Raw genomic sequence first — 71,364 nt, 5'->3', positions numbered from 1 at the left:
AAGATACACATAAAAAAATAAGCAGAATCTGGCCCTTCAGATGTACCCCTCTGATGTTGAAGCCCTAAGTCACGGTTACGTGAAGCAAGCAAGGAGAGCACAGGCAGCAGTGTCCTCCTTGCTAGCAGCTGTTGCTTGAGGGCCCGTGGTGGTGGGAAACCACTGCCCTGGGCAAGGCCAGGCCTCCTCTCTGAATACATGAAATGTGGTTTTCTAATCCTCGCTCTGATGTGTCAGTAGGGCTTTCCAGGAGTGTCCTCTTCTGGGGTTTTGGAGAGCCGCTCCTGGGTGGTGGCCCCCTGAGCGCGGCAGGGTTGAGGATTCCCACACTCGCTCTTTGACTTGGCAGAGGTGGAGCTCTCTGAGCAGATGCTCCTCTGACTCATGCAGGTGTAAATAGAGATTTCCTCCAAGAAAAGCTGCGCGTTACACCTATCCACTCTGCTGGAGCTGGTGGAGTCACTGCCGATTCATACTGGGAAAATTTGGCTCTATGACCCCGACCACTGGACCACACAATCCATTCCCTTCACCTCTCCATAATTCATGTACAGTAACAGACTTGTAAGGATGATATATGTTTTCAGCAGATGTTCCCTACGCCAGCTGGATGAATAAGCATCCAAAGCATTGCACTAAGTAACCAGGGCCAGCGGAGAAAACAGGCTGGTGGGCTCATGTCTCAGGGCATTGATCTGTGCGGACAAGAAAAGCTTTTGCCCAGGGATCCTGAGGCGTTATCTGCAAAATAGATGTAAACATGTACACAGTGGCAGGAGAGACATTTCAGGGAGTTCTGAGTTCTCTCTATTCTGAAGTCCAGTAGCAGAAAGTGGGGAGGGGAGGGGGGGAGGCAGTGGCGTAAACCCCATCTAGATATTGCACATCTGCTTTAGAGGGGGAAAAAAACTTATTTATTTTTTTTTCAAAATGATTGTTATCCAAAATTTAAAGAGAAGTTTTCCAAATTTTTATTTTCACAGCATTTGACATGGGAAAGGAATAGACATAAATGTTGGATTGTGATGCCAAATGTTGGTTAAATACAGGCCCCTTCTCAGGTCCTGGGACATGAAAAAGGCCATTCTGCCACAAACAATTCTTCTAAGACTCCTGGCCTGGATTTTGAAGACCTAAAAGAAAAACGTAACATTTTAGATAGTTACCAGGATCAAAAGAAACTCCCAGCTGAAAGGGTTTCTCTATAGCTACTATCAAACATGTAGCTGCTACCCACGTAGTACTTTTAAAATCCATGAGAACAGCAAATTAATATGTAAAAATTGTATCTTTGTGTTTCATAGAAACTTCCCATTGAGAGCTATCAGTCAGCCCTCCAAACTATATCCATATAAAATAGATGAAGTCATCAGTGAATTTAATGGAATCTCTGCTCTTTTCTCCTACTGGGCTATATAAAACTCTGCTTAGATCATTTTTCTTGGAGTGTGGAAAGGAGAGGAAAGTGGTTGCTGTGTATTTTCTTCTGTTCTTAGTCTGTGCTTCTTGAGAAGAATGGTTCAGTAATTGCTGAATGTTTTCAGCTATTTTTCTTCTTTCTCTTGATTGGATTTTTTTTTTTTCTTTTTTTAAGATTTCAATCAGCTCTATAGTGCAACAGCCACACTGAGAAACTATGGCAGGAATTTCCCTTGTACATGTTAAAGATCTCTTTATCGAAACTTCTTAATTATTATACATTCCACTTACAGTGATAAAACTCCATGTGATAATTGTGGTGTGCTTTTTTTTTTTTTTTTGAAAAAAAAAAAAACAAAAAAACAAACAAACAAAAAAAAACACCACTAGATTCGATTCAATGAAGTATTTTAATTTTGTTTCTGTATCTCTTGCCCAACTGAGAAGTGAATCTAAGCTGAGCTGCCTACTTAGCCTGCCTCCAAATGAAGTCTATGCAGGACCTGTCCCAGGATTCTTCACCAGATTATATTTTCTTCCATCTTCAGTTTTCTATTTTAGGTGAACACAGTAAAATGTCACGCATGAAGCTAATGACATGGTGACTGAATCCTCAAGAGCAGTCCCACAGCATTACTGACTGCTGAAAACCTTGCATATCAGAGTAATTATTTTTTTAATAAACCAGATCAAAAATTGCTCAGCTGCTGGGTTAGGTAACTTCACCAGAATTAATAGTTTTGCAGGCAGCAAAGCATCTTTGTCCTCTGAAATGAGTGCAAGGATGGTCTTACTGGTGACTTGGAACCCATCAGCAGAGTCAACGCCCTCTGCACCAGGGAGGGTGGTACCATTTCACTAAAACTGTTTTCTTGTAGGATTTTGCAGCAGGACTTTGCCAAGAGTTGCATGATGACAGATGGGTGGTGAGGACCTTCTGCTTCCATTGCAAGGAGGGCTCTTTGTGCTAACTGCAGAGCTCCAACCGCTCTATTCAAAACCAATTCAAAATCCCATTCAAAGACCTCATTAACTCAGTGGGAGCCTGGTCCAACTGAGAATTTTAAGCTTAGGTCCTTAATAAGGACGGTCACAAGGGGACAGAGACAGCAGGATATATTCCATTTGTTTCTAACCAGGATGAAATTAATCTCTATGCAGAAAATCAGCTTAAGGACTCTACCCTACTTAAATTCCTGCAAGGCCTCTGTAGTTCACTTGAGTAATCATTGATTGGATTCTTAAGAGATACAGAGAAGCTCTAGCTAATTACAGTACATCTGTGAATAACTGCATTTTTGGTCCTTAGGCAGTTCTGAATTTTGGAGAAAAAGGGGAAGAAAAATCAAACAGAAATGAAAGTATCCAAAAGTGTGGTGTCTTGCATAATAAGACTCTCAAAATCTGATCAAGTGAAACATTTTGGTTTGGTTGCAACATATTTTTTTCCATATATAGCACTGAAACATATTTTGAGGTCAATTTTCTTTTTCAACCTGAGAAGGTGAAATTTTTTATTTTGAAAATGGCAAAACAAAATGTTCCCATTTTTTATATTATAATTTGGGGGTGGAGGTTTTTTGGAAAAAGTTCTAAGTTGCAATACATTTGTGTAGGGTACAAGCTGATCCTCATCTGATTTTTTGGCTAGAAAAGTTTGGCTTGGGCTTTCTGCACCCCTTTTCCTATGCTACTGCTGGAGATGATGCACTTGCACGAGAGGGGCTGTCTGTGGGGGGGTAGGTATAGTGGCCATGTAAGGGGAAATGGATTGTTCTCGTTTTGGCAGAAAAGACGAATGTTTTGAAATCTATGCACACAAACTGCAGCAATATTTTAAGACCAATAGTACTGGGGACAGTCACAAGAAAAGACCATTTGCAACCCTGCAAGATTGATGCTTCCTTTCAGGAATGGGTGCAAAACGCAAGATTTCTCTCTGCCACGGGAAAAAAATGCTCCTGGCCTGATCCAAAAGCACCTGAGCCACGGAACCGATCGGTGTTACCACAGTGACATCAAGAGGCCACCGCAGGGGACACAACTGCTCTGCAGAGCTTGCAAAGGGACACTGGGGGAGAGGGGCTCGCCTCTGTGGCCAGGGCACAGCCATTTCCCAAAGCCTGGCTCCCAGTCCTGAGCCTGCATCTGAGGCAGGCTTTCAGGGCTAAAAGCATGCAGAGCTAAATAATTGTTAAAGTCACCCAGAAGCTTTAATGTTTCATGCCCCCCTCCCCAGGCAGGGTGGTTCAAGGCCTGCTGCTGCCTGAGGGCAGCCTGCCAGGCCTGGGACGAGCTGGGCCTCTGAAACACCTTCATACAGGGCTTTCTGAGGAATACAGGGAGGTGTTGCTGCAGAACCACGCAGTAGCCACCAAATCCTTCTTTTTATTTCCTTGAAGATGAGTGTTGATAGCACTGACACCAACTGGCCAGGCCCTTCTCTGCCCGGCTCCCTGCCTAACCCACCTCACACTCCTCTTTCCATCTCCTACAGCTCTTTGCACAGAGGACCCCACCTGCACTATGCAGACACCCTCTTTAGTTGTAGCACTGCTAAATCTCTTAGCACTACAGCATAACTTGAACAATATAATTAGTATTATAATTAGCACAATTACTTTCCATATGTAGCAGTCTAAAGTGCTTAGAAATTAATCAATTAAAAGCCAGAGTGGAATGAGACCTGTTCATCCCCTTGTTGTAGAACCAGTGTTGTGATTGTGCTCCCAGGAGACTGGCTTCATGTGCCTGGGTTTTTGGGGTATGCATGGCTGTGCTACTCCATACATCCCTCCCCCATGAAGCATGGTGGCCTCTGCCCTGGGATGTGGGAGAGAGTCCTGCCTGGTACCAACCAAGTCCATGTGGCTCCTCTGCCACAGGACAGCTGAGTGTTTTGGCTGGACAGATTCCTTCTACTCACAGAAAGGTGCTCCAGGGGGACCAGATTGGGTTGAATTCTTGGTATGTAGGTGTCAGAGATAATCCCATGCCTCAACTCTCCATATGCTTGTGGGGAGGAATAATTGCTGTTTTCCTGCTGAGCAAATGCTTGGTCTTATGGCTAAACAATAAAAACAATGCCAAAGGCTGAGGATGCCACAGCTATTCCCTGAGAGATTTCTTATTCAAGAGGTAGTTTAATTTTAATCATCATGTTTATCCAAAAATATGATCTAAGGAGTCAGAATTGGTTAGTCTGTTGAAGTGATGACATTCCCAAACAGAATTGGGATCTGCAGTACATCAGCAACAGCTGCATGCACCTGCTGCCTGCCCTGCTTTTTGCAGGGCAGTTTTAGGGACAGGCCATCTATCTGGAGGACAACAACAGCTCAGCACCTGTGTCCCAGTAGCACACCACTCCTGGCCAGGGCTGTACCCTCTCTCCTGCTGACATCCTCGGTAACCTCCTCCGCTACCAGCAGGCACGGTTCCCTCCACAGCCTTTCTGCTGATTTTCGGTGGGAATTAGTCAGATATATACAATCATCCTTTGTGCTGGAAGTGCAACCAGGTAAATTTTATTGAGATGCTAGTCTTTAACGCAGCAAGGGTTTCTTTCTAACCAGGCCAACAGCAGTCTTATGGTCCCCATTTTCCTTCCTCCCTACAACTTCTTGCTCAGTGTGACCAGCTGCTAAAAGCTCTCTCTTTTCCTGGGCTCAGTTGGGACTTCAGTTGACGTTCACAGCTCTGAAAAGGCTTAACTCTACAGTGCAAATTGACTGTTTTCCTACATTTCTCAGCTATTGTTCTTGGCCATGGCTGTTTTGTTAAAAACATATATCAGTGTTTCTCTATCTGCTGCAAGAGAATTTGGGTGAAAAGCTTGAGAGTGGGTGAAGGAGCAGAAGCAGCCTCCATGCAGGATCCTAGGTACGTGTAAATATTTGAAAGGTCATTCAGTTATTCATACAGTATGTTCTGCCAGCTTTGTGCAGAAAACACTCACCTTTTTTGGTGTCTCCTAATAAATCTTTTGGGGGTTGCAAATGTAGCAGCAGGCAGATTTGTTCCATTTTGCAGCTAAATAATCCATTGTTTGCTTGTTTGTTTGTTTCCTGAACAAATCAGGCCCAGGGACAAAAATATCATTCATAGGAGGTAATTGCAGATGCTTACAGTGAGCAGCAAGGGCAGGTTATGAACAAACCTGGGGATGGAAAATGCAAAAAGGATGAGATTTTTATATGGTGACTAAGTTCTTGAAATATGTTGTTTTTCTGTTGTGGCAAGCAGCAAGCCACTATTTGGGCAAACCTCCTGCAGTTTGCAATGGGCAGGGTCCAGGATTGAACTGTGGAACAGGGTTCTCCTTTGCCCTCAAATAAGGTGAATTTGGCTCTGGATGTGAACTGCTCTTGTGGAGTGTGCCTGTCTCATGGCCAGACCCGATCCTGGGTTGGCCTCTGTGCTGGAGGACAAGCACTCAGCAGCACCCGCAGTCCTCTGGAGTCCAATGGATGCTCACACATCCATGTGCTGATGCCGTAGGAGTCTGGGACATTTTGTTCCAGAACTTTGATACATTTCAAAGTCGTCCTGTACCCCTGCTATCCTTTCCATTTTGGAGTCTTCCTCAGTCATCCTTTCCACCGTGATGTGGAGACAGCTCCAGCTGCCATTGCAGAAGGGATTCCTCTCTGCTAACAAGCCTGTTATATCTTATATCCTGTATCTTATATTGGACAGCCAAGGTGGGGTTTAGCTCCAGATTAAGGAGCAGCATTTTGGTTGTTGACTGGAGATACCTCTGCATGCTGGGTACGTGTCTGCTCTAAGGTGACCTAAATAGCTCCCACTCTCAGGCCAGATCTTCAGCAAATGTGTTGGGAATTTAGACATCCAGCACGCATGGAAACATCTAAGCTTAAGTGTCATAATCTGGAATTGAATCCCATATTTAATTTTATAAGGTTAGGTCAAGGTAGGAGGGATCTCTCCTTTAATCAATCATATAAACACCCTGGGGGTGTTTAAGGGAAGGTTGGATGTGGTACTTAGGGACATGGTTTAGTGGATGATAGTGGTGGTAGGGAGAATGGTTTAGTGGATGATAGTGGTGGTAGGGAGAAGATTGGACCAGATATCTTGGAGGACTTTTCCAACCTTTATGATTCCGTGATTGCATACGAAGAACGATTGAACAAAAATATTGGCACATCAATTTATCCTCATTGACTGATTTAGATGAAACTGCTGCCTTATTTAAAACCAAAGGATGGCATTTTTCTTGTGTAGCTTTGTAAGTAAAAGCTAACACAGCAGCTTCCTCTATCCAGCTGAATCAAAACAATAGTCTTTTACCTCTGTGAGCACTTAAACATACTCCAAGATGATTATTTTTTATGTCTGAATAAAGCAGAAGGCATGTAAAGTAATGTATAAAATATGGTAAGGTATATCTAGAGGGAGGCTGTACAGACATCTAGCATAGCAAAACTGATATAAAATATAATGAAAGAATAAAGCAGGTAACAGGCCAGATATAAATCCTGGTGCAATGAATAAAGCATGTCACATAATGGCGATAAAAAGTAGCAAATGGCAAAACACGCATCAGCATAGACATAAAGCATAATGAACTGATGGATGAAAGTCACTTTAATGGATAGATCACTCTTGTCACTCTGAATAAGCAAAATGATCATTTTGTCTTCTGAGCCCTCAGAGAGCTTCTGGCTACACAGGACTATTGGGAGGGGGTTCCAGTTTTCATATTCAGAAATTAATAATACCTGACACTTGCAAATACCTTTCGCTGAATATTATCATCAGGTCTAGAAATCTGTCAGGATGAAAACCTTCACTGCTGGGCTTAGCAGGGGGAGCTGGGAGGAAGCAGGTCAGCATGACGCACTGAGCCAGGCTGGAGTGTGCTGAAACCCAGCGATGCTGCTGCTACGAGCCCATCCATGGCCACGTCCCCAGTGTTTGCACAAAGATCTGTTCCCCAAATATCCCTGATGAAACACAGTCTGCTCAGTAAGACGTAGGCAGAAAAGCACAGATGGACTGCCGTTCTCACTGTTTTTCACCTTTGTTCAAAGTGTATTTGAAAGCATTTTTTAAATCATGTTGGTGTATTTCACAAGTTGCATTATGATTCTATCTGAATGCAAGGTTTCACCTTGTTACCACTAAAGCACTGTTGGGGGGACAGGAGGCTTTGCAGAGGGAAAGGAGGAACCCAACCACCTGCCCCTGTGGCAGGACGGCTGCAGTGGGGTTCAGCTGGATGGACTCAGGCAGAGATGTCACTAAAGTCCAGGCTGGCAAAACTCACTGAATGGGGAATATTTTAAGCTGTGAGCACCCTCCATGTTGATCCAAGGTAGGATCCCATGATGCAGAGCTGTTTGTAGCTCACAAGCAGCTGCAAATCTCACTTGTGGAGAAAGCCTGACATGCTCCCTTGGCCCCCCAGAGCCTTTACCTGCAATCTGGCAACCAGCAGCAGCCTCTCAGTGACTGCACAGCTTCTTGCTTCTCTTGTGTCCTTTGCAAGCTGCGTTTTCACAAACCTTCTTTTGCAAAAAGATCTGAAAGGGAAGTGCATTTAGTTTAATTATGAGACTCGACAAGCAGAAGCCATTTGTCAGCCACTTAACCAAACTCTCCCTTTTTCCTGGCAGCGGCAGATGCCTGAGCCCAACTGGTTTGCAACAGGAATTTGCGGTATCAAACCTAATGCCAGCCTCTGCCGGAGATTTATTGCTCTGCTGGCATGCAGCACCTCTCTCATTAAGGCTCTCACATTGTTGTTTGGCTTCTTCTAAAGTGCAAATATATTAAGCGATGCTTTGGAGCAAGCCAATTAGGAAGGACAGAAGCAACATTTCCATTGACTGGGGCCAGGCCCAGGACTAACCAGGATCAGGGCTGCATGGAAATTGGGAGACTCTTACAGGTGTTAGGGGTTTTGCACATCGGAAGCCGAGGTGCAAGCCAGCTCTGTTGTAGGCTTGTTGTCTCGCAGGGAAAAGTTTCTTAATATCTTTGTACTTTGTTTCCTCATCTAGACTGAAAACTTTATCTTTCTAACCTGACCTTCCGCTTGCAGGGTTTTCACTTCTTCAGTAATTGTCCTTACATAGAGCAGTGCATGCCTGAACGTGGGTGTGAATGGGGCATAAAGATTTAGGCAGGGAACGCGCAGCTGTGCTGATTCCCTTCTGAGTAACATGGGCAATTTGGTGGCTCCAGTTTATTCACAGTGGCTGTTCTACAGTCCTGTTTGGCACTGCTAGGTTAATAGTTGGATTTGATGGTCTTAAAGTCTTTTAAAACCTAAGTGATTCCATCATGCTGCTCTCAGTGAGAAGCACCACAACCCAACCTGGTCAGGTCTTCACTGCGGGAGCAAAAGAGCCCAGCACATGGCTTAGGTTCAGCTTCTCCCCGTGCTCTGTCTGAAGGAGACGTCTTGATGGGAGATGCTTGCTGTTTGCAGCAGGCTGTGAATCAAGCTGGGGACCCTGAGCTGAAGCAGTGAGACCCCTCAAATGAGAGATCTTGTCTGGGATTGCTTCGAGGAAGGAGCCAGGGCCAAGGCTCCGAGAAGCACATAACACATGTCCGTATATCTATGGAAAAACTAGGGCTGTGTTCCTCAGAGCAGACTGACTTCCTACAACGCTGATCTTTCAGCAGCAGTCTGGGTGTCTGAAGGACCTGGTATGCAGACCACTGAAAGGGGCCACTCAGGATAATGCTGGAGGCCAAGTATGCAGTGGCATTTAGGCAGTGCAGGACTATTTGAAGCCAATAGTCCAGCCTGGGCCACACTTTCTATTTGTTTTTACACGTTGTGAGCTAAGTTTGGGTATGGTATGCTCAAATACACAAGCAAGCCTCTGTCTGCCTCTAAAAGGATGGGGGAATTGCAAAGGGAAAGTACACTTTTCAAGGAAAGTCAGGTTCAGATTATGAACCGGCTTTTCATATTAGCAGGAAATAGTTGATCCTCCTGCACCTTCGTTCAGCTGGGCCCACAAACTGGCTTTGAGGGGAGGCAACCCCCAAAGAAAATATACTTCATGTGGAGAAGGAAAAGCAAAGCCTGTTTTTGCAACTGATTTGTAAATGAAAGATGTTTAAACAGGCCAATTTTTAAAGCCAAATATTATTTTTAACTGTATCCCCCCAGAGATGCCCCAGACATTATTGTGGTTTGACATAGCGCTAGGTACCCCAGGGGTTCTGATAGATGCAGGGCTTGAAGCTTGTGGTGCCTTCAGTCCTCATCTAAGACTTTGTGCTTTCCCTGAGCTTAAAAAATTTCATTTTCATGCTCTACAGTGGGTCCTCCAGTGAATGCTGGCAGCTGGAATTTTCTTTTTTTTTGTCCAGTAGTTAGACGAACTTATTGCATCTATTCTGAAATGCACTAAAACAGCCTCATTTTTAGCCCAAAGGTCACCCACCGGAATGGAGACAACCAGAAACGGTATCAGAATATTACCAGTTATTTGTCACAAGTGGCTTGGTTCAACAGGGACCCCAAAGTGGCAGGATTTAGCCAAAACCTGCTCTGAGGTACACGAAAACATGCAGTCACTGTTCACCTTATATCTCCCATTCCTTCCTCTTTTCACCTGACAGTTTCCTGGAGGCTAGGAAGCAGGACCTCTGAAACACTGGAGTCTATATTCATAATGCTGCTTGGAATTAAAGCAACAAGAAAACTGTATGTCTTCGTAACATTGCCCCAGTGTGTCTGGAGGGGAAAAAAAAGCTCCTGGCAGAGATAATGTTCCAGCAACCTGTCTCTCCCCACCTCCAGAGCTGAAGTTTCTACCCTCACAGAGCTGCTTTGCTCTGCCAGGTGATGTTGATGAGGAAGGCGGATGTTGTACTCCATTAAGGGCTCTTTTTCCTAATATAAACTGCATCCTGAGTAGGGAGCTTTCTTGCTGTGTTTAAAGGAGTGTTGTAGGTGTCTGCTGCCTCAGCGCTGAACATCTCCGGAGGCCTGGAGGGATGGCGGTCACTTGGTGTTGTGCTCAGTGCAAGCTCTGCCCATGGAGAAACATCTGGGACAGAGCTGTCTCTCATGGACAGAGACAATTTTTAGGCTTGGGGACTAATATTAGGCTTTTGCACTCCTTCCGCTGCAGTAGTGACCTCAGGAAGGCAAAGTTTTTGCGGAGCCATAAATATCACAGAGGTTTGGGTCAGGGTGAGAGCTCAAAGGCAGGGGCAGACAGTGAGGCGATGTCCTGCTCAGAGCTCGTAACCCCAGGGTGGGACAAGGGGAGGCGTCAGAAATGTCTCCTGTCCTTGGCAATGTTCAGTGCAGAGCTGGACTGGAGAGCAAGGCCCTGACCCCTGGACAAGCCCTCCTTCACTTCAAAGCATGGAAATTAAAACAACAGGCAAGACTGCAGGCACATTCAGTTTCTCAAGGCTAGTAAATATTCACCAACAGCACTAAGATCACAGGGCGTTTCCAGGAGATGTGGCTGCTCTTCTGTTTTGTTTATTAAAACAAACAAACAAAAACCTACAGCAATTGCACTTGAAGCAAATGCAGACAAACTCCTTCAGTGGTTAAAGACCTTTGCAAATATTTCCCTTCATACTTAAAGAGAAACTGAATGAAAGATATTGCTTTTAAGCAAACAGGTGATCCCATTTTGGGGGCTTCAGCCCAACCCCTTCAGCACAGAGATAATGCATGATAAAATCTTTACTTCTGTCAATAAGCAAAAGCTATCTTGAAGGAGTGTTTCCCAGCTGCTGCCATGGGTTTGCGTTCGCATATGAAGGCAAGAAGACGCAGGAGGTCTCTTGTAGCGAGACACACAGAGCTATACTCTGTAGAAGTTACTTATTTCCCATCCTGGAAGAAAAAGAGGCAGAATCTGCAAAAGCTCATACCAGGAAGTAATGGGACCAAACATATTTCAAATTTACTCTGTATAAAAAAACGTATCGTTGAAATTCGGAGGTAGGCAGGTTTGGAGTGGATTGCAGAAATATAGCTTACAGCGATGGCACCTTTTGCCAACATTGTAATTTCAGAGTCTATAAATTTCATGTTTTCCTTGTAAAGAGTTCTCTCCTTGTAAAATGAGCAGCCTGGGAATCTGCAAGCACTGGTTACCTTCCCAGCTCCCTTCTGGCCAGCAGCGTGGCCACAAACTGGGGTATTTCTGCATTCTCACCTCCCCACCTATAGATAAGGGGTAGAGATGCCTGCCCACCTCTGCAGAGCCTGCTGAGACCAGACAAGTCGTCCAGACAAGAGGGATCTTACAGCACCCTTTGCAGGTGCTATGGTTTGTACAGGAGCCACAGTGACATTTATGGAGGTGAACAGGGATGAGATGTGAATGGAGCCAAGTGTTGGATTTTGCCAGGGTCTCCAGCACGGCATGGAGAACCCCTGGCTGCAGGCACACCTGCAAGACCCTTGTACGAGGCCCTGCTCAATCTGTGCTCTTCTGACTCAAAAAAGAGAGGCTATGGCCCACGTGCAGGCGGTTGACCTGCTGGGAGCCAGAAAAGCAGCATATGTAGGAGTGTAATTGCAGCAGGCTCCATCCTACCTTAGTTGCAGGCTTCCAAGGCTGTCTGCAGCCCTCCTAAGAGTCCGTGACCCACCAGCCTCCCATCAGGCAGGGCTGTGCTGCTGCCCCATGGTGAAAGGGCAATGGGGAGACTTGGAGGCTGTGAGCATTTCTGTCGAAGCAGTGGGATAGCAGGGAGCACAAGTTGTCCATGGCTGGGTGAGGCTCTGGCTCTCAGCTGGTCCCAGGGAGACCTCAAGGCTGCCTTTGGCTTCCTGATGTCCACGGCGCAGGATTTGTGCTACTGTCATTGGTCTTTTGAAGAGTATGTGTCCATCTTCTTCCCCACCTCATTGTTATAATCACCAAACAGAAAAAAAAAAAAAAAAAAAAAGAGTCCTTTCCCTTTTCTTCTTCCCCCAGCTGTGCTTAGCTGTCATTTGCAAACTGTTTTCCAAAAATGCAAGGCTGAGAAGCACAGAGGAGGGAAAAAAAAAAAAAAAAAAAAAAAAAAAAGCATGTGACTCCAAAACCTGGGACTTCAGTAATAAACTGTTAAGTTTGGTAAAAGTCCAAAGAAAACCATGGGAATATGCAACGGGGCCCAGCTGCACTGCCCCTGCCCTGCCCTGGCGTGTCATTGTGCTGCAGAGATCCCTGGCTCTGGAGGGAGAGCTGGACATAAAAGCTTTTATGTCTCAGATGATTTAAGTTATAAGTTTAGCTTGTCTCAGCAGCAGTGTCTCCAGGGGCATTCAGCTTCTTGTATTTCATACTCATGCTGCCCAGAACTCCTGACTTTCTCTAAAAACGCGTCACCATGGGACCTCCATGGCATTTGGGAGCATCCACTCAGCCAGGCTGAAGGTTTCCAGTGCACATCCATGGACCTGCAGTACTCCCTACAGCCTTGGTGGCTTACAGGACAGCTACTCCCTGGCACTGAGGTGGAATTTGTACTCGTAGGTTCGTGATGAACAATCAAGAGAAGCCTCTTCCAAAGCAGGTAAGGCTGGCTATGCTGGCTGGGCAAAGTACCTGGGAGAGTGAAGCAGGGAGCTTGGTGAGTACATTTGATATGCTGCAAGAAGGCACCCAAGTCCCCGGAGATCTCGTGTGAGTGTCCCCTGGCTGTCACTGCACGCTGGCTGCAGAGCTGCCACCCTGCCCAGCCATACCACGAAGCCAGAAACTGGAGCCACTCTGCTCTGCAGGAGGGCTAAAGCATGTCCTAAAGCACTGCCCAACAGAAAAGAGAAGGAAGGGAGTGAAGGAGGAAAAAGAGAAGGAAAAAAAAAACAACGGTTTTCATGAGAATGATGATAAATATATAGCAAAGAACAAGTTTTAATGAGTTCAAGCAGACACAAATGTACTGCACGGGGCTAAGTCACCTGGGCTCAGGTCTTGTTGCTGCTTCATCTTTCTTATCTAGGGGCTGGCTGATGCAAATCACATCCGTCCTGAACCTGTGGATCTCACAGCCGAGGACCCTGTCCCTTGCTGTCTCACTGCCCTGCTGGGCCTGGAGGCTGGGGCTGCTCAGGCACCAGCTCCCAGGAGCACTTCCAGGGAACGGTGACTTTGCTGGCAAGGAAGCAGCTGCTTCAGATGGAGGAATTTGGATGCCGCACTGCAAAAACAGTGGGTCAAGTTTAAGGTGAAATTCTCGGCCCCCTGCTTTTGTTTCCGAGGATTTTTGTAGGACAAAGCTGCATCCAGGTTCGGTGCCTGCCTCTCCCCATATACCCCGCTTGCTGGCCACTACCTGCCCGAAGCAGCTTTTGTGCTTGCATTTGCCATCTGGGATGTGCAAGCAGTTAAAGATCTGTCAGAAAAGCAACACAATTTTGCTTTCTTTATTATTGAGAAATCAAAGACCTCATGTGACTGTGTAGATGACTTAACACATTTATAGACCAGGAAGGAAGTTGAACTGCACTGCTTGCTTTGCTTTGCAGTGGGGCAGCTGCTGCAAATTCAACTCCTCTGACTCCCAGCTGTGCAGAGGAATCCGAACATGACCGCCGAAACGACCACCGAGCCCCCAAAATGTTGCTTCTTCAACATCAAGACAGCAACAGTCGCTCTAGGGATCTTCCACATGGTGAGTTGCAGAAGGGGGGACAGGGAAGGGGAGACGAGAAGGGAGAGGCAGAGGTGCAGTCCTTGCAGAAGGTGTAATTGTTGCAGATCACCAGGCTTCCTGACCGTTCATATTTCTATGCTCCCAAAAGTGAAAGAGAAATGATTTTAAAGGGATGAACAAGTCCGGGGGAATGGTGGGAGAGAGGTGGGGGAAAGGAAGAAATTTATTGTCTTGGGAGGAGTTTTTAACTATTTTTCCCCAGCTATACCCATTGGAGATCGTGGAAACTACCTCTGCTTCCTCTTGTTTCCTTTACAGCTTAATGCATGAGCATTAATTAATGCAGGAGCATTAATGCAGGAGCATTAAGCTCCTGCAGGGCTCAGCACGGCCACCTGGACCTATCGGTTAGGAACTGGGCGGCGCAGGGCAATGCGAATGTTGGGGCAAGCAATGTCTGGGTGGGCAAAGTGACCTCGTTCCCCTCTGTACGGCCACTTGGAGCCAATACACACCCTTTTGGTTTCCGTTTTGACATGCGGCTGTGCTCGGCTGCCAGCAGCTGGCGAGCTGCTCGGGGTGGTTGCAGATGGCAGTGAGAAGAGGCAGCGGAGCCTGGGGGAGATGCTTCTGGCCCCAGCCCGGTGGCAGAGAAGTGCTTTCAGGTGGCTTTGAGTCATGGTGAGGATGTGGTTTCTTGTGCAGCAGAGGCACTTTAAATAATCCCTTCTGCTGCACTCAGTGCGCACAGTCACAGGCTGGGAGCCCACAGGGTGATAACAGCTGACGGGGACTCGAAGCTTGGCATCTGTGGCAGCTGTGCCATGCACAAAAGGATGTGCCATGGTCCTACAACAAAACTAACCACCATTCCTGGGGCAGCCAGAGCAAACCAGGCATCCCCTCACTGTGCCATAGTCCCCTCCTCACTCACACAAAGCTGAGGCTGAGGTCCAGCATGTGTTGCTGTAACAGTTTTGACTTCCATAACACCAACTCCGTGTACATCAATAGAGGATTTGATTCATAAAATGAAGGGCAACAGAATCTGAAGATCAGCTTAGTTGCTTTTGGTGAGGTAAGGGAAAGGGAAAGCTTTCAGTGAAGGATAAGGGGATATCAACATGCCAGGAGCAGCAGCACCAGGGGTTGCTGGAGGCTGCAAGTGAGAGGGTGGCTGTGCTCAGAGCAAGGCAGTGGCTGTGCTTGGGTGAGCAGAGTCTTGGCAGCTCCGTGATGTGGGGCAGGAGGTGGCCCTGTGCCACCCAGGAGCAGGAGAGCAGAGACATTTGGGTCTGCACCACATCTTTGTGCAGCCTAGCTGCCAACATCTTTCCCCTGGCATTTCTCAAAAGCCAGGTGCTGTAATGGCATTTCTAATGTCAAATTTTAATTGTTTGGGGACCTCAAAATATTATGAGATTGGTTTAAAGAATCATGCAATTTTATTGCCTCTTTTGCCTTCTGCTTTTTGAGCATCTAGATTACCCCCCAGGCAGGCTTCTCATCTTCTCACCACAAGCTCAAAACTTATAATCTCTCTGTTTTAAAGAAAAGGAAATTGCTGAATTTCTTGTGCAGTCTCATGACCCCAAGACACAAAAACTGAGCCGTATGAAAGCTGAGGGTTTGCAGCAGAGCACTAACAATTTCTGACAACCAATTAAACGTGTAGCCTTCACAGAGGGACAGTCACGAACTGTTTAGAAATGGGAGCTCATAGGAAGCCTACCCAAGATTTGAAGAGGAACTGGCAAAATGAAAGATCTGAGCAAAGGCAGGAAATGCATGACAGGGAGCTACGACACGATTTCTCCAGAGAGCTACAAGCATGCCTTGCGATGTGAGCTGCCTGGTGTCAGTGGAGAAACGGGCACAGAGAGAAAGGGAGCTAGTTTTTCCCAGCTGGGAGGGGGAAATCATAAAGAAATGTCCTTTGTCTCTCTGCAAAATCCGCAAACGTGTTGTAATGAGGCACATTTTTCTCATAATTGTTTCACTGTGATGCTCCTAACAACAGAAGGGACTCGATTTTCGCCAGTGTGAGATGGCAGAGAACGAGACACCAGCTCATGGTGCTGGTGGCTAACAGAGAAACCTTCAGCTCCAGTGACATTATTTGAAAGATGTGTTATTTAAATAAAGCGCTGTACACCTGTTGAAGGCATAGGATGAGTTTTAAACAGCAAAAGGCAGAGCCTTGGTGTGAGGCTTTGCAGTGCTTTCAGGAAGGACTTTGCAGAAGAGGTACAAAAGCCACTCGGTGTGAGCAGGAAAAACTGCTTTTCTTTGCAAGATGGCAAAGGCAGAAGTCATAAGACAGACATCCTGAGCCAGCCCCGAAGTCCAGCAGCCTCCCAACCAGTCTCCAACAGCAGCCAGCCACTGCTGCCTGGAGAAGAAGGTCTTGGCAGGAGGACAAGTGATCCCTGCCCTATGCATCCTCTGTAGTAAGTACATGAGAGACTGCTTGGGGTTACATGAAAACCTCTCATAGTTTCTAGCTGTTGAGTTTAAAAATTTCCAGATCTGCTGTGCTCATATTTCCTTCTCAATCATTTCTTTTCCAGGTTTGACAACCCTTAGCATAACAGGGCTCTCCATGAGCAGAGGCTTTTTTCTACAAGGTCTTTTATGTTGATGTGAGTGTTGGCTGTTAGCAGTGGAGACATGATTCAAACCAGAAACTGTATGGTACACTTAGTTGTAGTTTACAGCTTGTCCTATATAAATAAAAGGGTAGGTTTATGTGAGAAGACACCTAGATTCTCTGCACTGCTTGCTAAAAGAGTGTAAAGGTTGATCCCGGGCCCTGAAGCCAAGAGATGCTGTCTGGCTTGGGGTCAGTCCCTTTTGGAGCAGGTTAGTCCTGAAGGAAACTAGTTGCAGTGGCTCAAGCCAGAACCAGGGAACAAGCTAAGTATTAAGCAGTGTGGGCAATCGGGATTTAGTGCTGGAGCTACCCATTGGCCCTCTTGTGGGACAAGCCTGCACTGAGCAGCTGAATGTGACTCTAAACATGTTTGTAAAATAGACTCACCCTGTGTCTTAAGCACATGGACAGGCATGGACTTAGGATAACCCATGTGTAATGAGGCCTAAACTCTCTCATTTTTCAGCCAAAGCCATCAGCACGTGCCCTCCTTCTGCTCTGCTGGAACATAATTTGTTTCCCCCAGCATAATTTGTTTGCACCAGCCACATAAACACACCGTGGGATCTCACCACGCTTTTGGAGCAGATCCTGCAGGGCCACAGCTGGGTCCTTCTCCCTCTGCCCACCCGTGGCTGCTGGTATCCCGGGTAGGAAGCTGCTGTTTGAAAATAACTCGTGTGTAGCTCAGCTGCTGCTACGGTGTCTGGCTGGATGTGGCTGGTGGCAGGAGGGGTTAGGATCAGCCTCTGAAACTCCGTGGCACAGCATTACAAAAGCAGAAGATTGGTTTCTAGAATATCAATGCAGGGCATGTGGTGCCAGGGAGCATTAGCAGCTAATATGCAGCTGGGACATAGATTAAGGAGCCAGAGATGCTCTTGAAGATGTGGGCTGACCCACGAAAGTATATGGGGAATGTGCAGGGACACTCTGAACCCCCTACCCCGCTGCTGCTGGCTCCTAACAGTGACTGTCACTGCAATCCCAGAGCCTCTAACTCCCCGAGTCCCTCATGCTCCCCGTGTGTCTGTACCTCCTGTGTCATCTCAGTCGGTTTCTTTTAGACAGATCCCCAAGAAAATCAGTTTGATTTTTGGAGTAGATTGTGTTGTCTTCCTGCTTTATGAGCTAACACAGAGGAATAGCAACCTTTTTCATTTCCTACCTCGTCTCTACCTTTTTGATGATGTTGCTGCAGGTGGGCAGAGGAAGGGGAAGAGAAAGGGAATTTATAACTCAGCAGTGACATGGATGATTTGCTACATCAATACTGTTGGTTTGTATCCGTGTAAATTATTGCTGGGAGTCCCAGTGATGAATCATAGTGATGCTGGGTGATAGCAATGCCATCAAACACGAGCTCTCAGGCTTTGTGGCGGTGTCTTGTCCTCCTATAAATTAGATTTGTCTTACTGCTGATCTCTTCATAGGCAGTTGAAATAAATCATGGGTGTGCTCAAACAAGTGGGGAAGGAGAAGGAGGGGGATGAGGAAGGGACAGTTGTGTGGTTAGCAGAGCTTCACGAGGTGTTGTGAGGTGACTTGCAGGTGACTTTCAAAGGAAGCATGTGGAGGAATTTGTTCTTCTACTCTTTGGCTCCTGCAGAGGTTTCAGGTTATTTGACATCAGCTTCAAGAGCAAAGCCTGGCAGTTGCTTCTGTGTGTACAGCATGGGCAGAAAAGATGCAATTCATTTGCAACTAGTTCTTGATTAGAGACAAAGGTCTTGAAAAGTAGCATCTCAGTAGGTTGGTCTGGCCTCTGTCACAGCACTCTTCTCTTTGGTATCTCAGGGAGCAAAGTCCCATCTCTGGAACCTTCCCCAGTTCCAGTCTTCACTTGTGGATGTGGCTCATGATGGCTCAGAGCTGTAATTCACTGTGCTTTCACCAGGCTGTGGCTGACCCAGGATGTTCCAAAGCCCCTGTGCTGCTCCCTCGCCTTCCCAGAGCATTTCCAACATGCAAACAAGAGGGGGAAAAAGAGGCAGCAGGAAGGAAAAAGATGAAATGCTCTGAAAGGAAACCAAATGGGAGCTGAAAACACTCCTCAACTACCCTGCCACAATAACCACTTTTATATTAAAGTAAGAAAAGATGAAGCACTGAAAGTACAGCATTTATATGTGGTATGATTTGCCTTCAAAGTGCCACGTGTCACCAGCTTGCACGCACCGCTGCCAGGAGCCTTCACAGCACCCAGTGCACTGCCAGAGCAGCACGTCATTATCCCCACTGACCCCTGCTCATTACAGCTTCAAGCTCTTTTCTCTGAAAAGGCTGGGTGTCAAAAAAGGAGCAGCCATCACACCAAGGCCATGTGCATAAATATAAATAATTTGGAGATTAGTTGAGTGGCACAGATTTCAGAAAAAAAGAAGACACATGACGCAGCTTCTGACAGCAGCTTAACCCCACTGCAGCTGCAGAATTATTCCCCAGGGAACAGGGGCTGCATGCATTGTGCAATTAAGTTTCTGCCTTGCAAGACACCCCCTTGTTTGCCTAAATTAGCTGCCTTGGGTCTAGCTCTACCTCGGTCCTGAATCGCTCCCCCGTGTTACAGATCTAACAGCCCTGCAGCAGGGGTTGGATTTTTGCCAAGCAGTTTGCAGCTCTCATTTGAGAAGGAAGAGAGGTGTTCTCCAGAGGATGTGGCCATAGGAGAGAAAATAAGAAGTGGAAGCTGGGGGAGGGGCTGGGCGAGGCATGGCACTGAGCAGGCTGTGAATTGATTGCCGGGAGGTGAGATTTCCTATTTTAAACCACTCTCTCTGCTATCATGACATAGCAATAAAAGGAAACAGGAGCTCTTGTGTCTGTCTGAAATGGGAACCGTTTGGTTTCTTCTGGAGATGGAGGGTGTATCTCGAGTGAGAGCATTCACATAACCCCGGGGAGTATGTTCTCTGCAGGAATGGATCCGACTGACTCACGCCAGGCAGCACGGTGTAAGACCCAGGGCTGGGTGATGGAGACATCTCCTGGTCCAGGCTCTGCACTTGTGATGGTAAGCTGAGGGAACGGCCCAGGGACCCTCGTCTCTTACCTTATTGTGTTCAGTGGCTCATTCTCTCTATGCAAAAGCCCTTTTAAATGGAAAGTTTAAACTGACTTTCACTTAAAAAAATCTTCTCATCAATCTTTCTGCTTGTGCTTGGGTTTTCTATCTGATACGTAGGCCTCTATTTAACAGAAACCCGAAAAAAGCAATTTCTTCTTGTATTTCCCATGCTGACAGTTGAAGAGTTTGACCAACAGCAGCAATAAGGAAAGCGAAGTCTCTTGGGGAGCGTATACACGAATCCTCAGAAAAGTTAGGGCAGGCAAAGTAAGCGTGGGATCTGCACGTGTAGTTAGTTAAGAGGTGTTTTACATCTCAGGAGAGACCATCAAGTGTAAAGAAACTTGAGATCGCTGCAATTTCATCCTGGGCAAGGCTCAGTGCTTCCATGAGAGTTTAAACACTATTACATTAAAATGAGTTCATGTTAATTTTCTTGTGCCCCTGCAAGGAGATCTGTCGGCCTCACGAACAAATTGCAGTGCTTGCTTACTGTACAGTGAAAACAAAATAAAATAAAATAAAACAAAAACTTCGGGATATTGGACAATCCAGAAGAAAATGAGAAAATGTGACACATCCAACTTTGACTCTAGACAGTATTTAAATTCAGAGGGACGGCTAATGCCTTGGGCGGGACACCGGGCTGCAGTCCCCACTGCAACAAGTGGGGCTTGGTGGATGCTCCTTCAAGAGGTGAGGGGCTCCCAGGAACCCTGTGGACGTGCTCCAGTTCTTTTGGAAACTGTGCTTACAGCCTGTGGCAAAGAAAGCTGATGAATTTGGTTTGGAGGATAGTTCCTAGTCTTCTCCAGCTAATGCAGACAGCGGGAGAGTCTGCATTCAGTTCCTGTCTCTGCTACAGGCCATCATCACTGCTGCCCTCCCAGCCTTCCTTCCCCGTCTCTGGGCCAATGCAAAGCCTTTCCTGCCATGTTTTTTTTATTTGTTTGCTTGCTTGCTTGCAATGTCAAGCATAGCACAGGAGGCATCTGATGGCATTACTCCAGCCAGAACTCTGTCTAGATCTTGCATTGCACCTCCAGCCACCGCGCTTCAAAAGACAAAACGTGTTCTCTCTTCCGCTTGCATAACAGCTAGGCTTGTCTCATCTCCCTGCAGTTGCTTGTTTTGTGCTGTTTCCCACACGCGGCGTTTGCAAACATAGCACAACCGCAGCTGTTCCGGTTCCTCCCTGCCTGCATCACTTCTTTCAGCAAGTGTTGAAACGAAAGGCTGCTACAGCTATTGCAGAAAAGTTGTTTCAGATACACGGTATGTGAGCTTGTGTTGATCTTGGTGGCAGATATACTGGCTTCCTGCATCACTGTGGGCTTCAGATAACTCCCAGACAGAGGCTGTGCAGTCCATGTAAAATGGCTTCTCTCACTCACTCACCTCTGCACAGTGACCTCTTTTTTTTTTTTGCTGACAGTCATTTTATTGCCTCCTGCCCACATAGCGTGCAGAATGGGTGCTCCCAAAGCTGGGCCTGGTGTTGGTGGGGTGAAGATGGAGCCACGTTTGCACAGGTTCCCACATTTTTGCACAGCACAGGATTTCCTCTCCTGCAGACTCAGTTCTCATGCCTCTGCAGGAAATCACACAGGGCACAATGGTCCCTGTGTATCTTCTGCTGGTCTGACTCCTGCTCTCTGCTCTCAGGCTGTTGCTGTGGCAAGAGGTCCTCCTGGATGGAGGTACAGCTCAGGCAGAGAAGACGTGGCAGGTCTTTGCAAGCAGCAGAGAGGTCAGAGAGCTTGTCCAGACAGTGAGAGGTGGAGCCACAGGATGACAAGCCCATGTTCCTTGCTTCCCCAGGGAACGTAGCAGCAGCCTTCCTCCCCATGCTGTGAAGGCAATTTGAAAATAACCCGGCACACCCTCTGCTGCTTATGGAAAGTGCAGCTGTGTGTAGGGCTGGCAGACCGAGCTGTGGTCCAGCTTGCTCCTGCCTAAATAATGCAGAAGAAATGATGGACATAGCAAGCATGAGGGACAGCAGAGAACGGAGGATGGGGAAGAAAGTGATGAACAATATGGGAGGCAGGGTGGTGCAGAAATGTGCCTTCAAAATACACAGTGCTGAAAGTATCAGAAAGGTCATGAAGGAGCAATAAATAGCATCAGGGCAGTACACCCCAGGAGGAGGTGTTTTCTCTGACAACACTATGTGGGCACTGACTGATGCTTTCTTGTGGCCTTGGACTTCTGGTTCTTGCATCCACAGCAGGTGTGATGCCCTGGGATGTGCTGTCTGTAGCATACAGGCTGGCAGGGTGGGATTGTCCCCAGGAGAGGCTGTGGTGAGGCTGTCTGGCATTGTGGCTCTTTGTTTTCTGGGTTTACGTGCATGGAAATTCCCTGGACCTGCTGTTTGAAGTGCTCCGTGATGAGGTTTCCAGCTTTAGAGAGCTTCAGCCTGACTGCCCAGCACCTTACGTGTGAGCCAGGAGCTCTCTCTAACCTGGGGGTTAGAAATTATCTTTCACTGCAGAAGTACAGGGTTAGGACTGAGACCACAGCTCCTGTGAAACTTGATGGAGAAGAGAAAATCATTTCAGTTCAATGTAAAAAAGTACATTTCCAAGGTTTTCTCAAATAAATAAAAGAAGGAAAATGATATTTTTTGTCAACGAAGTAGTATATGCAAACTTACAGAGAGATCTTTATTCTTTTTGTGTTTCTTTTTGCAATATGAAATGCTCTTGTTACATTTAGTTCAATTCCAAAGCAAAATGCAATTTCAACATGTAAAGCCAGGACTTCCGCAATAAAACATACTGAAACAAAACTTGATAACTTTATAATTCCTCCATCTTCTTTCAGAAGCTGGCAGAAAAAGGCAGTTAAACCCAAACCATTAATAAACTGATAACTTTTCCCTCAGTGTTTGCTTGTAAAGGATTTTAAACCCTTCATGGCTGTCTCACTTGGAGAGCCACCCCACACTTAGGACTGGGGCCATTGTGTGCTCCCTGGAAACAAATCTGCTGATGGGAAGTTGGCCTGTGGCCCACTGAATTGTGTCTTTTGCCTTTGTTCTCCTAGGTTATGAGCATTTTGCTGCTGATCGAGTATTCCCTGGAGGTGGCAAACGGGAAAGGCTTTTGCAAAGACCTGGACAAGGATTACTACAGAGTTGGTAGGTTGCAGGGGTGCTGGAAAGCAGCGAGGGACATGGGGGTTGAGAGGGAGCCCAAAATCCAGCATTGGGTCCATTTTCTTTTTCATCAAAGAGAAATGGAAATTGTTATTCAGAGCAGATGGACCAAAAGCTCAGACTTGGAGAGAAAATTTAGCCTCTACAGATTTGGATTTTGGTTTAGTCCATGGCTGTGTTTGCTGTTTGGAGACCAAATGTGAGCCCAGTGAAGCTGTTATTTCTTTATTTCAGAGGGGTGTGGATTGGGCCTTCAGCACAAACTCCTTTTGTATTGCTCCAGCTTTCCTTCTCTCTGCAATACACTTCCCCACTCCCATCCCTTTGCCCCAAATCCCTCCTGTTTCTTTTTTTCAGAAAATGAGTTGTCTGCAAGAAGCAGCCAGTCTGTTTCATATCTCACAAATAGTCACAAGCATCACATTCATCACAGCTGATTGAATTCCTACTCCTTGAGCTAGGGAGGATCTAGCTTAGCTTTCAGAGACAGGCAGATTTCTCATATAGGGTGCCATTTAGAAGAAAATAACTCCCCAAACCTCAAAAATTACTTAGCCAGGCTAATTTGGCATGAAGCTGTTTGGAGACAACAAACACATGGGTACTTTTTCCTTTTCTTAGTCACTTTTCGGTGTAAAACCACAAGTTGAGATAACCCTTCCCCACTGTGCTCAGAAAGCAGGAAACCAGACTCCCCCAGCCTGCATCGCCTCTCCCTGCGGAGAAGTCCTAAGGAGCCCCGTACAAAATGCAACCCACAGCAACAAGGACTTGCCAGTTCCCTGCTTTTCCAGCTTGTTCTCCCCCAGGCTGCAGAAATGTGCAGAGAGACCCCTGAGAGGGGAGGAAAAGGAGACCAAGCCCAGCAGCCTCCTGCACATCCCAGCCTCGCTTGCCCCCGTGGTCGGGGTCAGACTGTGGAAAGCACCAGGCATAGCTGCTGTCTGGGCAAAGTTAGTGCTGACAGATGGGTCTGGATTTGTCAAAAACTCCAGCTGGGTTCTGGGAGGCACTACTGTGATCCACCACAGCTATTTTGACAGGCATCAACATTAAGTGAAGAATGGAAATTTGGGTGAGTCCTGCTACTAGGGTGTGGAGCAAAGGTCTGCTCTCATGGCTCACATATTCCACATGGGGCTTTATTTTCAACCAAGTCCAGGCTGGGTGGGTTGGAGGCTACTTTGCTTGGCTGTGGTCCACATGGGCCCCTCTGCAGCTGTGGCTCATCTCAATACCCAGGGCAGGCCTGCATGATGACTGCTTTGCAAAATGCTTTCTGCGGAGCTTTCCAGAGGCTTCCTTATGACAACATGCAATGCACCAACCAGGCTCTAAAGCCCTGCTGCTTTCCTTGATGGGATCAGCACAACATAGGTAGGAGAACCCAGTTATCCATTTCTGTAACATAGATTTCCAATTTTAATTTTACAGATAAAAATCATATGATGCAAGTGTGACCTTAAAGTCTTCCTTTTTTCTTGTTGTTGCTTTTTTTTTTTTTTTTTTTTAATGTTTCTTCTTGTTGTTTTGGTACACCTGGCATGGACATGAGCACAGTGGGAAATATTTTTTCCTGATGGTACAATATGCACATGCATTCTGACTAATTCAATAATCTGAAGTACTGAAAACTGAACATGATATTTTCAGATCTAAATACTTTCGCACAGACACAGTTACATAAAATGACAAGTGTTTTTCATGATTTTTTTGCAGAATGATAATCTGAGGCCAATAATTTTCACTTTTCTTCCAGTATCTAAGTAATATTTTTTTTTTAAAGAAAAAGAATCAAATTGTTAAGACAGATTTTCCAGATAATTTCCATACTAAACCTTTATATGCTTTCTAAGCAATATGTGCACTTTTGCAAATCTGGAGTGTTTTCTTTAAGAACAGAACCATTCCGAGTGGAACTGGCCCTGTTTTTAACAGCCCCCCCTCTTCCCACACAATCAAAATGACAGGTCTTCCCCCTCCCCCTCTTCCACTGCCTCCTACACAAAAAGGAACATTTCATAATGAAATCCCCAGCACTTCCACTTGGCTTCTCTTCCCAAGCGCTTTCAAAGGGCTCTGCCTGGGGGATTGAGAGTGCTTTCTGAATATAGTTGGAATAAACACAGCACAACCCTTCTATTTCCAGAAAGTAGCAGGGAAGCAAGAGAGCTAAGAGGTACACAAAGTTCAATACGACTTCAAAACCCAGATGGAAGAGTTGGAGAACAATTTGGGGAGAGGTTCTGTAGATGCCCTCAGCATCTGCTGCTCTATTTGTAGATTCAGCCGGATTAAAGCACGTCTCAGAATGTATAATGCTAACACTGTAGTCACGGCCCAGGAATATAAACAAGGCAAGGTTTATGGGAAAATGCTTTCCACCAATAAATGATACAGTACAAAAAATACAGATAGCTCTTTATAAATAATCACAGCTCACTCAGGATTTCTCAGAAATATATTTCAGAAGCAGGATGCTCTGTCCCTAGCAGCCTGCCACTCCATGCTGGTTTACAAGGTGCCACAGGCAGGGTGGATCCTAGAGCACTCATTGGAAATATGCTTTTCAATTAAAGGTGACCAAGAGATTAATAGAAGACCTACTAAAAATGTTCAATTAAAATGGGAAGAAGAACCCAGTTTCTTCTCTGTCCTTTGAGAACCCTTGAAGATGACCTTCCCACCCACAGTGGGGTTAATGCCAAGATGTTAGCTAGTTTAAAGCAGGTCAAACTTTACTACCTATGTAATATTTAAGCAATATCACAAGATTTATTTGACCAGGCAGAGGGAGCAGGAAATAAACTCTGCTGTGTTGTGATCTGGGGCATTCACGTGCAATTTTGAAGAATCAGGTTCACATCTTTAGGCTCTGTCTCACACACAGCAGAAAGCTTGGCGTGCATTTCCCATGCAGCTCCTCCATTTCCAGGCTATTAGAAACCTCCTCTTGGAGCTGAGAAGTGTTTCTAGCAAAAGTCTCCTTGGCAGTGCTTCAGTCTTTAAAAAAAACATGAGCTTTGGCTGACTAGATTTTCTTGCTGGAAAAAAAATAATAAAAAAATAAAAATAATAAAAAAAAAAACTAATCCCCCCAAAACATTTCAATTAAAACCTCCTTACAAGTTCTAAGCCACTTACATGATTGGTTTTCTGTCTTGGAGATGTAACGCCCCACTGCTTGCCATAGTTCAGGTCTTTAGTATGTCTTCAATTCATGTCTTTTCGTATGCCTGAATTTTAATCACTTTTATTTTTCATTAATGGCTATATAAAAATCATCACTGTGGGCAAAGTACAACTGGAGAAGTTGTTTCAATTTCTGCCCTGTCAGCCAAGAAAAATACCATGGTATGCCTGGACCGGTGTGTGTGTACATCCTATATCCTACGCAGAAAATAGTCCCTCCTGCTCTGATCAGAAGCGGATCAAGCTGAAGGGACTAGGAGGCTTTTTTCCCTTGCTAGAGCTGCCCATCCTTTGAATGTGGCTGTCCAGAAACATTTCCCTGCAGCTTATCAGCAGCACACAACCATCCTCGACAATCTGTGAATACAACTGTTAAACCACAGCTTTATGAGCCTTGCCTTTCCCAAGCCAGTTTATTGGCTGTAAAATAGCAAGGAGTTCATCTGCATCCATGGCAAATATGAGGAGTCACTCAAAGTCCCTCCTGGTTATATTCAGAACATAAAGCCCGATGTGAAGTTAATCAAAAGTAGACATTCGGCTAAAAAATTATCTCCCTTCCTGTTCGTTGGGTGGGCTTATTTGGTACCACTTGCTAGTAGTGCAGCCCTGCAGAGGCTCTGATATGAGCCCCCATTCAGGTTACTCCACTTCCCTGAGGGAAATGGCATTTATTTCACAGCATCTAAATTCCTCCTCATGAAATTCCTTGGGATCTCTGGGAGACTCAGCTGGTCTCAGAGAGTTTGAACAAGAAAAATAAGGCAGAGCAGTTTATTGCTGTATGCTTTTGGAAGAGGCACCTCAAAACGGACAAGCTCTCACCATGCTCTGCCAGCGATGAAGTGCCATTGCCAGGATGGAGGTGGCTGTGGAACGGAAATATGGGTACGATCTTCTGAGGTTGTACAAGTGCACCAGGTTTTGTGAGGAGTGACATTTCTTCCGTGCCTGACTCATAAAATCAGAGCAGAAGTAAGGTGGATCCCTGGAGGTCTGCAATCCAACCTCCTGTTCACACCAGGGCTGACTCCAAAGCTGGGGCAACTTGCCCAGGGCTTTGGCCAGCTGCTGTTTGCAGATTTCCAGAAATGGGGATTCCATAAACTCTCTGCTTCGCTGCTCAAGGATGCATCACTTATTGTAAGATTTTTTTTTCTTTTTCTATAGAGTTTCCATTATTGTGACAAATGAGTCTTTGCTTGCAATAACAGCCCTCAAAGAGCCCATGTACCTCCTACAAGGGCAAACTTTGTTATTCCCTGAATACTTGGGTATTTTTTTAAGGTGTTACAGAAGAAAACAGTGTATTCCTGAGACAGGCAGCAGATGAACATGAGAGGAACAAAGGGGAAATTGTGGAGTGATGCCCCTGGGCTTGAGATTATACAGATGCTCAGCCTTGCTATAAGAGTCCTAAATATGGCCATTTTCTGAGGCCCTTTAAGTACAAAAGAGACAAACATTCATCCTACAAAGGACAACTAAGCATGAAGGCAGAGATTGAAGGGAGTTAAAAATTACTTTCTTAACATTTTTGAACCACAGATACTTAGCGTGGAAAGAGCCTGTTGGTCACTCCAAGCTGGGCTGTGGGGTCTGCTGTGGCCGAATGCCTCCAACCCCAGGGACCCTGCTGCTCTTCTCCTGGTCCCGGAAGGCAACCTGCCAGCCCTTGTGGAGTATTTCAGGTGGCATTTGGCCCCTCTAACATGCTCTGTGTTCCCATCCTACAGAGGATTTTTATAGGCAGGGTAAGAGCCAGCAGCTACCACTCCCTAAGGGTTCACTCCTTTAGCCCATTCTGTTAAAAAAAAAAAATAAATAAATAAATAAAAAAATGGATGTGCTCTCACAAAGGAAGAAGTCATTTTGTCAAAGCAAAATCTTTGATTACTGAGGCCAGATCTGTTGGTGCTAAAACATCCCTAGAATGGGGAGACATGCTGCCAGCAGAAAGGGCGAGTGTATCTGCTGTGAAGAAGCAGGAGGCAGGCAGTGGGTGGAAGGTTGCTTTTTCTTGCTTTTCCTTTTCCTTTCCATCCCTCTGTGTCTGTCAGGTTGCAGACTTTTTGTTTCTTTGGGTTTTCTTTGTGTTGTGTTTTTTCTTTAATCTAGGTTCTGCTTGGGAAGTTCAGCTGGACAATTAGCCTGCAGAAGCGATGGCTGGTTATCCCATTAATTAGCGAGCCTGCCGAGAGAGCTGAAGCATGAGACCAGGCTGAAAGAGGCAGAAAAACACAGCTGCCTTGAATCTGAGGAAACACCATGCTAAAGAGAGAAATCCCCTCTGGGTCGGGCAGCTGATTGCTGATTCTGGGAGGAGAACAAGGGAAAATGGGGTTTAGTGGGGCTAGGCTGTTTGCTTTTTCATCCATCTCTGCAAATGCTGAGTGTGTTGTCTTTGTCAAGCTCTTCTTTATTTGGAGTTTATGCTGTCGTTGTGCTAACCTTTGTTTCTCTGTGCACCACCTCAGCCTTGTCTCCACTCTCCTGCTTCTGAGAGGTGGGGTTGGTTTTCTGCCTTGAAGCTCGGGCTCTTTCCGTGACCCTCATGAGCTGCAAAGCTGTGAGCAGCCTCTTCTGCAGTACAGCACCACATCCATTCCTCTCTCTGTTCTCATTTAGGGCTTGCTGGGTTTGTGTTTCCTTTCCCTGCTGTTTCCTAAGACTTCTTCCTCTTCTTACATGTTTCAATTCTCATTAATTTACAGTTAAAAAAAAAAAAAAAAAAAGCGGGGAGAAAAAAAAAAAACACACACACACCGGGATTTATTTTCCAGAATAGAAGTGAAAGCTGTAAAAGCTGCTCCCTTATTTTGTGCTGTCAAACTCTCTTTTTTCCTGATACACCTTAAGTGTTTGTTGGACACTTTCTATTGCTCCCTTTGGCCTTTCCTGGCTGACACCTGCGTGTGCAGCAGCTCTTGTTGCTCTTGCAGCAGCAAGCCTCTCCTGTTCCAGATAAGCCACTTGTGCTCCTCCAGGAGATGCGGGCTCCTCGGAGGGTTTTCCCCTTCGAAATCCCAAGAGAAAGGAGTTTCTCATGCTTGGGGAAGGAAGTGCTGGTCAGAGCTTCTTCTCAGGCTAATGGTTTCTCTCAGAAAATCTCAGGCGTGCTGCTGACTACTTGAGAAGAAAGTAAGGGAAGTTAGAATATCTGACTGCTGTATCTATGTGTTTAAATGAAAGTGGGTGCCCTCTGCTAGCAAAGGCTGTGCAGCGAGGAGCGTTGGTGCCACCTGCCCTCTCTGGCTGCCCGCTGTGGCTCAGCCCAGCTGTCAGGCAGGTCTTCTACAACCCTGGAAGGGCTCCAGAGCTCCTCACTATCATTTTTGGTCCTTTCTTTAGCTTGCATTTGTCCATACCCACCCTGCTTAGAGCTAGAGGCATGCCTGACAGTTTGCACGTTGCAGTTCCTGCAGCTTATGGGGGCTCATCTCCTGCCAGATGTCACAGGCATGGCTGGGTGGAAGGTCTGTCCTTTTCCAGCAGAGCTCTTGCTCTGACTGGGGATAGCTGAGTGCATTTCAGTCCCTTACTGGCCAAATTATGGCATAGCTGCAACTGCTCTGGGGCAAATATTTTGTTACTGCAAACAACAGTGTTGGGATTACCTGCCAGAAAAAGAGGAACTTCACTGCCTTGACATATATATATATTTTTAATAAAAAAACAAAAACAAACAAACAAAAAACTATTGTTAGCAAAGATAGGAGTTGAGTTAAAGGCATTTTAATATATGCCCAAACACTGATATACTCTTCTATCCCCACGTTTGGTAACATGCTACCAAAGCTGTAGGCAAAAATTCTCAAAGCTGTCCAAGGTGGTGTGGTGTCTTTGAGAGAGGGTTTGGGGTGGAGTTGTATAATATGGAGCAGTGAAAGGATTTCATTGCAGCTGGAATAGATAAGGAATCCAATATATGACAACATAATTCTATATTTCTTTATGAAAGCAAGTGGAAGGGCTTAAAGAGGTAATGGAAGAATATAGTTAAGGACTGGATTTATTCACTAGTCATGGAATAAATTGTGCAGCTGTCTGCGGGGAAAACAAACCAGTAATCAAACCTTTCTGATGTCTGAGGGATGTTGTACCTTTGGAAAGCAACAGTTGCTTTAAAAAAGCCAGAAAAAATAATAGTTTGACTCTCTTCTAATAAATCTATATCCTTTATTCAAGCATTTTGTAATTGGAGACCCAAATAATGTGTTGCTACTTTAAATCCAGGTAAAGCAATAAGAAAGAAATCAGGCTTGAGCTGGAGGAGGCACTACAAAAGACTGTGCATCATGCAGAGGTGGATAAAGAAAGTAGCAGTACTTTGCCTTTGGAGAGAGCTGCTTTTTTTCTTCTTTTTTAAGAAAAAAAAAAAAAAAAAAAAAAAAAAAGACACTATGTAGACTGCTACAGAGATCAAATATGTATAGTGTTCGGTGCAAGCAAAACTTTGGTAGACCTTATCAGGGCAGGCTGCGATACCAAGAAGGAAAATTGCTTTGTGGGAACTGTTCAGTAGGAAGCTACACACCCGGCAGAGATCGCCTTCCTGGGCCCACAACAGCAGACAGCGATTACCTAGCCCTGTAGGCAGAACTACCTCATATTGTTCTCCTTGCACGTTCATTTTTTAAAGGAGGATGTTGCATTTGGCAACTACAGACACTGGATGGAGGCGAGGTATTTCACTCTGAAACTCTGTGGTCCATGCTAGTGGTGGGTGGTTGAAATTTGTGCTTCTTGCCTGCTGAAGTATCTTGCAGATTGTCCCATAGCTTTTGCTGTTGGTTAGCTTATCTGAGTCTCAAATAATTTCCTGCTCGGACTTATTAATCTAGCATGCCTAAAGCTACTCCGCCTTTCATTATTATTATTGTTTTACCTTAATATTGTAGCCCAGGATATTTAAAATTTCAGTCCAAGCAATAAAGACTTTTGGCTTCCATGTGCCTGAGCTGAGAGCCTGCACAAGGAGAGGGCTAAAATAACAGAAACTTCAAAGACAGATGAAAAAGTGAGTGCAGAAAGTGAAAAGGGGGCAATCTCTAGCACTTTGGCTGCATGGCATTCACTCTGTCACATCTGCAGTTGTTTCTGCCAGGTTATCACACTTAAAATCTTCCCTAGAGGCACGGTTGAATAGGTACAGTAGACTCCAGCTTTTAGTAATGTGGAAATTACTTTTCTTACTTGTAGCTGATGTCATCACCAGTTTCCTGTTGATCATCATGCTTTTCATCATCAGCTTCAACCTGCTCCTTGGTGTGGTGAAGGTATGTTCTCCACAAATGACGTTCAGCCACTTGCCAGGAACTCTCTATGTTAGGGGAGGTATTGGGGGAAGGACTGGAGGATGCTCATTGAAAATGCTGAAGTAAGACCAAAATGATAGATAAATATCTGCTCTTTTAAAACAGAGGGAGAGCAACTGGTTTTACAGTTTCAGGCTCATTTGCAAGGCTGCTAACTGCTAGATTCACCAAAACTGAGTGACATTTAAATCAAAGCCATTTTTTATGTTATGGGGTGGAAATAATCCTGATTTGGAAACGTTGCTGTATTGCCTCATTTCCTTGCTATTTTGCAAGTCAGGTCTTGGAGGGGAGCCGTAATTCCCCTATTACATGAGGATTCATTTTCTATTTCAGGAGAAGAAGTGACTGTGCATTGATCTGGGAACTTGGCTTTCTTTGTAGCACAACACTTGGGGTAGCTGAACAACAGTTCTGGTGGGATCAAGTGTCAAGGTCACAATGTGAAAGTTGACGGAAACTTTCTGAGGGGGTTGAAAAATATCAATGTTGATGCCCTTCACTGTTTCTGAAGCATTTGTCAACAGAATATCTGCATTTGGAGGCAGAAATTGTAGGAGAGGATTTGTTCTCAAAGTACCTTAATACACATCCTTTCCGGTATTGATAGCTGTTCTCTTTCTCTCACTCGGAACAGAAATAACTGGCATTGCTTTTCTTTCTCAGAATAGGGAACGTCTCCTGATCCCGTTCCTTGCTCTACAAATCATGGACTTTCTACTCAGCCTCCTAACGATGTTCAGTTCCTACATACAAGTCCCAGCCATCATTTCTGTGTCATCCCTTAGCCACATGGTAGGTCACAGCTCACTGTCGGGATGGTGTTTGGTGTCCTCTGTGGGATGGATGCCCACGCAAAATGTAGGGGTTCAGGGTCACTGCCCTGGACCACAGCTTTTCATGGAGGTAGATCCTACACTGGCTGCAGGCAGGATGCAATTCTTAGGGGTTAGAGGATCCACAAGGAAATCGAGTGACAGCTGGGACAGTGTTTAGTTTCCCATGTCTGAGAGTCTTCCTGTTGATTTTATTTTCTGTCTCAGGGCTCTGGGGAGGTTGTTGTGAGTGTGCTGGAGACAAGCTAGGAATATCACTGCACCAGCTAGAGGCTTCTTCAGAAGAGCTAGTATAAATGAACCCAACAAGATGGATTGCTAATCATTTTGGCTTGTATAAGTGAATTAAATAGCTTAGGTTGTAAATGAGATGAAAGCAGAGGCCTGTGTAAATGGGGGAAATCTATAGATGTGACACAATCTTTTAATCATAACCAAAACCCTGTTCCCTGCCCTTCTTGCGCTTGCAGCAGGGACGCTCGAAGATCCCATTCCTGGCTCTGCAGCTCCTGGACTTCTGCCTGAGTATTCTCACCCTCTGCAGCTCCTACATGGAGGTCCCCACCTATCTCAGCCTCAAGTCTTCAGACAACGGGGTAGGTGGTGAGCAAGCCCAGCAGATTTGTCATGCTGTGAACTGCTAAGTTTCTTTCAGTGGCTGTTATGACAAAGTAAACTTTCTCTGATCTCTATGGTGTATCCAGAACTGCTCTGTTTGATGATAAAAGAGGATTTTCCATATGTTCTCACCAACACAGTGTTCTTGACTGACAGCTTGCTTATGCATGTGTTTCTTAAAAGTACACTCTGTTTTTCTTGTAAGAATCTTATGGATGCAAATTGCAGGGCAAAATGATTTGGATAGAGCCTGCCTGCATACATTGAAAATGCATCAGCTTTTCATCTTTATTAAACAGTCGCACTTTTAGTTCTCATTTAAATAGTCTTCTGAAGATCTTTGCCAAAGGAGTGTTAACAGCAATAACAACAATAATGATATACCCCAAAGTAACTGGAGATGTGCTTGTTGTGAGAGGCAGGCTGACAAATCTGCTGGGATATCCACCACATTGTGTGACCCTAGGAAAGGGAACAAGTGTTTGACTGACACCCTCTACCTCTTTTCACAGGGCTTTTTGCCAACCCTGGAGAAGTTGTCAACAGAGGAATATGCCAAAGTGATGGTCACCTTCACCATTGCATTCATTGCTGTCCTCTTCCTGAAGGTAAATATCTGTAGGGTGTGGTGAGCAGTGAAGGCTGAAATAAAGTTCCCTAGCCTGAGGGACAGGAAGATTGGTTCTACTTCTCTCTCAGATCTTCCAGGGCCTTGCAAAACCTTCTCAGTCTCTCCTTGGGTGCAATAGGACATATGCCTCAGTGTAGGTCTGATACTCAGGTCACTGTTTTTTGCTTCTGCAAGTGTGAGTTATAAAGCAAGCTCTCTCTCATATTCAGAAATTATTACTGCCCATTCATCTCTAAAAGGATAAGATGTTTGAAAACAACTTATAGGAAACTATTCTGCTATTGTGTGACAAAATAGATAATTAAGCAGCAGGTTAGATCTTCCACTTGGGTAAGTTCTTATGTGCACTGATGTAAACAGAGCAATGCAAGCTGATAGTCTGAAATTTAATTAAAACCAGTGAGCTGCTAGATTCTGCTTACATCTGAAAAAACTCCACTGTGCGAGGGTTTCTGTTCTTCCTGCTTCAGTGGATCACAGAACAGATTTTTCACTGAGGGGTTTCAGACCAGCTAAGAAAATCTCATCTCTCCAGGTACTCGAGCAGATTCTGTCACAGAGAAAGTTGCTACTTGTTGGTTAGAAAGCATTTTTTTATTTAGATTCTTCCTAGGTGGCCAGAAAAGCAAGTGTGGAATGGAGCTTCTTGAATGATTGCACTGCAGACATGTCTTTAGCATGTATTTTAATTGCATAAACTGAGCAATAAGAGTGGAGATAACCCTGAAACCCAGCTGGCTGTGTGGGTTTTCAGCAGAAGTCTCCCTGACCTGGCAAATCAGTTGGTTTGAATTTTCTACAGAGTTAGTTACAAGATGGATTCAACTGCAATGAGTTTTTGTGCTGGAAGTTGCAAGAGGAGGGATTGGGGAAGAATAATCTGAAAGATGAAGTGGACAGGTGCACGTACTCTTTGGTCTACTGAGGTCCTCAGAAGTCCCCAAAACAAATCATTAGGAATCAATCCTTCAAACTTAGTGACAATCCCTTCCATCTTTTATTTCTAGCAAAACCATTGTCATGAGAGTTCCTTCCCAGTGATACAGATCTGATGAGGAACAAAGCTACAACAGGAAATATTTTATAGCTAAAACAGCCATTTGACCAATTTAGGGCCCATCAGCTCTAATTCACTGACTACCCCCACCAAGACAGCATCTAAATCATCCCCTCTACCACCGTGATGATAAGAATGCAGAAACCAGGAGGAAATAGAACATTTCTGATGGAAGATGAAATAAACTATTTAATATAATTAATTCTGAAGTAGCTCACTGCTGTTCCCTCCTGATGTTTAGGACAAGCTTCCTATCCACTTGTAATGCCACTAGCTGCCAGTGATGTTTTCCACTTTTAATTCAGTGTGAAAAAAGATATCCTACACCAACTCAAGTGTTTTCTAAGTTAGCCAGTAATGGGATGATCCCAAGGTAACTGGATCCCTTTGCATAAGCTGTGTGTACTACAGCATTCTGCTCAAGCCTGCTATTGCTTGCAGCAGCCTTAATGTAAGCCAACTCTTACAGAATTCAGTGCAGATTCTGGATTGGCACTACAGCAAATTCTTCTGAAGAAGTAAAAATAAAAAGATTTTTTTTTATTATTATTAAATTATTACCTTTTTTTTTTTTTTTTTAGTTTATTGGAGTTTCTTTAGGGGTTGAGTGCTTTTTTTTTTCCTTTTTTTTTTTTTTTTTGTACAGTTTGTATGATGGCTTCAGTGTATTGCATGTTTGCTCTCTGTATGAAAAGGCTTTTAGAAGGAGAAGGTTTTTGCAGTATTCCCTGAAGGTGCTTAAAGTTTGGATTTACCTCCTCATCTCTGTGAGTCTGTTTGAGAGGCAGATTCCTTTAACTCAGATACTTCGTTCCTTGTTCTCATTCTTTGTATTGGCTTTGTGTCAAGACAAACAGTCCTCATTGTTCTAGGAAATCCTAAGCTACATGGCTTGTTCTTGGGACATATAACTCCCTATGTTCCTTTGAAAATACCAACTGTTTTTAAAGTACAGTCTTACGCCAATAAAAATAAGAGGCACACGACTTCGCCTCACTGCACAACGTAGGGAAAATATTTATTTAATATGGTATGTTTCACAAGCCTTGCTTATTTTCTTGTGCCATAATCTGTCAATCGATCCGTTTTTCTCAGAAAAGCTCTCTATTTACTGCATGTTGTAGCTCTGTGAGGTTCAAGGCAGTCTTCTCAGAAAAGTGTAGCTAATGAAAATATAGGATTTTCTTGAATGAGCTGGCCATTCAGGTCAGTCTTAATTGACCAGGGGGCCTTGGATCTCTGAGAGGTGGATTTCGCGCCCATCCACATGTTTCTGAGACATCCAGACTTTGTAGCCTGCTAAGAAAAATAACACGAAAATTAGGACATGCTTTCCTTTCCCACCTGGTAGACACTGAGCACTCAGCAGTCTTGAGCTTGTGCTTTATGTTTAATTACATTAATAGTCCTATTGACTTCCCATACCAGTGGGCTGCTCTGAATAAATGGAATTGTCACCTTTCTAGTGAAGGATCAAGACAGACTGATGTAAGGCCTTGGGATATGCAGTCCCAGACAGCTCTCAAGGAGAGGACAGTGGCAGACTGATGGCAATAGTGGAAATGTTCTTGTTGGCATGCAGTAAAACGGTGGACTTCCCTTTTTTCCTTTTCAGGCTTATATGTTCAAATGTGTCCTGAGCTGCTTTAAGTATATTAAAGCCAGCAAGAGAGGCAGTGTGAAAGTCGACCCACAAGCAGCTGAAAAGGTGAGTGAAGACTGCTTTAGGTTTGTCATGAAAAGGCATGGTTTAGATGGCAAGATGCATGATGATCCTTACTTTTGCTCCTTTGGTGGTCTGAGATATGGTTAAACCCTTCAAATGTTCATTGACAGGTACTAATAACCAATTTACAATTATGTAATATTTCATTCAATTTGCCTTTGGAAGGTTTTATTTTTTTTTAATGGTATCAGCAAGGAAGCTGATACCCAGATTTCAGACAAAGTAGATAAATGTGAATATATCACTTTTAATCTCTGATCTGCGGGTGTGTTTTTAATTTCGGGTCAACTTTGGTTTCTGTGCCTAACAGTGCTACCCCTGTTTAAAATTAAGTTTGTCTTCACCTTTTTCTGGATCAGTGTCTGAGAGATTTGGTCTATTGCCCTTCATTTTAAGTATGCTAAAATATGTGTGCAATGTGTGCACATTATATATTTATTTATTTATTTATTTATTTATATATTCATCAATGTCCTTACCTAGATTATCGGTGATCTCTTTAATAGTAGCATCCAGCTGCTCTGACACAATGGAAGAATATTAAAACTTTCCAAAAATGAGGGATACTGTAAAGAGGGATGAGAATTAAAGAGGAAGAATATGGAATGCTAAGCTTAGGCATTTGTCTCATTGAAATTTGGTAAATATAAGCCTTGTCTTGCCAGCAGTGTGTGCCCCTGCTGTGCATGCATCAAGGCCCTCAGCAATGATCTGAGCTTAGTTTCTTTGCTTAGGCAGTGAGCCTTATATTCTGGACATTAAAGAGTTCTGGTCCACTTGTTTCGGCAATGCTTTGGGACACAGAGGTGGGACTGGCAGCAAAGTGGTTGTAAAGTGCTGCTCACCTTCAACTCTTCTGGATTTCTGCCCTCCATCTCCTACAACCCACCTGGTTCTTCTCCCCTGCTTTGAAACGGGAAGAGAAACATGTCCAAGATAAATTCATTTGGAACCCTTTGTGTGATCCCCAGAGTATGACTATAATATTCTTCTCTTTCAGGCTGTGCTGCCATCGTATGAGGAAGCCTTAGAGCTGCCCTCCAAGGAATGCCCACCGCCCTACATAGCAATCTAAGCTCTACTCCTGGAGAGAAGACATCTGTACTGCTGTTGGTGCCTCTTACCCCTTCTGTCAGATACTCAGCCTCACTGAGAAGTCCTTACTTTATAGCATATCATGCTTATTACACTCCAGCTCACTTTTATGAGCCTGTGAAGAGTGATGGTGAACCACTGGTGCTGGTGCCTCATTCTACACTAGCAGTTTTGAGTTGCAGTGCTAATTGTAATAAATTTGACACCAGGCATCAGAGGTTCCCATCACTGGCCTCTGACATCTGCCTAATGTGGAAATGGAGGCATTGGCCTGGATCCCTTGTCAGGCAGAATGCTGCTTCTCATCTGTCTTAGATCTCTAACCCAGCAGATGAGGCATTTAGGAAGTGGAATGGGGGGAAAAACAAGCAAGAAGCTTTTCTCTGAGATAGGCCAACCCTGAAGTATGCTATGCTAACCAGCATCTTTTAATGAGGACCTAAGGGAAAGTGATCAGCAAAAAAATGAAGTTCTTAAATGAACAAAGATGCAGCTTTCATTCTGTCTGCTTACGATAATGATTAATAGTGTGTATTTCAGAACATACAACATGCTGGAATTGTGACAGTATTGCTCTGCCATTTTATATCTGAGTGTTTGCAATTTTTTTATTTTTTATTTTTTGCTTTTAGTGTGAATTGAAAGATAAGTTTCAATAAAATAATGACAAACTGTTAACAGCTTCAATACTTTGCTCTCTGATTTCTAAAGGGGTGCTGTCCTTACTGTGTGAAGCATGTCACAAGGGAGCAATAATTCACTTTTTTGAAAAATTAGTTCACAAAAAACGGTACTTTGGGTTTAGGTTAATGTCATCTCATTGGCATCAGCTAACGTGTATGCTGTTTGCAAACAAAAATCTGGTATTTCCACCAGCCAGCCCTACATATTCATCTGAGAATCTTGCTTGTTCCTTCCTCTTGCACATTATCACTGCTGATAAAGATCCTGCAATGTGTGTGCTTTTTGTGGCACATCCATGACCCTACCACTGATTGCACAGGTCGGTCTGTGTAGATGTTAGTGAATAATGTTGCTAACAATAGGTGGGCAGTAGCTGGAATTTAGCATCTGCTCACCTTTTTGGATGGTTCCCTGCTTTTTAAAATTACATCAGTATGAAAGTGTGATTTGCTGAGTAATAACTATTCCAATATCATCTACAGTGTGGGCCATGGCCTGAGATTCTTTTACTGCTCTGAAACAAAACAAAACCTTCAATGAAAGATTTGCCAAAGTATAAATAAGTATCAGTGTTGCCCATGTTCTTTTGACTGAAGGAGTAAAGTACATGTATATGGTGATGAAGATAACGATGTCGACCTTATACTTAAGCTGCTGTTCTCATTGTTGAAAAGGGATGATTTCCCTTCTCTGTGCTTCATCTCATTAGTTCTGGGGACCAGGATACTCAACAATAGATAAGAAATCTGGAAGGGTGCACTGTCATCTTAACATTCCTACTGATTTTAAATGTGCTTAAAATCACCACTCAAAGTATAGACCCATCAAAATCCTAGAGCAGTTACAAACAGAAAAGAACTTTCTGATCCTAAATTTGGCATTTGTTTAATTGTGACCAGTGAGCAAGAGACCAACCCAAAATTCAGCCAGGAAACTTCTCAGAAATAGGTGAAGAACCAGCTTCTTGCATCAAGTTCCAACCCAATTTCTTGCTTAATCAGGTAGAGAGAGAAAACCTTGGTTTTGAAAATATGAATAATTATTAGTCTGCAACACCTTCCAGTCATCGTCTGTCTGTCTTCTTGGTTACGGTCCTGAAAACCAGGCTGGATGCCGAAACTGGCTGCTTCCAATCCCATCAGCTACCAGCCCCTATGGCTGCAGTCCTCGAGGCCAGGTCTGGAGGGGGAATGGGGCTGGGTGACCTCCAAGGCACAAACCTGTGTGGAGCCTCCCCCCTTGTTAGTTGTTTAGGGAGATATTTGGAAGCACAGTCCCTCCCTTTGTAGGTGCCGAGGTGGGGTGTGACATCTTCACCCCACTGCCTGCCATCAACCAGGCCTGGGTCTGCCCAAGGCCTCGTTAGGAGAAATGCTGGTAGTTTTACTTGGCTTATAAACTGAAGAGAGTTCCTCAATGTGATCCAACTGAATGGTGTTAATAATCCTTTCTCATCTCTTTAAGTGGCTCAAATTCTGCTCCTAATTAAATTCCCATTAATTAGAACGCCCCAAGCCTCTTGGGTTAATTGACTTTGATAACAGAACTGAAGTAACTAAAATACACTCAGCATCTCATTGAGGTGAGGTTTGTTTCAAAGTGCATGAGCAGTCAAGCCTCCAGGTATACACCTGATCTTCTAAATGAACCTGATGTTTTGTGGCTTTCAGCAAGCCAGACGGTCTCTGCTTCGTGCACTGTGTTCTCTGAGGGGCTCAGAATAGCTCCCTGTGAAAGCCTGGCTCAGAAAAACCTACAATCTGATAAAATGTATAGATTTATTGTGAGTTTCCAGCCAGGTCAGGGCTGAGTTCTAGACAGGAAATGGTTTTGGTTTTCTGAAATGTTAGATGATTTGGCCAACACAAACCAAACACAAGCTGTCACCAGTTTGCTAAGAAGTCAGATGATGGCACTATCAATGCTGTTTTTGAGACTGATAAAAGACTCTTTTTAATATGCTACTGTTGCACTGTTTTTTCACCTCTGAACTGATTGATTTATGGATGTGAGTCTCTCTAAAATAGGTTGCGAACCAATTCACACAGATATGCTTAATGCTGCTCTGCACTTCCTTTTTTTTTTTTCTTTCTTTTTTTTTTTTTTTTTTTTTTTTTTTTCCCTAAAGCAGAAGAGAAATGAGCAGCAATTCTTTGCTACAGATAGAGGATTGAGCTGATAATGTCAGTACTGGCAGGCCAGATAAGTGAGAGGGACAGAACCACCTGCAGAAGCAGCAGCATCTCATGGGGGCAGAGATGCTCTGGGACTCCAGAGATGTCCGTTAGATTCCCTGTCTGACTGTGGTTTTCCCCCACCTGACCTGAAGAAAAAGCTTTTGGTTTTGGTTTCCCCTCTCCCATTTCCCCTTTTGCAGAATGAAAATTAGGGAACTTGGCAGCTGGAAATGTGTTTGACATGAGTGGGAAGAGGGCATTTTGTTTTAAGTGTCTGTGCTGTCATGCACTTTGCTTTGAGCACTTCTGTTGGGTTTAATTTATTTTTCTTCTCCTAGCATCCTGTGCCATTGCCTTCAGTCAGTGAAGGCCTCTCCCTCTGCTTTGTAATAAAAAGGGGTGGCTAAGGGAGTCACCCCTATGGCCCCCTGCTACCAAAACCTTGCCACGTAAACCCACTACACGCTTGAAGAAAAGAAGCTAAACCAAATACACCTCGCTGTTCTGCCTATGCCACAGAAAGGGAAACTGAAGCATGAAGGAAAAGGAAACAGCTCCTGCAATATAATGGGACCACTCAGAGGAGGAAAGGAAACTGCAAAACAGGTGAGGGTGGTCCTGGGCTGCTCTGAGAACCAGGCTCAGTACTTGAGACTGCAAGAAAGGCCTCTAAAGGTGCAAGCAAATCCCTAAAGACTGCCTGCAGGTCATCCTCATGGCTGTCTGTTTTATTGACAGAAGGTAGTTCTACTTGAGGCACCTTTCCTCAGGCTTATGCTGGTCCTACTGGGATGGTGCTGCGAACCCAAGACAAGTGCTGGAAATCCTCCCATCTGCCACTCACAGCCTCATAGTGAGATGTTTGATAAACCTGTCCAGTGATTGGGAGAGTTTTCTGATGAAGAAAACCACCATGAGCTGCCCCAGCCATCCAGGCCACATAATTTTATCAGAGATTTGGCACAGAAATTCAGTAAAAGTTCTGATTCTACAAATCGCGTTGGAGGGTAAACAGCACCAAGCTGGCAGGCGGTACAGGGGCTGTAGAGCCCAGGGAGGATTGGAAGCATTTTTCTGGTGCCGGCTGCTATCAGACTTTGAAATGGCATCTGGAAACGTGATGTAACTGCTAGCAACTTGGCAAAAACAGTGCATAATGCGACGGAAACGACAGCGCTCAAAACCAGGCAGAACTAGTCATAGCGCCCACTATGATGGAAAGGGCTCTCCTAGCCCAAGGGTATCCTGATGTCCATCAGAGGGACATATAAATAGACCTTGAAGAGGGCAAAGACAGCAACTTGGCGGCATTCCCTGGCACCTCCTCAGGCTGATGTAAGCCCACGTGCTGACTGGCTCTGCAGCAGCTGAGGGAATCCCGGTGATGGATGCGTGGCGCTTCTCCAGCACCCTGTCACCGCAGACCGCCCTGCACTGCAGGGGGATGGGGCTGCCCGGCTGGGCTTTCTCCCTGCCTTCATTCCTGCTGCTTTGAGTGGCACCTACAAACCTGCCAGGATCAGACCCTAGAGCCTGGGACAGGTGCCATTATAATTGCATTAATCAAACATCATTAAAAGTCCTTTTTTTTTTTTTTTTTTTTTTTTTTTTTCTTTAGCGTTCCTGCAGACAGTTCATTAAAGTAATTACTTGCATCAGTCGAACGAAGTCGCTGCAACTGAAGTCCCCGGTGGTGGCCCAGAATGACAGACGCTGACAAGCGTGGTCATGCATCAACCCAAATCCTTGTGCTGTCTCTGTTTTTGTCTGTGTGCCCATCCATCCATCAGGCCAGATGCCCCATGGACTCCAGCTGAGGATCTCCCTCATCCCTCTGTCTGTCCACAGGATTTCTGCAACATTTCTGCTGGTGAAACTTAATTCATAAAGCTCTTCTCGTCTGATCCCACAGTCTTTATTACTACACAGACCTTTCCTGGTCTGTTTGAAAGGTTTGCTTTGATCCTTCTGCTATGTTGGCTCATTCACCTTGGAGAAGAAAAACTGCCCACATGGTGACCTTCATCTTCACAGGTAGTAAGTCTTCTCCTGCTGCTTCATTCAAGCAGTTTAGAGGGACAGAGCCTTCTGGGCCAGGCCAGCACTGGTGGCACTGCCCAGGTGGAAAAGTCAAGGCATGAAGGGATCTGCCCAAAGCTCTGCAGGTGGTGGTTTGCCGGAGGGCCAGGAATAGCGCCCAGGAGGCAACGTTGGCCTCAGGGGAATGTGGGCAAGGTTAACACGGCAAGTGAAAACAATCTCTCTGAAATAAATGTGACCCATAAAACACATAAACATTGACTAGCCATAAACAGCATTTACTATTTACAGCATCAGAGCAGGAGGATATTTGCCAGCCATTTGCAGCTTAAAGGATAAACAGTGGTTCTTTTGATCTTGAGTTGTCAAAAGGACTGTATTTAAAGTCATTCCTTTCTCCAGTCTTTCACCCTTTACATCATTTGTTTTATACTTTATACTGATCCCACTGCTGTAAATATCACTTCTGCAGTACAGTGGTGGTGCAGCAAATAACTTTTCTGATAATGAAGCAGACTGGGAGGGACTCCTCCAGTCCCCTAACTTGTACAGAAACACTGCAGGGATAAAACATGGGAACTGGAGCTTTGACTAAATGGCAGCTTTTGTAACTATTTCTCTGAGTATTTGAAAAATGGAGGCTATGAATCCATCTCAGAAACACTCACATGGGAACATCAAAGGAAACCTGAAAAAGACAGAAAAATTACTGAGTATTTTGCTAAACGTAGGAGTTTTCTGGTGGCTGGCGGGCAAGAAAGCTGTGTTTACTACAACCACCACGTTTGTTTAGAGTGAAATAAAACTCAACAGTAAACTACTCAGGATTTGGCTGCTTGTCTCTTCCCAAGCACTCTCCTTGCTCTGCTGCCTCCATGGCCAACTGGCGTGACTTAGCCACATTGCCAGATTCCCTCTAGGAAGTATTTACAGCCCAGGGCTACAAACACTGTGCTTTCTTTTTAAGGAAAATCCAACATTTTAAATGCCTTCTGTCTGAACCCTAGCGGAAATTTGGAAATGTCCTGACATCCTGGAGGTCTGATTTCCTTTTTCGCACAGAAAACCACTCCCTTCTGCTAGGTCATTTGCATGGAAGTGACTTATGGACTGATTCATTTTGATTTTGTCATTTCAATTCATTGCAGCGTGACATTTATGCTGCCATATTAAATGTGGTGATGGTGTATTTATTGGAAACATGTAAATATAAAACTAAAATGCCTTTTTAAAAGAAAACAAACAAAAGAAATTGGAAAACTAAAATGCCAAATCAAAACAAAGCGTTTCTGCATTATCAGAACTAAAATGTCATTTTTCTTGGCTTTTTCCGTCCAATCTACAATCCTGTGAAATGTTATGCATATAATGATAGAGAAAGCATCTCAATTTATACAGTTTATGCCATCAGACTTTCTTGTTGTACGACAGCAGAAGCCAGCAGCTTTCCCAGCTGATCACTACCTGTATCAGTATGGGTTTGCTTCCTTGTAATACTTTTTCTTAAACTGGGATGTGCTCTTTCCTGCCCCATCCCTAGGCTGGCAAATGTGATGATACAAAGCACGAAGGCACCAAGCAGCAGGGTAGTGTAGGATTGGGGTTTTAGGAAACAGGAAAATGAGTTAGAAAAGCAAGGGAAGATGGGAAGGAGAGCACAGCACAAGGAGCAAACCACAAAGTTTGCAGTGTGCTGGAGCATCATGCAGAGCTTGCAGGTGCTGAAGGAAAGCCTATCTCCTGCTTGGATGCAGAGGCTGATTCTGCCTTTCCTGATCTGTCATGCTGGGGAGGACAAGCTGTGTTTCCTAATTTCCTCCTGCTGTCCCTGACTGCCTCTGGAAAGGCATTGATTTTAATTCAGTCTCATCTGTGCAAGCAGAAGCCTTGGCTATAGCTTGGCTGTGTCACTTGTTACGGCAGTGCAAAGCTCTCTACCCCACTAAGCACTTCCAATTTTATTATTTTCCAGCTGAAGTCTCCCAGCGGTTCAAGCACTGACGGTGAGCTTCATTTCACACTGCCATGTCTCTAAGTGTGTCTCATCTGTGCCGTGACACCCAGGCACTGCAGCCAACTCATCGCAGCCGAGCCTCCCGATGGGCATCAGCGAGCACAGCCTCACACCAGTGGTCATGAGACAACCCCAGCATCTCCAGCCCCTCCACCCAGCCACTGCTGGTGGAGCTCAACAGGCCATTCCTATAGAGAGGTCGCATATTGGAGATTTCTCCAAAAATGACATTTGTCACCTCCAGCCTGAGACTAGTCCAGGCAGGGCCATAATCTGAGCACAGAAGAGCAAGGAGAAGCTACAAACCCAAGCCAGAAAATCCCTGTGGGTACAGGCCTTGCCTTTCCCTGCCCCCTTCCTTGCCATGACACAAAGCACATACGCGCCTTTCCTCTTCCATCTGCACTCGGATAATAACAAAACGGGACCATGGGGGAAAAAATCTCCCTGGCTACACAGCTTGCCACAAGGCTGAAGCACTTGATTTTGGCAGGAGAAAGTCAGGCCCGGGATTCTCTAGCAGAGGAAGAGAAGTGAGGAGCTGGGCTGTACAACAAGTGCTCCTTCAGCCGAGGGACTCGGACATGCAGGAGGTGTGGGGAGAGCGGCGTTTCCTCGCACTGGGACACGAGAAGCCTCCAACAGCAGCTCTGCAGAAGGGCAGGGCCGCTCTGGGGCCGGCGTGAGCCATTAATGGCTCGTCTGTTTACGTTGCAAGCGGGCTCGGGAAGAGCTTTAAATGCATATTTTCCTCTTGAAATATTGAACCCAGTGTTTTCATTTTCAGAGGCCTGGGGAAAAATTATGTTTCATATTTTAAAAATAAACACTGCTTTTACAGAGGTATAAATGCAGACCTATAGTATCCAGCACACCTTTGCCTCTTGCCTTATTTTCAAAGCTTTAATGTTGCTTGTGTGCCCCAACCTCTGCTAGTGAAAATATTCACCTGAAATGTATTTATCTTTCTTTGCTAATTAGCAGCAAAATGACACAGAGAAACTTTATATTTTCCTCAGCAAGAACAGCCATAGAGACTTCATTTATGGAGGGCTCTGAATGATCCCTATTCATGGCAAGCAAGTACTGTCTGCACCAATAGGGCCTTGTATGCATGGCAGAGCAATGGGCAAAACCCCATCACAGAGACAGCTGGAGGCAAAACCTCCAGGACTTTATGTTTTTATTTCACTTTGTTCCCTACTAATTGTAAATGTGTGTGTGGACCTCTATCTGTTTTGTATATCTGAGGGACAAATGTGTGTGCATATGAGCACACAGGTGATATCAGTGTGTAGGATTTATGCCTATTTGCACCTATGCATGTATAAACACATCCACAAAAAGCATGAATGGAAGAGACCTACATGTCTGTATATATGCCACATAAAAATGTATATATATGAGCAAACACATGCAATGATGTATGTATTGCGTGTATTTTCATATGCATATATATATATGATATATAAGCATTTATATATGAAGATTTTATGCAGGGATATTTGTACATACACACTAATAGGTGAAGGTCTGCATGTGTTTTCTATACTAATCCACACTCATATTCTGCAATTTTCACATCCTACACAGTAGCCCTTTTAATCCCAGGGGTTCCTCTGAAGTAGGAACCAAATGAAACAACATGCCACCAAGCTTGGAAGAGGGAAGGTGGCTCCAGACCTCAGTGACAGAAAGAGGTGAAATGGGAGCAAGAAGTTCAGGTGACGCATTTGTTCCTCCAGGCTAAAAATTTCCAGCCAGCTCCAGAGAGGCTGGAAAGCATGTCCCTGGCTGTGTTTGTGTGTATCTGGGATATCAGTGGGTCAAATCCATGCTGATTTTGCATGAAAACATAGCCATGTTTTAATATTTTAATTAACACTTTTAATGTTGGAAGAGTTAAGAATAGTCTGGCAACTGCACTAAGGCCAGGTCCTTTTTATTTTTCCTAATCAAAGAGCCCTTCTCTCCGGGAAGTCTCAGTCTCTGTTGAAGCACTTTTGGAGTAAAGAGAGACTCTGAATAAGGGAAGGGAAACCAGCCTTTGAATTACAGGTAGTTTGCCATGGCACTGCACTAACACAATGCAGATGCAATGGATGAGTGCTCCAAGGGTGCAGCTGAAAGGTGAGCAAAGACTAATCCATCACAGTGGAAGGGCTTTAATCAGCTGACAGCAGTGTAATACTGCAGTTAATAAAAAGAAAATAGATGCACTGCTTTGTGATGGATCCATCATTAAATTCATCTTACTCTAGTACAAAATCTCCCTGCTGTTCTTCCATAAAGAAGACATTGGATTTCTGCTCACTTGCAGCATCATCGGTCTTATTTGTTGATTCAGATTATTGGCTTCTTGTGGCAGGAGCTGTATCTCCCTCGTGTGTACGGACCTGAACGCTCCGCTGTTAAAAATAAATCAAACTTATAATCTGCCTGTCTATCCTGAGTTCCTTGTCTATTTATCTAGTTTAGACTACTGACTTCTTTCTCTCTCTCTCCCCCTGCTCTCTGGCGCAGGAGCACAGCCTCATAGAGAAGTGCCTGTTCCCCGCAGGAAGAAATTTGTTCTCCATCCTGCGCTTTTGCCTGTGCCTGCCCAAGCCTTGCTCTTTTCTTCCTCTCCCCCTTCCCTTGACAGGGCTTTAACCCACAAATTAAGGCAGGAAAGTGAAGCCCCCAGTCCCGCAGGCTGGTTTCCAGCCCTGCTCTTGGCCAGCATGGGGACTGAGTGATGATTTGTGCATCCCCCTTCCCTCCGCCGCCCCCTCCCCGGGCTCTGCCGCAGGAAGGACACGAGCCTGACACACCGCAGGGCGTTTGCTTACAGTGGCAAAGCCCAGCAAACGCAGACGGGAGCTGGTGATTGACAGGCTAAGCCCAGTTCCCCAGGGCTGGTTTCACTGGTCCCACTGTTATGGTCCCAGATTCCCCACATACCGTGCCATTGCGGGTCCCTTTATAGCCTCCCATCCCCTTTGCCGAGCAATGGAGCCATTGTGGAGGGGCTGGGGGCCAGCAGGGCTGGACGTCCACCTCCTCCCCACCTTCGTGCAATATTTTCTCCCAGTCCTTCTCGCTTGCCCCTTGTGCCCCCCCCGGCACTTCACACGTGTCAGGGGCTGGCCCCATGCCTCCCCGAGGAAGGGCAGGTTAATACCTCCGGGCCAAGGCTCCTGCTTGCCACTCCGCATCCAGCCTCCGGCTCCTCCGCAGCCATGGACAGGATTTTCTCCACCGTGCTGCTCTCTTTGCTGCTTCTCCTCCAGAGCTATGGAGTTTGGGGGGCACCTCCACAGCCCAGAGGTAAGTGGGAGCTGAGCAGCTCCTGGGGGAGCTGGGGGTCTGTCCCCAGCTGCTGGTCACCAGCTGCCTAGGGTTGGGATGGGTTTGTTGGCAAGGAGAAGGATGAAGCAATACCCAACATCAGTCCGGGAAGCAGAGGAGCTTTCTCAGGTATTTTCCCAAGGCAGTAAAACCTGCAGATGCATTTTCTTCTGCCTCTGTCATTGCTTTAGAGTAGAAGCAGGATGCTGTGCAGAGGTGGCATCAGGTCAGCCCTAGCTGTGGCATGGCAGCAGCTTTGGGGCTCGCTGCTTTGGGCTGGAGGAGGCTTCCCTGTGCCTCTGAAATGTCTCCTCCTCGGCACAGCTCTGCAGAGGGCTGGCTTGGCTGGGAGTTTGTGGAGGACTTGGCCAGACCCTCCAGCTCTGGTTAACCTCACTGAGCAGGAAGGTCTGGGCCAGGTTCCTGAGGCCGGGCCTTCCCTAGGTTTTACTTCATCCATCCTTGAGCAAAACCCAGCTCTGTTTGTATTTCAAGAGGGGTGTAAAGCAGCCAGGTGGGAGAGGAGCCGCTGGCTCTTTGAGGTTGCAGGGTGCAGCTCCAGTGTCTCTAAATCCTTGCTTGCAATTCGTGTCAGAAAGTGCTGGACTCAGAAGGGAAGGGCTGGTGGCCTGGTACCGAGAAAACTTCTCTTCCAGGGGCAGGCTGTGGCTTATGAAGGGGAGTTTTCTGATATACTGACCAGATTTTTCTTACTAACCTGGAAAGGGAGAGTTATCTTTGCTGTGGAACCACTAAGCACTGCTGAAGTCAGAAAACCGAACAGAACAGCCATTCAGCCCAGCCCTACTGTGAGCCATCACTATTTCTAAAATAAACATCTTTTCATTCTGAATTACTAGGCAAGAGTCTTGTTCTCTTAATCAATATGGGAAAGGTGCCCTAAGAGAGATTTTCTGCTAAATCAGTTCATGAAGTTCAGCTATTCCTGAATAACTTCAAGTGTGGACATTTTTAATACTAGTGGAGGATTTTACTTCTGGTTTAATTCTACTTTAAAATAAACAATGTTGAGTCAAGATGTCACTCGGAACAAGTGTGCCTGACTGTCACCTCCTGGAGATAACGCAGGCCTGTCCTGCAGAGCCAGATGTGCACAGCAGCTGAGACCAGACAGGCTGAAATCCCAAAGCTCCTGATGCCTTATAACTTTTTTCTCTTCATTTCCCTGAAATATACTTCACTCCCATTAAAAAAAAAAAAAAAAAAAAAAAAAAAAAAAAAAGATTTAAAATGTTATTTAAAATGTTATTTAGAGCAAAATCACAGAGCTCCTATGCAAAAAAGAAAATATACTTCAAAACTTCTATAGGATCCAATTGTTCCTAAGGGAAAAAATAACTTTTGGTCCTTGGTTTATCCCTAAAAATGGATGTGATGCGTTAGCTACAGTGGCAAAGGGGAATATGTACTTTATTTCTGGAGGAGCTGATTGCAAGACCTTGAGCTTTTCTCTGTATCTTCATTTATCTCCTGTAAAATGGGCATAACCAACCCCTGGTAGGGGGATTTGCAATACTGTAGAAAATGGACTGCCAACGGACTTTTTCCTTCCTCTGCAATGAATTATTATGGCAAATCAAAAGTCCCCCATATAGGAAAAGGTTCGACTGCATTTTAGTTGAAACTAGAGCATCTGAGGAAGAAACCGCTGCCTGCTTCTCTTCTACACACAGCATCATTTAGAGGGACCTTTTCTGGGAGCCAGAAGCAGATTCAGCATTAGTGTCTCTCAGGAAAGTAACCTGATTATATTCTTTATGGATATATCACAGGGTATTTATTTTCATGTGTCTGAAAGACTGAAAGCCACATTAGATTTCACACTGAGGACCAGCTATAATATTTATGCCATAATTTGGAACAGCTTTGTTGGCCCAAAAGCTCACATTTAAAAATTTACACAGAAACCTCCTTTATGATATAACCTATATCATCTCTCTCTATGGAAATCAAATATTAGCAGAGTGCTTGATATCCCTCAGAGACAGGCTAAATGATGGAAAAAATAATAATAATATCAGAATGTTATAGGTCTGGTGGGGAAAATGGGGCAATTCATTCAGAAATTCATTAAAAATATCAGTCCTTTTTATGCATTGCTACAGCTTAACATTAAGATGGAAAAAAAGAATGAAAATTAGAAATTAAAAAAGAAAAATATTAGTCAGCTGTTTGCATTGCTAATGTTTCCTGTTTATCCATTTATTTTTTACAGTGGATACTCATGCCTTACTATGGTCTTGCAGAAATTATCTATCAAAGGCATGGTTCTACATCTCTGTTGTGTTCTCCCTCAACAGCTCAAAGAAAAAAAAAAAAAGTGCTGGTCTTTGCCATGTTACAGAATTTCATTATTAGTGACACTAGCTGAAAAACATGAGACTGGATTGTGTTATGTTCATTAGTTAATCTGGGGCTCTTGCTTCACAACTGAAACCGAACTGCCAAGAGTAATGCCTGCTTCTGGTCAAGCATAACAAAGGCACAAGCTCATTAATTAATGTCCATGTGGCTTGCTTATACATGTCCAAAACGCAGTAACTTCTTTTGAGACTTCCTTTGATACAGAAGTGCATATAACGGGCTCCAGCTCACAGCTTTCCTCCTCCCTCCGTGCTGCTGTGAGTGAATTAAGTTTCGTGTCGACATTAGCAGCAGCCTGGTGTTACAAGTGGGCAACCTGCTCCCACAAGCGCAGAGCTGGTATCTCATCAGCTCACTGCTGTAGAAGTACATGTTGTCAACCGGTAAATGTGTTGTTCTTCCAGACATTTTTCTATGAAAGGGAAAAGAACATTTAGAAACATGAGGTTAAACTGGTCTCTGTGGGCCTCTCTAAGAAAGGGAAAGAAAAGATTGCAGCTTGCAGGTCCTCAGCTGTAAGATTTTTTTTTTTTTCCTCCTCGTATATTTTTCTCTTCTTTTTCTTTTATTTTTTGTCTTCCTCCTTTTTGTTTCCAGGCACCCTGTGTCGAACCAAACCCACCGACCTGGTGTTCGTCATCGACAGCTCTCGAAGCGTGCGCCCACAGGAGTTCGAGAAAGTCAAAGTCTTCATGTCCCGGGTGATCGAGGGACTGGACGTGGGCCCCAACTCCACCCGGGTGGGTGTGATCAATTATGCAAGCGCCGTCAAGAACGAGTTCTCCCTCAAGACACACCAAACCAAAGCCGGGCTCCTGCAGGCGGTCCGGAGGATAGAGCCGCTATCCACTGGGACTATGACTGGCCTGGCCATCCAGTTTGCCATCAGCCGGGCTTTTAGTGACTCAGAAGGGGCCAGGCTGAGGTCTCCCAATATTAATAAGGTAAGGAGGCTATCCCTTGCTTGGGAGCTCCCTCTTTCAGGGGGTATGGTTGGAAAAATTGGAGAGGTGGAAAGGTGATTCTGTTTGTGTGGGACGATACTGAGACATCCTTGAGATGTTAAATACTTTGATTTAGTGGGGACTGTTAGTGTTAGGTCAGAGGTTGGACTCGATGATCTTGAGGTCTCTTCCAACCTAGAAAATTCTGTGATTCTGTGATTTCATGGGGCAAAGAGTTGGACAGAAGTTGCTGGGGTAAATTTAATCCAGTTTCACCAGCTCTCCTCCCTGGCTGGAAAGTCTGTGCTGTGGTACATGGCTCCCGGCTTCCAAAACATGCCACCCTGAGATGCTTGTTTCAGCCAGGTTTCCTAGGCCTGAATGTATTTGATGATTATCTGAAATCTTCCCCAGCGCACTGTAATAAAAATGCTTCAGAATCCACCATAGTGAAAAGTGAGACAACCTTCTGAAAGTTTCCTTTGAAATGGGCCCTTTCAGTTGCATATATAAAGCAAAGTGCTGTTTCTGTATCCTCCACTTCTCTCACAGTTACTCATAGGCTGGCTAATGGCTATGTTTTCCTTTCAGGGTATTTCCTTCTTGTACACTGGCTTTAATGACTATTTAGCTTTTAAGGCTGTGGTATAAGATCAGATTAATTCCATACATGGTTCCATCACTGCTCCTGACCCAGTTTCCCTGCTCAGAAAACTCACCCTTTAAAAAAAATACTCCCCAGATACTCATCCCCTCCAGATTTGGCCCTGAAGGCAACCAGACCTCAGCCCAGTGACAGTCATCAGGAAAACTCTCTTCTGAGCATGTGGAAAATGCATATAATTTGCAATATATGTTTTATCAAAACATCATAAATGAACCTCCTAGGCCTTTTTGTCCTGTGCCAGGTCTCTCTGCTGGCTCTCTGCTATAAGACCAGACCAGAAAAATAAGCAAAGGCTTTAGCTAGCAGAGAGAGCTTTCCACCAGCTGGACAACAGCCCAGCTTTTGAAGTGAGGAAGCTTGGGATTTTTCTCCTGATTACAACATTTTTGGAACGTCGGATGCTTTCCATTTCCCTTACTGCTGGTAATGCTCTAGGGAAGGCAGAACAGTACATGGAAAGACGCCCAGGGATGGCAAGTCAAAAATAATACTGAAAAGTGTAAAACAGGCACCTATAATGATCTGTCATCTGCAAAAAGCAGCATCCTGAAAGCTTTACTGGACTGGAATTCACAAGACACCCCTGAAAAATGAGACCATCTCCCCAAAAGATGATCTAATTAATTTTCTTGTGTGCTCCTTCACCCTGTTCAACCACAGGCAACTTGCATATGTGAATGAATCCATCCTCATATTGTCTTTCATTGTGGGGCTCAGATTGGGGAAATTATCTGTATTTTAGTCTAAATCTGGCTTCACACAATAGGAAGAAAACCAAGAGTGATAGCCCAAGAAAATTACACTCTGAGAAAATTTCCCTAAGTTTCACTGGTAATCAGCTTCAGCAAAACTCATCTGACCAGCCATCACAATCACATCACTCCTCGAGCTTAGGAGTCAAAATCTAATAACCCAGCTCTCACAGGGCAGCTCAGGGGCCTGATGGCTTTTTATTCAAAAGGAGTAATGTTTTTTGCTTGTCAAGTGCTTTGAGGTTCACTGAAAGAAAGCATTGCAATATGGCAAGGCATTATTAATATTCTATTGTCATTAATTTTTAGTAAAGAGCTTTAAAATCCTTTAGGTGCGAGACTAATTGTTCTCATTCAACTACTTCAAAGAAATCAAGTGTGGAATCAGACTTTCACTCAAGCCTGCTGTTTTCTGGTGGTACAAACAACTTCCTGCAGCTGCCAAGCTGTGTTTTGCATTTCCCCACTGCCCCAGCAGCAGCAAACATGCCGCCAGCCACCAGGCAAGGCAGCAGTGGTAGACGCTGCCCACTCCCACCGCTCACAGGATTTGGAGGAGACTCACTTCTCAGTGAGCTCGGGGCTGCCCAGTTTCTCCATGAACCACTTCACTGAAGAATTTTTCCAGATCTTGCGTGCAAGAGACGTTTCCTCCAGTGAAACTATTCCAGGAGAAATGAAGGGAAGGTGCTAGCTCCCCAGCAGAGCTCTTTTGCCACCTCGCCAAGAGCCCAGCTTGGCCAGAGCACCCTGTGCTGGAGAAATGTGAGCAGAGGGGGGCTGCAGGTCTCCTCTAAGCAGGATCATCCATAGCCACGTACAAACAGTGACTTTCTGTCCAGAAGAAAAATGTTATGGGAAATGTTCTTCTTTTCTGGGTATCGCTTAGCACAAAACTAGGCAACTGAAACAAAACAACAACAACAAAACTATCTGGGTGATAGTATCTATTCCTGCTTTTCAGAAATTCTTAATGTGATTGAAACTAAAAAAAAAAAAAAAAAAAGAAAAGAAAAAAAAAAAAAAAAGAAAAAAAAGAAAAGCTAAGCAAGAACAAAGAAAACATTTTGCCTTCCATACAAAAAATCCCAACAGTTTGAATGCCAGACCACTGAAACATTTCAATTGTTGAATATTGACAGAAAAAAAGGCCATTTACTTAAAGCTTATTTTTTATCTCACTCCATTAATTCTTGCTCAGTACTTCCAGACCAAGGTGCACAAAGCAAGACAAAGTAAGTCTAGCAAACTCTTTCCCTTCTGTGACCTTCATGCTTTTCAGGATGGCCCCATCATCTGCTGGGATGATGAATAGACCATGCAGTAATTTAAGGAGGGGAAGCTTCCAGAAACGCTGGGCACAGTCCTTGCTCCTTCACACGGCAGATATCCAGTAAGACCTTGTGAAAATTGGCACTAGGATTTTTAACCACGTGGGATTGGCCAAAGCATCACAAGATCATTTGGTCTTGCTGTGCTCTGTGCTGCAAATGTCACCACAGGATGGTGAAAAACACTATTTGTTTCTGCAAGAGCTCAAAGTAAAGTCTCTTTATACCTCTATCAAAACTACAGGGGTGCCCAATTACTTTTATCTTTCTTTAGGAAGAACAACAAATAGGTTGTCAAACTGATGAGAAAATCAGGGGCTTATTCAGCTTTCTTCCCAATTCCCCTTTCACTGCTGTTACAACACGCATGTAATATGCTGCGCAATGAGACATAGCTCCCTCATTAGCTGCTGGATTGTCTACACATGGCTGCCCTAAAATATGAATATCTAGGGATGCCTGTGAATACTCTAGTGCCTTAGTTAACCAAGAATAAATTGTGTCATGAGAACATAGGGGATTTCTATATGAGAGAAGTAACACAAGACAGAGATTCTGGATCCAGAAAGTGAGGAATTCACAGCAAAAAAAGAAAGGTGGTGTTAGAATGAGTAGAAATCTGACCTCAAAAGTAAACGTTTCTGAGTTTCCCTAGGGAAAATCTGGAGATCCTGTTGAGTTATTCAGGACAGCAAAGAGATTTCACCCTTTCTTAATTCTTCCCACACGGCCACCAGCTGAGCCCAGCACAACCTCTGCTGCAGAGCAAAAGCAGCCTCTGCAGGTGTGGTGGTTGCTCCTTGCTTCTGACCCGTCATGCTCTTTTCCAAGCAAGGCACATATCAGGACTTCCAGTTTTTTTAAATGAGACAAGGTCATAACACAGAGAATTACAGAGATCCTGTGACTGAAAATCATTTGGAGGTAGGTTTAAAATAAAAAGATGTATTTTTTTTTTTTCATGCTGGAACTCTTTGCTTCAGGCTGGAAGAAAGGGCAAAAGTCTAGAGGCGGAATTCTGGGAAAAATAAGGATTTCCTGATTATCAAGATATATGTGTAAATATATACAATAGCAAATTCACTTTAAATTTGTTTCTATTTCTCATACTCTTTCTGTAAGCACCTGGTTCTGTCCACAGTCCCAGAAAGCCTCCCTGTCTGGCCAGTGCAGGGTCTGACTCCTGTTACAGTTACTTTAGCCATGGGCTTGCTGCTAAATTCTCAATGCCAGACTCTTTTTGTGTCCAAATTCTGTTCTCTCCAAATTCCAACAGCAGGTCAGAAAGCAGCATGAATATTGACTGCACTGTAGTAGATTTTCACACAGATCCATTGTGAAAATCTTTCCCATCAGATCCAGATGTGGATGCTGCTACCAGACATCTCCTGGGTTGTGTCTGGGGCTCTGGCCTATGTGGAGATGCCACCCTGATGTGAAGAAACTCAGGGACTGATTAAACTTGGAGAATCACTTTGCTTAGACAGGGAAATGCCAGGAGGACACGGAACACCTCTGTCCTGTGACAAGCACTGCAAGAAAAATACGCAGCTGCTGACCGAGACCTGTTCACAGGGCAGAGCTCCTCGCAGATGTGACTTGGTGGCACATCTTGTTTCTGACAGGCTTTTGCTAAGCTCTGACTGGCAGCTCCATCTCAGAGCTGCTCAACCCGCTGCTGAGCCAAGGGCTCTCTCTCCTGGCAGAAAGCACGACTGCATGGCTGCTGCTCCTGAAACAGCCCAGTGCTCCTCTTGGTCAGTCTGTGTTTGCCACATTCATTCCCCTGAACAAGCACTGACAGCTGCCACAGGTGACTCTTTTCTTATTTCAGTCTTGAGCAAAAGAGAAATAGTTCCATGCATTTTACTTATTCTCTTAGAAGCATTTAGTTGCAGAATCCTCATGTCCATAATCTTTTAATCCTGTAGCCCTTATGAAGAGCAGATAAACCTGAGCTTGCAGCCCTTCACCAGACTGAAAGTTCTGCATTTTCCCAGATTCACCCATCTTTTGTATAGAAGGAAAGCTCTGGACAGGGCAGCAGGTTATTTTATCATTGCAAATGACTGGGGCAGATGAGTGCAGCACTCAGTCATCCCTCTGCAGATGGGTGGGCAGAGGGGAAGGAACCACTTCAGCAGCATGGCCTGGGCCCCATGGGAATAGGAACCCCACTCCTGACCTTACCAAGCTGACTCTTCTCCCTCCCGAGGGCGCAAAACAGCCATCATGCTGTCCCAGCTGAGCAGCTGGTGGGTCTCCTGATTTCATCTTCAGAAAGATGGAGAGCATATATGGCCTAGAGGACAACAGCAAATACCACTTTGGTGACCTGATGATGGCTCACTCAAACCCATTGGTGCTGCTAGACAGACTCATCTGTGTTTCTCTTTCTCTCTCTCACTCTCTCTCTTTTTTTTCTTTTCTTTTTTTTTTTTTTTTTTTTACTGCTCATTATGTTTCTCCATACTGCATTACATCCCAATTAGTTGCTTGGGACTTGACAGCAGTGTCACAATAAAACAATTGTAAGGAAAAGTGGCAGGAGCAGATGAATTGTCAAAGAATGGAACTGGAGGTTTTGTGACAATGTCACTTATCATAAGAAGAATAAAAAGGAAAACAGGCAATCTAGCAACAGGAGCAGGGCTCTTGGAGGCTTTCCACTGGTTTAGGGTGTCACCATCCATGGTGACATCCAGTTCTCACTTATATCAGCTGTCATTTTAATGCTGATGTTAGTAGGGGTAGGATTTCACCACTGCTCTTTGTGGTGGAATGGGAAATCAGAAATCATGCCTGGCACCGACACATGGTGTGACCTTACACAGATCACTTCCTCTCTTTCTGCTTCAATTTCTTCATCCATAAAATGGGGAAAAGCCTTAACCTCCTTAGTTTACCATATTCCTGAGATTCTTAGATGGACAAAGATGCTACCACATCCCAGAGGTGCCCTTAGTGTCAGCTGGGGGTTCATGAAAATAGTTAGAGTTTGGTTTGAGCATTAGTTTGCTTATGAAGAATGTAACCTTTACTTTGGTTTCAATAGGGCCGAGATGCACCAGATGTCCCTTAATTAAAACAGTCAGGTCCACGGCAGTTTAACCTTTCCAGCTCAGGAAGAAACAAACTGCACATGAAAAGAATGGCTTGTGTGATCTCAGGAAGAACAGGAAGAGGGGGAGGAGGTGCCATTTCCTTTTTTCTTTAATTTTAGAAATGTGAACCCTTCTTTACTACTCCAGGCTGTTCCATGCGCAGTAGTGATACTGAGCCCATTTCACACACACCCCTGCTCTCTGCCCCTCTCTGTGCAGGTGGCGATTGTTGTGACCGATGGACGTCCCCAGGATGGAGTGCAGGATGTGTCAGCAAGGGCCAGAGCAGCTGGCATCGAGATCTTTGCCATCGGGGTTGGCCGGGTGGACATGCACACCCTGCGGCAAATTGCTAGCGAGCCCCTGGATGACCACGTGGACTACGTGGAGAGCTACAGTGTTATAGAGAAGCTGACCCACAAGTTTCAAGAAGCTTTCTGTGGTAAGTCCTTGCCACAACCCCTGGGTTCCTAGCCAAGAAGTGCAAGTGGCTGCCAGCAAGCTTTTCACAGAAATGTCACATGTGATCATCCTTCACCCATCTGCTTCCTTTTTCCAAGGACTCGGGTCTGCAGAACAAATCAGTATAGCAGAGAGGTGCTCTCTGAAGTTGCTTTTCAAGAGTCTGAGGTTTTGTTTAGGGAATTTCAGGTTTTGTTTACAGAAGTCTCCAGACTTCATTTGCACCCAAGAGTTTGTACACAGGACCCATCTACTACTTGAGGCAGAGAAAAAGAACCTCAAAACCAGGAGCTTTAAATAGCTAAAATTGTTGCCCTTATGTTTAAGCCTATCTGGGCAGTGCTGACGATCTGGCTGGTAATTTCCCCTGCCAGCATCTTCTGAATTCCCTGTTAAACAAGGGCTGGTTTCACTTGCTTGCTGGAGGCTGAGAGACCTTTGCCTGACTGTGCTGTTATTTCTGCAAGCCCTGTGCAGCAGGAAATTCTCCTGGTTGGTACAGTACCTAACACCTATCTGCATAGTATATAAAAAGAGCCTGACTATCCTACAAACACATATTCACGCCTACACGAACCAGTGAATGGAATGAGAGAGCTTTATTGCTTTCAAACGTACCCAGAAGCTGTAGGAGGTGGTCTATAAATACCCGTTTTGTGTCAGCAAGAGCGGCCTGGGGGCTTCACACGCCCATCCTGCCAAAGCACAGACGTGTGGCAACACTTTTTTGAAAGGTGCAATACACCACAGTGCCTACGGCAAAGTATTGCAAACACGTACACACAGATGGACCTGTAAAACTCTCTGAGACTGATTTCTTCAAGAGGTGTAAAATTTCATGATTCAACTTTCAGCCTACAAATGATGGGGGGAACAGCTTTTTGTCGAGGAAAACTTCGTCCTCTATAGGAAGGAGGAAAACTTTGAATATAAAGTGAGTCATGTATTATAATGAGGTGTCACCACAGCAGAAGCTCATGAAAGAAGGGAACAAATACTACATACTAAGGGGAGCAGAGACAATATTCAAGAAGGTGGAATCCAGGCCATGAATATTCGTGGGAGTTTGTGTTGGCTGCCCTGGTGTCAGGAGTCAGCCAAGGACCTGAAAATCTGTTTTGAAGTTCTGGCATTGGTGTCATTCAAAAAGAGGAAGAAAAAAACCTTTTCTGGGCCTCGCTTTTCAGATTTGTAACATGCAGCTGACAAAGTTCTCCCCATGGTAAAAACCCTCAGAGATGCATCCAAGGGAAGCACTGTGCTAAGGATTATTACAACTAACAGACAGCAGCACCATATTAACTGCCAAGTGGGTTGTTATCATGCTATGCAAGCAGCTGCACAAAACTGTCCTTGGAGATGTACCCAAACACCACCTGCTATTGCACAGCACAGCTTGTGGAAGCAGTGTGCAGTGGAAGCAGGAGGAGCTGTGCAGCACTGTCCAAGCTGCTACCCCATAATGCTCAACAAACACATGAGGAAAAGTGAGACCTTTAATGATCCAGCTACTAGTTAGACTGATAAGATCTTTGTAGCCTTCAAAGAACTCAACCTGAGAGCCCAGTGTTATAGCCAACTGCATAGCTAATAATATTCCTAATTACATCAGCTACCATTATATGGCACAATATGCAGGTGCATGAACTGGGAAGGCCAAAAGTACAAAATACATGTAGAGCAGAACACAAACAAATAGAAATAATGAGCAAAATCCCCTTGATTTTGAAAGACTTCACGCCACCTCCCATTATTACAATAAAACCAAAAATGCTCCATTTTCTGCACAGATTTCCATGCTCTTTGTGAATAAATTTGCTACAACCAGATTTGTTTAGCTTCAGATTTGTTTTCCATCATCATTGCTGTAGCCATGACAGTGCTGTCAGTCACTGAGTGCTGCTGGCTCAAACTGCTGCGGCTCAGCTTCTGTTTGCTCAGCATCTTATAGGAGTCAGATCCAGGTTAAGATCAGCAGGCAGAAATATTTGTAAAGAGTGAGTCTGAAAGTTGTACGTGTGAAGGTAGCTCTGAAGTGAATTCCAAGTATGTTTGGACATGAAGCCCATCCGGGAATGACAGCTGTACCTGGCACTGAACTCACTAATCATAACTGTACTATGTAGCTGGGAAAATGGGTACTGGCCAGCCCAGATGGTAGTTTGGAAACCAAATCTCATCCCGTAGCTTTGGAGAGTGAAGTAGATTATGATATGCCCAACAGACAGATGGTTTTTGCCCTTGTTGTGGAGACTATTTCTAGTCCTGGCTGTGTCTTGGAGTCAGGAGACTTGTCACTATTTCTCCTTGCTTCTTATATCTCAATTACTATCCAAGAGTAATGGCTTCCTGCTGCTTTGTATTGCTGCAGGGTGGGTTTAGTTATCACTCAGCGTATAGGATAAATATCATACCTTCTTCATGGGCTGTGTTGGCTCTGGGTTGAGAAGCCTTGGCAAGGTCCCTGTTTTTAATCTGCACCTTTTCTTGCAGTGGTGTCAGACCTGTGTGCCACTGGAGACCACGACTGTGAGCAGATCTGTATCAGCACTCCAGGATCATACAAGTGTGCTTGTAAAGAGGGTTTCACGCTGAACAATGATGGGAAGACCTGCAGCGGTACGTAATGATTTTCATTTGCACTGAGCTGAGCTGCGATCTGTGGTCATGGGGTAGGGATAAGATTGAGACATGGCACACATGTTCTGCTCAGAAAAATCAGAGAAGGAAACCACATAATGGGAATTGTTGGTGATTTTTGATTGATCGAACATATGTCATGAGCAATAAAATGATACTAGGCTTATATTTTCCTACATAATTAAGCAGTCCCAGTTGCTGTCTCCTTTCTCCCTCTTCTCACATTTTGCTTCAGCTTGCAGTGGTGGGTCAGGATCTGCCCTGGATCTTGTTTTCCTGATCGATGGATCCAAGAGTGTACGGCCTGAGAACTTTGAGCTGGTGAAGAAATTCATCAACCAGATCGTGGAGTCGCTGGAGGTGTCAGAAAAACAGGCCCAAGTTGGCCTGGTTCAATACTCCAGTTCTGTCAGGCAGGAGTTTCCTCTGGGGCAGTTCAAGAACAAGAAGGACATCAAAGCAGCGGTCAAGAAAATGGACTACATGGAGAAAGGAACAATGACTGGCCAGGCTCTGAAGTACCTCATTGACAGTTCATTTTCCATTGCCAATGGTGCGAGGCCTGGGGTCCCGAAGGTGGGCATAGTGTTCACCGATGGACGGTCACAAGATTACATCACCGATGCTGCCAAGAAAGCCAAAGATTTAGGTAGGTCTACTGAATTCTTAGTGGTTTGTTTCTCCCTTCAAGCAAATGCTGCATCTAGTATCAATCTAGGCATCACTCATTACCAGGTGTCTCTTACCTAGGACAGAAATAAGATACTATAGAACAACTTTTCCCAGATGTTGCTTGGCTGTCTCTGCGCACTCATACAAAACATGGAGCAGCTCTGGCTCGGGCTTCAGCTGGACCTTGGTTTGCCAGCAGCTGTTTTGTGCTCCCACAGCTCCTCTGTGTCTTTGATCTAAGTCTGCAGGATGTCTCTTTGCTGGACAGAATGGGGTTTCATACATTTGTTATGGGATACACACTGGTGCAGCATCTCACACAAATAAAAAGGAAACTTCAGGGGAAAACTGAGGATCTATCTGTTGTTATTAGTCAAATTCAAGCCACCATCAGTGGCATTCACAGTGAGGCAAAGACAACCAACAGAGAGCCACATGGAGAATAACAGGAGTTGCAGGGCCAAACATGGTTTGTCTGTATCAGCCTTAAGGCCTGTAAAAGAAAAATAAGAAACAATAAAACAATAAACAAAGCAGAAACACATAATGAGGGAGAAAATGTGGACTCTCTGCCCAAATCCTAGACACACCCAGACATGTTAATAAGAAATTTTCTTCAGTTTCTTATGGAACATTAAAAGAGTACAAAGGCTACATATGGATATATTTAAATGTCTAAATACTGTCAAGCATATCTGAGATCTGCCCCTTTGCTGACCTCCTGCTGCACAAGTTCGCAGTCTTCTGCCTCACCATTAAATGGATGCAGCCCGTGTGAATACCTTCATGAACTGTTAAATCCTTCACTTTTAAGTTTGGTCTCAACCACTGGATGTGACTAAGGGCTAGCACATAGCCAATGCAGGTCAAATACAAGCTTATGAAAAGCTGATGTCTACAAAACAAGTTGACAGGTTATGTGGTTGTTCAGCTCTCATAAAACAAAAGGTCCTCCTAAACTGCATGCATAGAAACAAGACTTCAGGCCTTGCTTCTTCCTCTTCTCTTCTCCCCACGCAGACATCCCCAACAGCTGCTACTAAGTGATTTCACTGGGATAAATAACAAGATACTTACAACGAGATTCCAAACACGTTCCTTGCACTGTACTTCGGGGAGAAATAAATGGACACAACCAGAGGCAGAAAGACAAGGAAAAAAGGGGAGGAAGGGAAAGCATTACCAAAGTCTAGACCTAAACGTGGACAAGTAGAGACAAATATTTCTAAACAGGTGTTAAGTAGCGTTATCATTCAAGTCAAGGGGAAAACTGCAGTTCAGTTCAATAGAAACTGGATTGAAACCAGAGGTGGCAATCAGTCTCTTGGCAGTGAAGCACAGTACCTGGACACATGTTCTTAACTCACAGTAGGGGTTGCTTGTGATAGAAAATATGAGTTGCAATTTTAGAAATCCATCCAGGTACAATTTTACTGAACCCGCAGGTCTCTGTTGTACAGAGAACTTTGCCACTACATAGGTTGATAATGATGGCTGGAGGCTATTATGAAAACTTCCACCGTTTCCTTTTGCTGTATCATTGCTTCCATATTAGCTGGATGCATGATGCTGTCAAGGTGTTATAATGATCTGTCCTTTCTTGTGTCTCTAAAACATTGTTCTTGTGGTGATAGTGGTCATTATCTGGATAATTCTAGTAAAACTTAGCCTGCAAAATATTTTGGAACTTTGGGTGACCTGAAAAAAGTCTATAAAAGTAGAGAGTAAAGGAGTTAGTTTCCCAATTAACAACCGCGGAGTTACAAGTAGGCTGGGGGTGCAGAAGAAAGGCAAGGATGTACAAGATGATGGGGGACTGGTGCCACAGCAGCACGATGCTCCACAGCTGCCCAGCTGACTGGTTCTTATTGCTCACAGGATTTAGGATGTTTGCTGTGGGAGTTGGTAACGCAGTGGAGGATGAGCTGAGGGAAATCGCTTCAGAACCAGTAGCTGAGCACTACTTCTACACAGCTGACTTCAGAACCATCAGCAACATAGGGAAAAAGCTGCAAATGAAGATCTGCATTGGTGAGAGTGGGGGACTGGACTGGGGGGAAGGGAGGAATTAGTCACAGCATTTGGAGAGCAACAAGGCCTAGAAGACTGAAGCAAAAGGACAAAAATGCCCCCTTCAGATGATTGTTACAAAGAGCTCTCCATTCTCAGGGTATCAAGTTTGCAGATTACTCAGAAAGGTCATGAGACATCTGATATTTGGGTGGTTGCCTGAACCGCAGCCACTCACAAATCTCAGGCATCTTGTCCTCATTGGAAGAGCCCTGCATTTGGTCAGATTCAAATTCTGGGGGCACGTTTTAAGACTCAATGGGTTTTCAGGAAACTGGAAGTCCAGGAAAGGCTTCTTGCACTGAGGCTGCCCTATATAACAATGAAATGTGGGAGTCTCTAGACAACTGGGCTTAAAGACGGAAGTGATCAGTCAGATAGTTAGAAGGAATGGCATTTTGATTTCTTTCATGTTTGTGATAGAGAATATAAGATTTGCCTTATTTTATATTTCAGTATTTTTTTCACTGTTGTTCCACTTAACACATCTTCTTGATACTCTGGTCCACAGAGGAAGATCCATGTGAATGTAAATCTATTGTGAAGTTCCAGACAAAAGTAGAAGAACTCATCGATTCATTGCAAAGGAAATATATCCTTTGGAAGCTGTCTTTGTTCAGAACCTAGTGGGTTGGGCTGGGCTTTCTGGAGGGATCAGTGGGGAAAGCCTACACGTGTGGAAAGCAACTTAGATATGTGGTCAGAAAGCTGGGAAGTGAGACCCGTGTGTTCTGACTGTGTCTAGCAGGAAGAGTCCCTGCACCAGAGTGCAAGATTCTGGCCTGACATAAGAATAGGCTGAAACCAACAGAGCCAAAGTAGAACATGCCAACCCATTGCTGGGAAGTAATGAACTGCAGGCACCAAGACCTGGGTCAGTTTTTAGGAAGATGTTTAAATGATGCCAATGAGAGAAGTATGGGAGCATGGTTCCTGCATGGGATAAAGCTGCTGCCTCTGCGGGCTGCAGGTCCTGCAAAGCAGGCCAGAATGTGAGGGCTGAGAGCACCAGTGGCTAACACTGGACTGTGAACAGAAGAAAACACTGGTGCGTGCATGCAGCTGCTAAGTCATTAAACTCCATGGATGGGATTCTTTTTTATGATGGTAAATGTCTGCCATGCAAGCATCTGAGTTGGCTGCCTGAATTTCTCCACAGAACTGGAGGGAAGGAGGGTCATCTAGAGCACAACACTTCTGCCGTATTGTTAGTGACACTAAAGTCAGGCAAATTGCATTGTATAGGTCCAATTTTTCTTAGTTGTCTAAGCCTCCATCCTGAGGGACTAATTCCCACATAACTGTAAACACCTCTGGGGAGGTGGGTAGGATCCCATCTGAACTGAGTCTGTGGGATTGCATTCTGTTATGCTGGGTTCTTTCATATTGCACAAAGACCAGGAATAAGTGGTGGGAAGAGAAATAAGGAAAAGAAAAAGAGATGTGGGTAAGATTCAGCCTTCTCATGAGGAAAGGAATTAGTGAAACATTGGAGCAACTCACAACAGGGTTAGGGACAGGCTTCGTTACATAGCATCTTAAAAACAATATTCTAATTTATACACACATTTCTGTGGTTTGTTATGTCAGTTACACAGTATATTTTCTCCTCTTTAAGTCAAATTGAGTGAAATCTGTGACTTATATTATGCAAAAGGTCAGAGTAAATCAGCAGTTCTCACCCAGCGGGTTGCCGCTCCCAGGCACATCACGAAAAGCAATTAGTGAAAAGAGCAGAAAATTGCGACATGGTATAACTCCAAGAAAAGCACCCTGCTCCACTCTTCACGCAACCCATACTGCTCCAGGTCAGGAATTCTCTGTCAACCTCTCAAAATACAATCTAACCATTCCTGTATTTTTTTACCCTTCCTTTTATAGTGTTTTATATAGATGCATGTGAGTATGTGTGTTTGTGTGAATGTTTTACCTTCAGTAAAAGTTGAAAAACAAACAAACAAAACCAAACCTGTTCAGCCTGAACAGTTGGGGAAATGCTAGGGAGATGATTTTTGGTGTTCCTCTGCTACCTGCTCCCAGCCAGGTAGTTCCAGTATCTGTGCTATAAGCCTTGAGCAATCAATCACCAACGCACACTGTCATTTTTTCTCCTTAACTCTTGCTTACTGGAAGCTGTGGCGAAAAGGATTGAAGCCCTGGAGAACAAGATCATCTAAGATCCTAAAAGAGTATTATTTCTCTCCTTCTGAGTGTAACAAAACTAGAAATCCTTCCTTTGTATGGAGGGCAGCTCAGCCACAGTGCTATGGCCAGCTTGTATTTTTAAGAGTCTAGTCTACATGCATTTGTTTAAAAGGGAAAAAGTATAACAGTAGAGCAGACATTGTATAACAGGCAGAGCACTGTGCGTGACAGAGAGCTAGACCATGCTAATGTTCATTGCATCATGTAGAGTGCATATATAAAAAACCTGGGAAGATTTGTTTTTGATTTAAAGCTTAATATATATGTGTGTGTGTTTAAAGGTACTTGACTACGAGTTCTGTGAATCCTTGCTGTGTTCTTCTGCATCTTTTGTTTCTATGCATGAGGTAATTTAATTTAAAAGTCAAAGTGACTTAAAATCAACTCAGATGCTGAGTGTAAAAAGTCAATCCAAGCAGCTGATCGTCTTGTTATTGTAAACATGAAGCATTTGTCTGTAAGTAGATGAAATATAATAATGATCTCTAAGTGTGCATTACAGATAAGATAGGATAGGATGCTGCTGCTAGTTGGGTTTATCCATAGCTACTGTAAAATACAGAAAGTACAAAAGCTCAGCTTTCCTAACTAGCAAATGCCCTCACAATGTTTCAGTGAACTAGCAGCTGTCCGAACTAGGCCAGTTCTGGTGAAGTCCTGAGATAACGTGCAATGAGCCAGTGGCCATGGCTCTGTAGATCAAAGGCAGTCCTGTTAACACCAGCCCCAGGAGATGTGCTCCTCCTCAGCTCTCTGGTCTCCACATCCAAAACCCAAGCTCCGAAGCATCATTAGCACCTAAAACATAGGGAACTGTCGCTGAAGCTGCTGCCTGCTGATGGAAAGGGTGCTCTCATCACAGAGGTGCCCAGAGGCTCACAGCTCCTTCCTTAGCCCACGCTGCTAAGCACCTTCAAAACCAGTAAGTTCATCTCAACACCTTTTGGACTGCCTTTCCTGGATTCCCAATGCTGACAAGAAAAAAAATAAAGAAAAAGAAAATGGTGTGGGCCAGAAGCATCTAATGCTGCCTGTCTCCTAGTACTGCAGTCTGGCTAGGAGAGGAGAGAAGAGGCCATGGCTATGCATGCCACGATGGCGCACTGTTGAATGTGAGCACAAGGGGTTGGGTTTGGAGGGGGTTTTATTTTTATTTTTTTTTGTATCAAAATATTTATACTTGAGACTATGTGAAAAGCTTTTCAGAATAACTTGGCCTGTTCAGAAATGAAACCATAGCAGATGTTTTCTGAGTAAATATTAAAAGTTTGCTGAAAATTTTAAAAGTGATTTTAGACGTATTTCTTTGCGTAAGTTTGACGTAACTGCCTGACAACACCTCTCCATAGGCTTGGTAGTAGGTAGGAAAGCCTGCGTCTCAAGCCACAACCTTTTATTTCAATGCTAGAAAAGAAGCATATCCATAGAGATACTGAGACCGTTCTCTCAAAACAAAAATCTTTGACAACAAAAATCCATTATTATACTCTTGAACTTGGAGGAATAAGGCCACACATTCCCAAACATTATCTCAAAGACTATAGTCAGTTTTTGATAGCCAAACCTAGTTGTCTCAGTCAAATAGTGTACAGTCTGTAGATCCAGAGTAATCCCTAGCAACTCCTGTACTTACAGGGATAAGATTTCCATTGTCTAATTATTCACATATAAAATCTAGACCTCTTAGCTTGAGCTTCTCATGTTACATTTGTTTCTCAGTAGAAATGGACACCACAGGGCATAATTTTCAGGATTGTCTAAATGTGCATGTCTTAGTGAGACAAAGCAGTGCCGGAGCCTATTTCTCATTATAGATTATAATGACTCCTTCAAATGTATGCAACTAACATCTAAACACCTCACCCGGGGCAACCGAGCCTGCTCTGCTGCCATCTGAGGAATCTTTTTCCTGGTTTTGCAGAATCACTTTCCATCTTAAAGAGAATGTATTTATAATGGGGGAAAAAAACACACCACAGTCAGCAGAAGAAAAGAATCTGCGTGTGCTGGTTTTCAACTTCTCGTTTCACCAAGGTTTGCCTGCTTTGAGCTCCTGACAGTTCAGAATCTCACCTTGCTAATGAATAACATTGCGTTTCAGCACAGTGCTACAGACAGTTCAAGAAAAAAAGCATCTGCAAGCCAGGGTCCTGTATTCATGCAGATAGAAAGTGTTACACAAACAAGCTGCTGGCAAGGAAGCGAGTGAGTAGCAATTCAGGCGGCTGGTGTGAAAACAAGGTGAAACATTCAGGGCTGTAAAGGTTCATCTCCAAGAGTCAGGAATAATGAACCCATGATGGTTGTGGATGAGAAGATCTGGAGGTTGCAGACAAGTGAACAAGGCTTTGCATCAGCTCTTCTCTCTGTCACTTAATGAGCTGTTGATCCTAATCTCTGCCTCTCTGTTTACAACTAGGTTTCAAATATAGATCAGAAAACATCAAAGATTGTGGAAATATTTAACAGTTCTTACCATGACCCCTACTGGCTTCACTGGGAAATGGACTGGGCTCAAAAACCCTCCCAGCACCACATATCCTGGGATGAGTCAGAAGTGGTTTTGTTCTATGGAAAAGTCAGGGGAAGAGATAACAGCAATCCTTGGTCAGGGGAGAGAAAGCAAGAAAAAAAAAAAAAAAAAAAAAAAAAAAAAAGGGCTTTGAGAAATGCAGAGGAAGCAAGGCAAACCTCAGCTCAGGGACTGGAAACCTCACTGCTTGGCAGGCTGATCTCAGCAGGTAAGGTGGGGGATGAAGCCACTGGGGGTGACTGGGAGCCTCATTTATTACTCTCAGAAACCAGATGAGACTGTAGCTATGTTGAAATTGTTGCCTTGAGACAGGTTTTCAAAGAGAATAGGATCTTTTTGGCCAGTAAAACTGTTGTTTCTGTCATCTTCATACAGTCTGCCACTCATCTAGTCCTGGGGCAATATAATGCCCAGGATCCCTGACATATTTCTGAGCCTTTTTCTTTGCTCTGTTTTTTTTATTTTATTTTATTTTTTTATTTATTTTATTTTATTTTATTTTATTTTATTTTATTTTATTTTATTTTATTTTATTTTATTTTATTTTATTTTCCCTTTTAGTTTGCTATGTCTCTTCAATCTATCAGCTGATGGGAGGCAATTCACTTCCACCTGATGATGACGGCATTATTTCTCTCTCTCTCTCTTTTTTTTTTTTTTCTCTTTTATCCCCAGCTATAATCAGTTTGCCAATCATGGAAATGAGCTCCTGTATTTAATTTTCTTACATGCCTATTTATTCTTTAAATACCTTGAAAGTTAAGTTTAGCAGTCTCAGGAACTATAAGATGGATTTGATTTGAATTCCTGTCACAGCACCCATGACATCACATCTCTATATGTTTAAATATTACCATTGTCACTCTGCAGTTTAACCCATTTGGCTGACTTCTTTGGTAATGGGATAAAGGTATGTAAAGTGAGGGCTGGATTGTCACTTTCACAGAAAACTACATCCATTCAGCCTACCATTGCCAGTTTAATCCAACAACTTGCACCATAAAACTCAATATTGTTCATGTCTTTGGGACTGAACCCAGCCCCAGCCCTTTTCTTTCTAGGCCATGCCTAGGGGCCAGTAACTCAAACTGGGCCATGAAGGGCTGAGATATCAAACATTGCTCCTTCAAATCTCTGCAAGCCACCTCGAGGAAGGACCTAGCAGACACAGTGTCCTCTTAAATCACCAAGTTCTGAGTTTCAGAGCAGCGCTCCTGGATGCTGCAAAGAACTGCCCCTACATGCAGACATGGCAGCTCCTGTTTTCAGTATTGATGGAGAATGTATCATTATACATCTTCCCCTAGCTATCATTCCTAAAATCTTCCTGTCCATCCACCCATCCAACTATCCAAGCAACCACCCAAGCAGCCAGGTAGCTATCTTCATATTTCTCAATCCAATAGTCCTTATTCATGGAAAACCATAACCCAAACTAACATTTTGGTGTCAGCAGACCCACCTCACACAATAAAATCCTCCTTAAGGAACACAACACAAGATTGGGCCATAAACAATTTGCAAGTATAAACAGAAAGAAATGTTTTTCCAATGCTCTCCAGTGATGTGAGGGCCAAGATATATTATCAGGCATAGAATTACTTCTGTAACTAATATTTTGTTTTGTGTTACAGATAAAGCAGAACTAAACTAATTAACAATTATTTTTCCTCCCTTTTTGCCTCTCATTGCTTAAAACAACAAAAGAGCTCTTGCCTCTCCAAAGTCAATTAGTCACTGGGCTAGAACATAGGCTTTTGACATTGTAATTAGACTTCATTAATGGATCGCCAAAGGCAGCAAGATGCAAACCTACTAGATGAGCCTCCCTTTGCATTTTCGTTCAGTTAATTACATGCTTATCTTGGAAACAAAAGATGCTGCACACAATGAAAAAAATTATTTGTATTGTCCCAAATTCTGGAATAATGGACTTAGGGTGAAAGCCTCCTTCTTGAAGGTTGGAAAGAGATCCTTCTGCTGACACGGAACTTCTTTTCCCTCTCTTTGCTGCTGTGTCCTAAATATGACCTCACCACATTGCCACCAAGTCCTGAGTTCCTTTAGATCTTTTGGCAAAAGAGTTTTTAAAACACTGTCTTTTGGGTCTGGAAAAATATCCTTGACCACGCTTTCCTTACCTCCCCCTGGGCATCAGAAGACAGGAGCCTGACTCTTCCCAAAGGCAGGGGAAAAGTTTAATCTCTTAGCAGAGCTCTTTTGCCAACATCATCCCTCCGGGGAAGTGATTTTCTCATGCAGGTCATTGATATTATAACAGAGGGCCATTAGTAATCAAATAAAAAGTGCTTTCAATTAAACTGAGGGCTCCTGGTTTGATAACATCTTTCAATAGCAATTTGTAACACTAATACAGCATAATTGCTGCTAATAAATGGGTAGGTAGCAGACCAGTTATTATTATGATTTTTCTCCAAGCAACATCAGGCACTGAAAAGTGTCTCAGGCTGTATGAATTTACTGTTCCTTGTGAAAAGCATTGAACTTCCTCTCTCCTGGTCCTCTGAGGTAATTCAGTGAACAGACAGTTTAAGGTGCTAGTAAATTTATGTTGTGAAAATTATTTGTCATTTAATGTTCGACTTGGGAAGAAGCTTCAACAAGCCAATGTACACTACCCTGCGCAATTCCTTTAATGAACTAACTAAGGATCAGAGCTCTGGCAATAAATTTTAAATGGCTTTACACTTCAGATAGACATTTGGATTTATTTATTTTTTAATCACCAATCATGGCCGGAACTGTTTTTTGAGTTTTACAATTGTTGTATTATTTTATTGTTCTGTGGCCTGCTTCCCACTATTATATACTGCAAAGATTAGACTGGAAATAACAATAAATGTTGAACAGTTATCTGTCCTCAGGTAGTACTATGTTCTTCGGTGGAGATTGTTATCCCTCTTCTCTCCGTGGAGAAAATTAACCCTAATGATAGGGAGCAGGTGGCATGATAAAGTGCTTGAGGCATCAAACAAGGCACTGTAGGGATGGGTAGGGACAGAGAGTCTTTCCTCTCCCAGACTATCCTAAGAAAAGTGAAGGACAAAGCACGTAGGTAAACGTACGGGTGAGCAATGAGGTGCTCTCCTTCCCATACAACTGAGCACATTCCCACACGTCTGACTGTCCATCCTGGATGACAGAGACCTGTCTACAGTTGTCAAAGGGCAGCTTTTGGAACAGCCCCCAACACAAAGCTCACAGTAATATTTCTGGGGTCACAGCAGACTGCTTCCCACATTGTGCTCTCACACTGCACAGCTCTGTGACCTTCACCTGATGAAAAAGTCCCGATTTCAAAGAGAAGGGTAAAAGGCCCGTTCCCATGCTTGGGGCTGAATGTTGCAGCCCAGACCACTGCAGGCTCATACTACAGCCACCTCTTTCTTACTGCCTTAGAAGCAGGTACAGCAAGGGAAGAAGCAATCCCCCGATATGGTGGGCAACAGAGAGACAAAGGGGCAATGTCCCCATATCCATCAGTCAGCTGGAAACAGGGTCTTCAGCACCACAGCACAATCTTACATGAGTCGAGCTGCTACCAGGTAGCTGGTGTGGGCACATCCTGTCCTGGAGCTCCTGGTGACTCAGAGTACAGACATCTCAGCACACAGCGAGGATCTGGAATGGCATTGCCCCTCTGGCAGCAGCGGCCCCACTCACATCGTGTGCCAGGCCTCTCAGTCTCAGGGACTCTGTTGCAGACCATTCAGACAGGCATAAAATTAGTAAACTGCCTCCATGGGGGAAATCACTTCCTGACCTTTCATGCAATCAAACTTCAATGTAATCACCTGACACTTCTCGTTTTTATCAGTATACCCACAAATTAGCCACGGTGTCTCACCAACTAATAGGAGGAAAGTAATTACTGGCACTACTGCTGGAGCTGATAGCAAGGGCTACTTTGGGAAATAAAGGATTAATTTCAAATATATATGTAGGAGAT

At 44.4% G+C, this 71,364-nt stretch overlaps 2 protein-coding genes across 2 annotated transcripts; both read left to right on the top strand.

Annotated features, from left to right (window-relative positions):
• Positions 1 to 13,641: 13,641 nt before the first annotated feature.
• On the top strand, positions 13,642 to 38,062 carry LAPTM5 (lysosomal protein transmembrane 5). Its single transcript, XM_084300525.1, has 9 exons — positions 13,642 to 13,661; positions 13,901 to 14,046; positions 22,800 to 22,893; positions 31,306 to 31,382; positions 32,088 to 32,216; positions 32,728 to 32,853; positions 33,388 to 33,483; positions 36,179 to 36,271; positions 37,290 to 38,062. The coding sequence occupies exons 2-9, from the start codon at positions 13,960 to 13,962 to the stop codon at positions 37,362 to 37,364; spliced, it is 777 nt and encodes a 258-aa protein (XP_084156651.1). The 5' UTR covers positions 13,642 to 13,661; positions 13,901 to 13,959; the 3' UTR covers positions 37,365 to 38,062.
• A 9,458-nt stretch (positions 38,063 to 47,520) lies between these two features.
• MATN1 (matrilin 1) lies at positions 47,521 to 64,833 on the top strand (the record flags this gene model as incomplete). The annotated part of the gene is made up of 8 exons (XM_084300561.1): positions 47,521 to 47,608; positions 50,612 to 50,958; positions 57,032 to 57,254; positions 59,768 to 59,893; positions 60,150 to 60,563; positions 62,465 to 62,617; positions 63,168 to 63,248; positions 64,784 to 64,833. The coding sequence occupies 8 exons, from the start codon at positions 47,521 to 47,523 to the stop codon at positions 64,831 to 64,833; spliced, it is 1,482 nt and encodes a 493-aa protein (XP_084156687.1).
• Positions 64,834 to 71,364: the final 6,531 nt, after the last annotated feature.

This window comes from Netta rufina, assembly GCF_964035555.1.
Source record: "Netta rufina genome assembly, chromosome: 23".
Taxonomy (NCBI): domain Eukaryota; kingdom Metazoa; phylum Chordata; class Aves; order Anseriformes; family Anatidae; genus Netta; species Netta rufina.
The sequence above is the reverse complement of the archived record's forward strand: the minus strand, read 5'-3'. Positions and strand labels throughout refer to the sequence as shown.

Excerpts from the sequence above, each read along its gene's own strand:
- LAPTM5 (XM_084300525.1), top strand. The coding sequence starts at position 13,960 with ATGACCGCCGAAACGACCACCGAGCCCCCAAAATGTTGCTTCTTCAAC. Across the intron at positions 14,047-22,799 it reads CTCTAGGGATCTTCCACATG|GTTATGAGCATTTTGCTGCT; the intron begins GTGAGTTGCAGA and ends TTGTTCTCCTAG. Across the intron at positions 31,383-32,087 it reads TGCTCCTTGGTGTGGTGAAG|AATAGGGAACGTCTCCTGAT; the intron begins GTATGTTCTCCA and ends TTTCTTTCTCAG.